General features: G+C 43.1%; 2 protein-coding genes and 1 pseudogene across 3 annotated transcripts; all 3 read right to left on the reverse strand.

The window, feature by feature from the left end:
• Nucleotides 1–5453: 5453 nt before the first annotated feature.
• On the reverse strand, nucleotides 5454–10858 carry LOC146359582 (cytochrome P450 3A19-like; annotated as a pseudogene).
• Nucleotides 10859–24401: 13543 nt separating this feature from the next.
• Nucleotides 24402–33227, reverse strand: LOC146359583 (p53 apoptosis effector related to PMP-22-like). Its single transcript, XM_084831768.1, has 3 exons — nucleotides 33026–33227; nucleotides 27838–27981; nucleotides 24402–24619 (listed from the first exon to the last, which is right to left on the reverse strand). Exons 1-3 carry the CDS (start codon nucleotides 33225–33227, stop codon nucleotides 24402–24404), a joined length of 564 nt encoding a protein of 187 aa, XP_084687894.1.
• An 8771-nt stretch (nucleotides 33228–41998) lies between these two features.
• Nucleotides 41999–55221, reverse strand: LOC146359584 (p53 apoptosis effector related to PMP-22-like). 2 transcript variants are annotated; one of them, XR_014786709.1, is made up of 4 exons: nucleotides 54908–55221; nucleotides 48186–48329; nucleotides 43150–45457; nucleotides 41999–43081 (listed from the first exon to the last, which is right to left on the reverse strand). XR_014786709.1 is itself a non-coding variant. In XM_084827662.1 (3 exons), the coding sequence occupies exons 1-3, from the start codon at nucleotides 55119–55121 to the stop codon at nucleotides 45234–45236; spliced, it is 582 nt and encodes a 193-aa protein (XP_084683788.1). In that variant the 5' UTR covers nucleotides 55122–55221; the 3' UTR covers nucleotides 41999–45233. The 2 variants fall into 2 exon arrangements, 1 of the variants encoding a protein (XP_084683788.1); XM_084827662.1 differs by having other exon boundaries at nucleotides 41999–45457.
• Nucleotides 55222–72089: the final 16868 nt, after the last annotated feature.

Here is a 72089-nt window from a genome sequence, read left to right on the forward strand (position 1 = left end):
GGTACTGGAGGTAGCACATAGCCATCAGGACTAGTAGCCCTTGATAGCCTTTTCCTCCAGGAATTTGTCCAACCTCCTTTTAAAGCCATTCAAATTGGTGGCCATCTCTACATCCTGTGGTACCGAGTTCCGTGGTTCCACAACTATGCGCTGTGTGAAGAAGTCCTTCCTTTTATCTGTCCTGAATCTCCCACCAATCAGCATCGTGGGATGACCCCAGGTTCTAGTATTTTAAGAGACGGAGAATAATGTCAGTTAATAGGAGCCAGTGTGGTGTAGTGGCAAGAGTGTTGGACTAGGAGCTGGGAGATCCGGGTTCTAGTCCCCACTCAGCCATGGAAGCTCACTGGGTGACTTTGGGCCAGTCACAGACTCTCAGCCCAACCCACCTCACAGGGTTGTTGTTGTGAGGATAAAATGGACAGGAGGAGGATAATGTAAGCTGCCTTGGGTTCCTTGCAAGAGGAAAAAATGCGGGGTATAAATGCAATAAATGCAAAAAAAATGCAATGTCTCCCTATCAGTTTTCAGGGGGCATATTCCAATGATGGGTGGGGCTGAAGGCAATAGCGAAGAATCCAAAGGCAAAAGGGGAGGGCCTAAAAATACAACAAAAAACCCCCACCCAAACCCAGCATATTTTAGTGTAAGGCTCTTCCTGCCAGTAACTAGGCTTTAGGGGGGGCATTTCAACCTTTTAGAATGCAGGGGAAACCTGCACAAAAGCTGGGAAACCACCAAATCATTGATGGATGGGGGGAAGGAGGTGTGGCCAGGGAAAGGGGGCATGACCTTCTGGGGAATCTCAGGGGGCCAGATTGGTACCCCAGGAGGGCCGGCCTGCCCAGGAGGGCCAGATTTGGCTCCCAGACTACAGGTTCTGCACCCCTGTTCTAGGGAAAGCCACATGACTTCAGGTACACAGGGAAGGGCTCTAGCTCATTGGCAGAGCACCTATGCAAGGTCCTCAGTTCAAGGCTCCTGTCTGAAATCTTGGGAAGCCACTGCCAGCCAGTACATATAATATCGATCTAGGTGGACCCAAGGATCTGATTTGGTATAATAAGGCACATTCTAATAGGAACATAGGAACACAGGAAGCTGCCTTAAACTGAGTCAGACTATTGGTCCATCTAGCCCAGTATTCTCAGTACTGACTGGCAGTGGCTCTCCAGCGTCTGGGGCAGGAGTTTTTCCAGCCCTACCTGGAGATGCCTGGGATCAAACCTGGGACTTTCTGCATGCAAAGCATGTGTGCTCTACCACTGAGCTACAGCCCTTCCCATGTATAGATGTTCTAGGAAACAATGGGAAGCCACTGTAAATTTTTGAGCATTGGTGGGGCATTCTAGCACAGGGTCAGCCTTTTCATGGTCCAAGAAAAGAGGCTAAATCATCTTCTTCTGACCACCATCACCTACCTGATCAGCTTCCTCCTCTGGTGGTGGCAGATGTAGGTGCCGCCAAGCTGGTGGTGGCCATGCACACTATGGAAGTCTTCCTAGATCGGTTCTGAGAAGTCTTCAAGGATTCATGGCAGTGGTGAGTGCCATGATACTGCCTATATTAAATCTGTTCAAGTGAAATGTGATTCAAGGGCTATTGGCAGTGAGATCAAAATTAAGAAAATATAGGTTATTATGAGTTATTGTTTGCACAAGATATATGTCAAAGGAGGTATGAATATTTTAACTAATTAATGTGCATTTGAAAACATCCTCAGTGTATTCTCCCCCCCCCATTTAATCACATGACCTCATTTGTGGATGCTTCGCTTCTTTAGCATTGTCCTCCAGGTGACATACTTGTGCCTAGAGCTGAACACAGATTAGGGATGGCAGAGAATTCCGCCATAGATTTCAGTGAGGCCGGATTCGTTAGAATCCGGCCCCACGGAATCCATGGCGGAACGACCTCCTGCCCCCCCCCCGCAGAATCCCCCGGGATGGAACTTACCTGGGGCGGATGTGGCGGATTCGGCAGCAGCAGCAGTTCCGGCGGCGGCAGCAGCTCCGGTGGCGGCGGCTGGTCTCCTGGCCAGCCACGGCCGGCCTGCTGCAGCCACCATTGCCATCCTTGCAGCTGTGATAGGCTATGTAAGAATTTACATAGCCTATCATGGCTACCCCCCCAAAAAAACACCAGGGTATGAAAATGGCGGCGGCTACGCTATTTGCGGTTCCCTTTTTTTTCGCCATAATTGCCTACGTAAATATTTAAGTAGGCTAGAACGGCAAAAAATAGGGAACGCAAATGGTGGCCGCCGTAGCTGCCACCATTTGCGTATGCCATTTTGGGGGGGGGGGCATTCCATGATAGGCTACGTAAATTCTTACGTAGCCTATCACGGCAGCCTGGAAGGACGCAAATGGCGGCCGCTATGGCGGCCACCATTTGCATCCGCAGCAGCCTGTCTGTGGCCGGAAGTCCAGCTGCAGCCGGCCGTGGCCAGCTGCTTCACAGAGCCGCCACGGAGCAGAGCCGGCCGGGCAGGATTCCAGGGGGGAGGACTGGATCGCCTGCCCCCCCGTCAAGGATTCCGGGGGGAGGGACGGAGCGCCCCCCCCAGCAGATGCCCCGACCGGAACCAGGTAAGGTATTCATACATCCCTTTCCCTGTGTGGAAGGAAATGGGGAAGAAATGTCCTAAGTCTTCGTACTATTGAAACAGTGAGAGCAAATCTGCCACACACTTCTGGTGGATCCATGGGGCAAACAGCGACATGTGGGGAGGGGTTATTTTGATGAAGGGCTTCTCTATAATAAAGAAAAAACCCAACAGTCCTTCCATTGTGGAGCCTTTCTGTGTTTACCACGGGCTCCCAGACAGTGGCTGGGTGACTGCTAAGAAGGGAAGGTTTTAATTTTCAATGTTCCATAGACCTCAATGAAACAGCACCATCTAGTGGCTGTTTTAATAGCACAACAACAACTATACACAGTAAGGAAAATCCAGGATATTTTATTAGCTCATTATCTCTGGATCCTTTTAACATGGAATAACTGGGAAATACCACTGGATGTGTCCTGGAGGTTGACAACGTCATGAAAAGGACCCACAAACTTCCATGAGTGACCCACCACAAGTGCACGATAGAAGCCTCATGTGATGGCGCCCCAAGAATATGGAGGAAAGTGAAACACCCTCTCCTCACCGTGCATTTGTTCATTCTGTACTCTGATTTATTTATTTATTTATTGCATTTATACCCCACCTTTTTTCCTCTTGCAAGGAACCCAAGGCGGCTTACATTATCATCCTCCTCTCCATTTTATCCTCACAACAACAACCCTGCGAGGTGGGTTGGGCTGAGAGTCTGTGAGTGGCCCAAAGTCACCCAGTGAGCTTCCATGGCTGAGTGGGGACTAGAACCCGGATCTCCCAGCTCCTAGTCCAACACTCTTGCCACTATACCACACTGATTCCTTTTAAGGTAATCATAACTTTAGTGCAAAAAGGTATTTAGCATACTACACTAAAGATCAAGCTGCCTGACAATGTGTGAGACCACTCAATACCAATGTGTAGATGTTCCCAGCTTTTTCTTGGGCATCTTTTGCTTTCCATTTTACCTTGTCCTGATGCTCTATATTTTTGTATCAGAATATAATATAGGACAATTATGCCTTTCGTCCAGAATTGTGAAGCAAAAGCAAAAGCTGGCTATGGGATGAGGCAATAGCTGTCTTCTCTAAAGATTTTGCTCTCTCCAGATGCATATTCAATCTGTACTAAGTATCTGTGAAATAGACACACTAAAGGTAAGGATATCCACATCTTGCCTCTGAGGGGTACACATGCTGAATTTCTATGTGAATTTTACAGATTGCAAACGAAGAGAGTAAGGGAAGGGCTGGTCAGGTTTGTTAACAGCACACGGTTTGCAAGTTGAAACAGAAATCGTTCTGCAGCTAGCAGAAAGTATGTGAACAGAAGACAAACTTGGAAACTGTACTAATGATTTCTATAGCACGTTGGCACCTTGATCGCAGACATAGTCCTTTGGAAGTTATATTGAGATCACCTTTCCCTTGCGAATGACTGGACATACACATTTGTAACTGGTTTCTAGCCTTAGCCTACAATCCTGCTTAAATCCCATTGACGTCTATGGCTTCCTACAGGGCCAGCTTCAGGTTCTGCAGAGTCCTTGGAGGGCCCTTGGCCAAGACACCCGCAATGGCCCTCCTTCCCCAGTGAGTCTACCTTCTCACTGCCATTGTCACCAGCTCCTTTTGCTCCACGTTCTCTTTCCCTTCATTGCTACCATTTGTTTGCTTGACAGGCAGAGAGCCAGTGAGCAAGCAGGCAGTGGCATCTCCTGCCCTTCTTTCTCATCACAACCATTGTTTGAGCCAGAGCAAGAGGCAAGTGAACAAGCAGATTGCCATGGGGAAGGGGAGGAGCAGGTCCAGGGGACTCTTGTCAGTGGGCCCCTATTGAGATGTGGGCCCTCGGTGGGTGCTCGACCATGCCTATCTTTGATGCTGGGCCTGGCTTCCTATAGGAATTTGGTTGGCTGCTGTGGGAACAGAATATTGAATTAGATGGACATTTGGTCTGAACCAGCATGGCTCTTCTTAGGTTCTCAGTTAAGCAGCTTAACCGTGTGCAGGATTGCAGCCATGGTAGCTTAACAGCAAGATAAAATGTCCATGTACCATATTGTTTACCCTTCTGTGCAGAAGTTAGGTTGCGCCAATGGCCCTAAATTACCCCTAGATGTGTAGTCAAAGCACTTTACAGCAAACTATGAGGTAAAAGAATAAGGAATCATCTGTCTGCTCCACCTCATGCCCACCATCCATTTTCAGCATATATGATGCATGTGTTTCTAAAACTACAGCTCTTCTCACATGTTGACAAGCAATCTGGCTGCGAGACAGATCAATCAGATGTCTTTGTTTTGCAGCCAGCTGTCATGTGCTCTGAATTTGCTACAGGGTTGGGAGGAATTTGGGGGTTATGTTAATCAGCCCTCTGTGTCTTTGCAACATGCAGTCAGTGGATGAGTTAAAGCAGAACAGAGCCATATTATTATTATTATTATTATTATTATTATTATTATTATTATTATTTATTACATTTCTATACCGCCCCATAGCCAAAGCTCTCTGGGCGGTTTACAAAAGTTAAAACTTTAAAATACAATATACAGAGTTTAAAATCCATTTACATAAAAGCACACAGACGATATACACAAACAACATATACCTAGAAACAACTTTCAATAGGCAGTCATAACTAGACACATCCAGGACCGATGATAACTGTGAAGCTCTTCTGATCAAAGCTACAACTTCCTCCATTCGCTTCTGTTTGCTGAAGTCAATAGTGCTATGGGATGAGCACAGGAGCATTCCCGTCTTCAGTTCTGTTCACTCAAGCTGCCGGTCCCATATGATATAGCGTGGAGGGAGGGAAGCAGCAGCAGCCTCTGTTTCCAATTTCTTTACTCCTCAGGACCAGCAATGGCTCTGGAGACCAGCTTCAGCTGGATGGGCTTTTTGGGTTGCAGGAAGCCCTTGGTATCCAGTTCCATGGGGATCAGCATTTCTCTGCAGACTTGGAAGGAAAATTTCTGCAGCATGTCCACCACAGCCACTTTCATGACCAGGAGAGCAAAGCGCATCCCAATGCAGTTCCTGGGACCTGCTCCGAAGGGCAGGAAGACGTACAGGTCAATACTTTCCTTGTTCTCTTTACGGAACCTCTCGGGCCTGAACTCTTCTGGTTCTGGCCAATGTTCCGGGTCACGGTGCAGGACAAAAGCAGGGATCATGGTCACGACTCCCTTTGGGATCATCAGTCCATTAATCTCCACAGGTTTTTTTGCAAATCCTTTCAAGCCGTCCTCCTGGAGGGTAGAGCCTGAGGGTTTCATTCACCACCATGTCAAGATACTCCATCTGAAGAACTGCATCATAGGTGGGAGAGGCCTGATTGGGAAGTGCCTCATCTATCTCCTCCTGCAGCCTCTGCTGAACATCTGGGTGTGTGGCCAGGCAGTAAGACAGGAAGCTGAAGCACTACGGGTGGTCTCATAACCAGCAAAAACAAAGATAATGGCCTGTGACAAAATCTCTTTGTCAGTCAGAGCTTTATAAGAATTTGGGTCATCAGAGGTGTCACTTTTACAATCAAATGTACTGTCTAACCAATGTAGCTTTTACATTCTGATTACAGGAGCAGAAAATGAATAGACTAAATGTGCAAAGATTACTTGTGAAAATGGCATTAAAGAATGTACCGTCAGAAGAATTGATTTATTTCTAATGGCGCTACATCCCCTGAATCTAGTTCCTCTGTTTGCTATGTTTGCTGTGGAGTTGTATTCATTACTTGTAAACAAAATTAAAAAGAAACACTCCTATGATATTCCCACCATATAAAGGACATCAGTTCAGATTTATTTCTACACAGTTTAGGCACCCTTGTGCTACTTATTGCTTGATGAAACAGTACTTCACATGGTAATAAGCAGCATGACTGACATCTAATGTGTACTTTGTTCACTTTCATATTTTCCCTACAGAGGATGTTTGGTGACATGAGTTATTTGGATGATGGTCCATCAAAAGATAAGCCAGCCAATATTTCCTCTTTCTGAGGGGCCATAGCTCATTGGTAGAGAACATGCTTTGCATGTAGAAGGTCCCAGGATTGATCTCCAGCATCCCCATGCTGGAAAAACTCCTGCCTGAAACCCTGGAGAGCTGCTGCCAGTCAATGTCAACAGTAATGGACTAGATGGACCCAGGGTCTGACTCTGGATAAGGAAATTCATGTTCCTATGAATTTCACAAGTTCCAGTGTTAGATTACAAAAATGCATGACCCAAACAGGCATATGGTCATTATAATCCAAAAGTATCAATATAGCTTTTTCTTTTGTGGGATGTTGCAAAGGAGGTGCTCTCGGTACAATATTCTGAAAAGCCTCTTTCTTTTTTTTCTTTTTAGCATGGAATTTTATTTTGAAATAAAGTTTTAATAATACAGGTAACAAAAACGAAGACCACACAGAACAATACAAACAAGATACCTAACCATGGGGGAAAGGAAACTTGGAGCATCTCTACACCAGCCTAAAATCCCACATTTAAAAGGGAGCTTTCTGCTTCCATTTTAAATGCAGGATCACAACGGACTCCCTTTAAATGCATTTCCTTTTCCCCCTCACCTTTCCCGCTCCTTCTCCCCCTTATCTGAGCCTTCCATATGTTTCATTGGTCCAGCTCCTCTTATTGCAGCTTTTCCTTTTTCATCGAGGGAACTCAAGCAGAACGCAAGTGTTGTAATCTGATACCTCATTATCACCAATCTATTTAAGAACAGAATAAAGGTCATTTAGTGCAGGAGACGCCCTGGAGGGTCACGGCGTCAGCTAAAGCCTGCACACTTCCGTGAGTGAGCAATATCAACAGCAGGGTGAAAGCTCTGTGTGAAGAAGCCCTTGCTGATTACAATCCTTAGTACAGGGGTGTTGAACCCCTTTCAGCTTGAGAGCCAAATTCAATTTCGAAGAAGTCCTCAGGGCAGCATTCCTGTGGTGGGTGGGGCTGAAGGCAAAGGGGGTGGAGCCAGAATTTCAAGAATACCCCATATACCATCATGTTTTAGTGTGAATCTCTTACTGCCAGTAAGTATGCTTGGGAGAGACATCTCAACCTTTTAGGATGTGGAAAGAACAGAAAAGCCAGGAAACCATCAAATGATTGACAGTGGGGGGAAGGAGATGGGACCAGAAAAAGGGGATATGACCATCAGGGGAACTCTGATTCAGGGGCTCCAGGCAGGCTGGATTTGTCCCATGAGCTGGAGGTTTAACACCCTTGCCTTACTATATCATGGGTAAGCTTGTAGGATAATTAAGATAAAAATTCAGGCACATTTTACTCTAAAAGGAAAATCTAAGGATAGATTCTGGATGTGCAAGTTATATAGCTGACTCAGAAAAATAGATGCATCTCTATATGTCTGGAATGTGAAAAGAAGTATGAAGAACATCTACATCAGCTTAGGCTGGTATACCAACGACGCCCTTATCTGGACAGAGATAGCCTAGCCACAGTTATCCATGCTCTGATAACTTCTCGTCTGGTTTACTGCAATGCGTTATACGTGGGGCTGCCTTTGAAAACGGTCCGGAAACTTCAGCTGATCCAAAATAGGGCAGCAAGATTGTTAACAGGGACTGGCCAGCGAGCTCATATTACGCCAGTACTTTTTCAGCTGCACTGGCTGCCAGTCCATTTCAGGGCCCGATTCAAAGTGCTGGTGTTAACATTCAAAGTCTTTAACGGCTTGGGGCCAGGTTACCTGAAGGATTGCCTCCTCCCATATGTGCCTGCCCGGACCTTAAGATCATCCTCAGCAGCCCTTCTCCGTGAGCCCCTGCCAAAGGAAGTGAGGCGGGTGGCTACTAGGAGGAGGCCAGGAGGGCTTTTTCTGCTGTGGCACCCCGGCTCTGGAATGAGCTCCCTAGTGAAATTCGCCTGGCATCTACATAGTATTCCTGTCGGCGCCAAGTGAAGACCTTTTTATTTTCCCAGGCATTTTAGCATTTTAGCTTTCTAGACTTTTAGCTTTGCTGTTTTAAATCTGTATTTTAAATTCCTGCACTGCTGCTAAGTTTTATTGTGGTTGTATTGTTATATTGTGGTTTTAATGTTCTATACATTTTAAATTGTTTTATTGTGTGCTGTTGCATTTTAATTTTTGTGAACTGCCCAGAGAGCTTCAGCTATTGGGTGGTATAGAAATGAAACAAACAAACAAACAAACAAACAAGGTGTTATGGATTTCGTCTTTGCAGAGTGTTTTCAATCTATAGTTTCAGTATTAAGGGTGCAATCCACTAGACAGAGGCTAGATGGCCATAGGATTTTTCATTTTCCAGGAATAGAGCTCGGAGCCAGCACTCCAAGGTTGGTTCCCAGAAAATCTCCTCCCCGCCCCTTCCCCTGCCCCATTGTAGGAGGTGCAGTTCGTCCCCAGCTCCATGCTCAGAAGAGCAGTGAGGAGCATGGGAAAAGGGGGCATTCCTGGGGGCAGGGAGGGGAGGGGACAGCAGAAGCACCGGTATGATGCTTCCTATGCACCAACCGGACTCCCCCACTGCTCCGAGCTGCCCCAGCTAGACAGCCAAAATCGACCATCTAACCACAAACGCAGGGTGGCCAGAGCATGGAGGAGAAGTTCCCCTCTGTACTCCGCCCGCCCTACATTGGATAGTTGGTTGCCTCCGAGTTCGGAGCTGGCCGACTATCCCCATTGGATTGCACCCTTAGAAAACTTTTGGCTGCCAGTTAACTACCTATAGCTGATCAATATACTTCAAACAAAGCATACACCAAAAATTGTTTTAGGTGGATTCAATTTTGGTTTTGTATCAACAAACACTAACTAAAAAGGAAAAACGTTTTTGATCCATTTTTCATTTTTATTAGAAATATATTTGTAACATCACATTATAGTATAACTTGCATAAAACAACATTAAAACACTCCTTGTTAAACAGAGCTTTGCTACAGATTCTTAGATCTTAATAGCTTAACAGGAAATAGAATTTCTTAAACATTCTTAAACATGTTCTTAGATTTCTAGTCCTAATATCTTATAAAGGAGAGATCTCACTCTTAAGTACCAAGTTCCCTATTCAATACTGAACAGGATATTCAGGTATACAGGACTGGTGAACTAATAAGAAGCTCCTTCATTCTAAAATCAGCAAATATTTATATTTTTTTGTGTAGAAATTACTTCATAGCTAATATTATCCACTGCCCCATAAATTAGGGCTCACAGCCTTAAGTATCTCATTGTGATTAAACATTCAAACATACAAAAACTAGAACATACAAAAAGGACTTATGGGTACACCTTTCAGACTAGATACAATCAAATTTGAATTATACTTTTGAGAAGAAAACTCATTATTTAAAAAATGCCAATTAAACCTCAAGCTATAATTTTTTCTAGACATTGGTATATCAAGCTTTCTGATGTGTAGACTTTACACAATATTTTTTTGTAAATTGATCAGCAAAAACTGTACGTACACTTTTGATCTGGAATAAAACAGGCTCATATTTTTTCATTACTCAAATAACTTTTTGGCCCAAGTGATAGGGCTTTAACTCAGCATTTTCTCTTTGGATACCATCAAGGTCACCTTGACCATTATTTTTATGCCAATTACCCAGAATTCATTGTGAATCCATGTACTTGTGTCTCTTTTTTGTCTTCTCTTTAATACAATTACTACTTATTTACATTTTTAAAATTCTTCATGATTCATCATTAACATCTGATATTTGCATTTCAGAATAAGACACCCTATATCATTTTAAGAAAGGCGGGTTAGCATTTTCTCAATAGACTTCCCAGGAAGTCTAATAAAGCAAAATCAGCTGTTTCCTAAAAATCCATGACAAAGGGAGATAACACTAACAATACAACACCACTATGAGCCACCCTCAAAGAGAAATCCCCTCTGTACATAGGAGATAAAACTGTAAGAGGGGATAGGAAAGGTTCCTCCTGTGCAAGCACTGGGTCATTACTGACCCCTAGAGGGACGCCGCTTGCGCTGGCGTTTTCACGGCAAACTGTAGCAGGGTGGTTTGCCATTGCCTTCCCCAGTCGTGACTACCTTTCCCCCAGCAAGCTGGATACTCATTTTACCGACCTCGGAAGGATGGAAGGCTGAGTCGACCTGTGCCAGCTACCTGGGACCCAGCTTCCGCTGGGATCGAACTCAGGTCGTGTGGGGAGAGTTTTGGTTGCAATACTGCCACCTACCACTCTGCGCCACATGAGGCTTAAGAGGGGATAGCTTCATGTGAAGTCTCATTCCTAAGCAATGTGAAAGGAATATAGAACTCAGCCATTTTAAAGACATTGTATACTTTAAATTCCTCAAAATCACTTACAGAACTTGAATGAAAATTGTCTTAAGTAATTTACTCTGAACCTATTTTTCTGTGCATTCATGATCTACCTTTGCAGTGTGAGGAGGAGAAGTCTTTCTTTTAATATGAGGGAGTTTCCTTTTGAGTGTGGAAAAAAAGCACTCTGCTCTTTTAATCCCACTCATCTTGTAGGTTCTTAGCCAACACCCAGTGCCTCGCCCCATGCAATTTTGACAGCAAAGATATTGTTGTGCTCAGTCACCTAAACAAAAAGATCCCTCATCTCTGTATATATTGCACATGACAGCAGCTTCCACTCAACAGCTGGGGATAGCCATGATCAGTACTGTGTGATGGAGGAAAGGAAATATTAATATCTGCTTAGGCGGACCACCGTCTCTCAGCCTGTGCTCCCTCCTCCCATTTGCAATACAGAGATAATGGCAGTGACCTTCTTTATAGGGTTGCTCCAAAGACTGCTGAGCTAATATATATGAGGTGTTTTAAAAGCAATGGGTTGGGTCCAGACTTAGTCATACTTAGAGTAGACCCACTGAAATCAACGGGAGTTAAGTTAGTCACAGAATAGATGGAGGATGATTATATACTTATTCACGATAATAATCCTGATGAAACAGCAGCATTGTAACTTAATGTTAGGATAAGTCCTGCCCGTGAGAAAGAGATGGAGAGGTGTTTGTAACACAAATTAGCATTCTGCCTGGTGAAGGTTTTACATTCATATTATTAATCAAATTGAAGCAAGTACCACTTTTAGCCCCATATGTGAATATAACCTTGGGACTACTTGCTGTCCTAAAACAAGTCTCATTCTCCAGTCTATGGTCACAGTAGTTGCTTCTCTTTATCCTTCCTCTAATTCTTCTCAAATATGAATGTCCCTGTTCAAAAGGAGGCCTTACAAGCACTTGTTAGAGCAGTATTACTCCTTCATTTATCATATGTTTTATTAGTGTCCACTTGTAATCAATTGCTCCAAAACAATTTAAAGGAATGCATATACATTTGAAGGAATAATATAAATAGGTAGAATAAAAATTAAAGCAACCCATTACTTTATTTTAAATATTTAAAATTAATCTGAAAAGGAGTTATAATTAAACATATTTCAGAATATGTTTGAAAGGTCTTGTGGCGTCATTGTGGTATGAACCTTTGTAGGGTAGAATCTGCACCATTAAATGCATGAGTTGGCCTGAAAAAGAGATGGATACAATGTGGAAAATAAACAGTTTTACACACTGAGATTAAAAAGGAAAGCATACAAAAGTTACAACACAAGATCAAGTCAGAATGACGTTGTTCTACTTTCTAAAGCATAAGAATGCAGCAGAGTACTGAGTACAGGTGAATGCATGCTCAAATAAACGTATCTACTACTGCCTGAAAAGGATTTCATAGTCATTCCCTCACTTCTGGGAACTGTAAATATCTAAAGCAGACCTTAGACTCAAAGTGAGAATTCACAGCACCCTCACAAAACTACAATTCACAAGGTTCTTTGGAGAAAGCCATAATCGCTAAACGAATAGTTATCATGGCAGTGTAGATCCCCCTTAAGATCTAAGATGAAAACTTCACTGTGTAAAGCTGTTTATCTCCACTGTCAGGACTGAGACCAGGGCCCCTGCGGTTTCTGATTATTCTGATTCTGATGCAGAGCCAGAAGCATAACAGTTAGACCAGAGAGTGAGAGAGAAGTTGCCACCCAGTTGATGATAGGCAGCTACAGTAAAACCTGAAAGGCGTCTCAAGCCACTCTCTAACTCCACCCGCTTAGATCGACAACACGCCCTTGAGTCAACCAAGTCACACCCCTCCTCCTCCTTGGAAGGGACTAGGTTTCTGGGGGGGGGGGGTGGACTTGGCCTCAGCCACCTCGTTGGCAAGATCTTAGGAAGATTCTTCCCCAGCTCCTGGAGACTCTTGGGGAGTTTCCTTCCCCACTGGTCTAACTCTTCTAGTTCCAGCTCTGAAACAGAATCGGAATATCAGAAACCACAGGGGCCCTGGTTGCAATCCTGTCACCTACAAACTTTCCAGCCTATTTCATCCATCTAGTAAAGGTCTATCCCGCCTAAGAAAACTCCCACCATAACCAATTGCTCCGTTTTTCATTTTTCTTCTTTGATGCTTTAAACCAGGGGTGGGCAACATGTGACCATGGGCCACGTGCACACAAACCCAGCCACTGGTGTGGCCCTTGCCAATCCTGAATTGAACCCACTGTCAAAATTCATTGATGTAGCATTGGCAACCCCACCACCACCACCCAGCAGTTTGCCACCAAATTTCAAGGCCTTAAAAGGGACAAAAGGGCAGTAGAAGTGTGGCCTGCAGACGAGATGTCTAGGAGGTGGAAAGTGGTTCCCAGACCCCCCAAAGTTGCCCACCCCTGCTGTACACTAACACAGTTTCTCTCCTGGAGTTAATATGTCTTAAATATTTGTGACTTCCTGTTCAGTGTGATGGATGTTATCTTTGCCACATAAATATTTCTTTGAACTCTTGTTCGCAAGTGCACCTTAGGCAAATTGGTGGTTCTGAATAAAATGGGTGTAATGGCATCTAGAAAACAATCTGCCTCCATTATTAGTTGCTACCTTTAGCAGCCTGTGATAGTTTAACACTTGTATTTAACGTCTGCATCTTCAAAGCTCTTTACAGATAGTATGATTCAGAATACTATATTACAGCATACACAGTCACAACTGGTTAATGACTGTCTTGGTCTTATGCTCACAGAGCACATGATGTTTCCCAACAGCTATGCAATGAATTCCTGAAGATCCTTGGGTGACATTCTGAGCTCAGCAATGTAACACCTGCCTTCTGCCTTCATCTCCGCACTCCACACGAGCAGTTTCAATGCATGTCGGGGCATGTCTGGGTCTAGGTTTCACACCGATGTTCAGTCACCCGGTATGATCTGCACTGTACTGTGCCTCCAAGCTAGCGAGCTGGTGGTCTAGATTACACCAGATCTGCAGTGGTCTATATGCAATGTGATTGGAACCAGGGCCCAAGTGGATCTTATTGCTCCACACCTACAGCTTTTGCCTTCCCATCATTTTATTTTGTTGAAATAGCACTACTAGAAGGATATCCTACCTTTTACATCTGGATTGGGCTATTGTATATTAACTCTTTGTTTTGCTGGAGCTACATCTCCGGAACTCTGAAGGCACAATCCTATGCAGGTAATCATTCTGCCTGATCTTGTCTGATCTCAGAAGCTAAGCAGGGTCAGCCCTGGTTAGTACTTGGATGGGAGACCGACTGGGAAGCAGGCTTCCTGCATTGAGCAGGGGGTTGGACTCGATGGTAGGCTCCTTCCAACCCTATGATTCTACGATATGATTCTATGATAAGACCTACAACTCCCAGCATTCCCCAGCCAGGTGTTGTAGGACTTTTCCTGTCTAAACATCCAAAAGTTGTGCCCTTAAAGTATGAAATGTGTCAGGGAGCCATTGTCTATCAGGATACTCCAGCTCATATCCTGAAACATTTAGAGATGTCTCTCTCTGAGCCTTCACACTTCGAGCTCTGCTAGACGAAGCTTTTATTGTGCACTCATCATTTCTTGCTCACGGTTGTTTATGGGTGCTTCAGATGACACCATCACTGTCCAGTTTCACTTCTATTTTTTAAAAGCAATTTTGTGGGGGTTGGGGAAGGGTGGAACTGGGAAAATCCAGTATTGTTTGCCAAAGTGAAACAAAGCATGAATCCCCACCAGTGTAGTTGCGTTATTCCGCTATACCACAGTGCCACCTAGAAGTTATGTAGCAGAAAGCCAGGAAAGGAAAATAACTTCATGTAGACTCCAATCTTAATTCTGCAATGAAACCAGAAATAGAAACAGTGGGTTAAACTGCCTAGTCTAGAAAAGCTCTTAACGTGTTTACTACAGGAAACAGCAGTCTAACCTTAGCATTCTAACCTTTCCTTTAATTGACATTCTCCCGTGTTTTCTTTTTCTTCTTCTTCTACTTATATTTTTCTCAAGTTTAAAAGAAAATTAAGTAGATACAAAGTGAAGGATACTAAGGGTCTACTTATGATGAATTTCATCCTGTTGTAGCTTCCACAAAATGGGTGACTTTGGCTTTTTTGACATGTTTGTGACATCGGGTTGTAATAACCAGTTGGGAAACTATGCCTGGTAATTGAGAAGTAGGGCAAGAGGGTGGGGTTCTTGCACACAATTAGAAGGCTTCTCAAACACCAGTGCCGTTCTGCCGTGGGAAAGAGTCATGTAACTTTGATTTCCATGCTGGAATGGTTCCCTAGCAAGTGTCCTCCAGCGATTTCAGGAGAACAGCTTCTTGGTACACAGTGCAAAGGCGTTGCTTATTGGAAGCCTGCTCCAGTGAGGTCGTGTGGCTTCATCCAGCCCTACCTTAAGGGAAGGGCACAAAACAAGTTTCAACGGAGACTTGAAATTGTCATCACTTATTAAGAGAAGTTTTCTGCTGATTCAGCTTTCCAATGTGTACAGTATTATTATTTTTCTAAACCCCTTTAAAACAATGAGCAGGGGGGGAAAGGGCTTCTTCCAAGTTTAGACATTTTCACAGGCAAATGTTAAATTCTGAAATATGTGTACATGTAAAGTTTTCATCAATGGAAAATTACACCGTTTCTAGTATTTAAAGATACCTACAATGTACTGCACTACCCATACTGCACAACTTGGGCCAAATTTTCCCTTTGGACACCTGCCCCTCAACCATTAATCCCAATCAGCTGCCATGTTTCTGTTCTGCACATCCACCCTCCTTTTCATCTCACTCTGCTGCCACTCCTGTTTTTCCCTTTCTTTCTTTCTCTTCCTTCTCTTGTCATCATCTTGCTACTGATGCCACTTAAGAGCCAAAGTAGCCTTGGACTTTAGGAGTTAGGCCCTGAAGCCGACCAGGTCTGTTTCCGAGATGTGACTGAGAGCAGGGATTGTTGAAGACAGATGAGTCTGCCATATTGGTCTCCAGTGCCATCTCTGCACACACACCCCTCCATCACATTTGCCAGAAATAAACTGAAGTGGAAGTTGTCAAGTTAGAAGAGGGAGAATGAAGGAGGCAGTGATGTCAAGGAAAGGTGATAAGCCAGGGGGAGAGGAGTTCCATGCTAGCATCTTCTTATTCTGTCTGCACTCCTCATGCATCAGTTCTTGACTGCTCCCTCATTCTTGTCACCTATGTCTGTTATAGATTACAAACTACAAAGGTGAACCCACAGTTATCTCAAAATGAAGGATGTTACAAGTTTTCTAATCAAACCAAGGGCCCATCTACATGGTACTGCTTTCACCCCCCACCCCATCGCAACTGCGCAGCATTTTTGCTTCAGAGTGAAGCTGAAATAGTAGCTTTCACAGTAGTTTCTGGTGGTATACACTCGCGGTTTACTGCAGGCTTCCCTAACAGACTCCACCGTGCCCTTTTTTTGCCATTATTCTTTACTGTGCAGCTGTGCAGTCCCGTAACTGTGGGGGTGCAACACTTCAGTGGCTGTTTTGTATTTTAGGGGTTCCGTTGTGTCTGTCTGTCCCTCGTTAGGTAAAAAGTAGGTGTTCTGTGCTCCTTCATTTCCACGCCATCTCTTGGTCAGTTCCCCAGCCTGAGACTCTCGCGATGGTTCACACTCACAAGCGTGAGTGGTAGGTACCTACCCGTCACTCCAAAATGGTGGCTGGAGCTAAGTTGGTCCTCCCCTAAGACCCCCCCCCCCCGACCCTTGGGCACTGAGTCCAAAAGCAACCATTGTGAAGATACAAAGCTGCAAAAATGTGCAAAAGTCTGATTAAACAGATGAAAACACCTCTCTTTGCCTCTGTAACTGTGCAGCTGCAAAAGGATGAGGAGAGTAAAGGGGCTTCACAGAGCGATGCAAGCGCTACGCATGCCTACAACATGCTCACAGCAAAATGCAAAGCCAGTTTGGGGAAGGGACAGACAGCTCCCAACTGCTGGAAACCTGCAGCAAATGAAAAATATCGCAGCAAAACACCTCCTTGGAAATCCACATTTTCCAGGAGAAAACCACAGATGGCTGTGACATGGTGACTGCGTTGTCTCATAGATCATATAACTCATAGAATCATAGGGTTGGAAGGGGCCTACAAGACTATTGAGTCCAACCCGCTGCTCAAAGCAGGAAGCCTGATTCCCAGGAAGAATCCCATCCAAATACTAACCAGGGCTGACCCTGCTTAGCTTCCGAGATCAGACAAGATCGGGCGCATCCAGCCCTAATCAAAAGGACCTCAACTTGCACCCGCCCTGGACTAAAAGGCTCATGTAGATGGCCCTAGTCTTTTTAGTGGAGTGACAAGAAGTCACACTGTTACAAATGCTTTATGTTTACATCATGCTCTCTGTCTTTGGAATACACCGAATCCCCCCACCCCCGAAAAAAGCCGTTCGCATGGTATGAGTACAGAATGTTTGTGTTTCATTTGGCTCAGGTTTTAGATGAATAAGAGCCACGCCTGAGGAGTGTCTGTGGGAGCGTCGACATGCAAGCCTAGGCATATGTATCATGCTGCTTTGGTTTTCAGCTGCTCACATTAAAAACCCTATCTGTATTTGCAGCCTTTTCCCTTGTTAATGTTTTATTATTACAAATGCAAAAGCACTCTTGGCTCCTTTGTTATTTATTTTCTATCTATTACAGACTCCTTCAGGAATTCAAGTTTGGTTGAGACACTTTCATCTTTTGTTATCTTTCTCAGTTTTGTACAATCTTAACTTCTTTGAAGACTCATAGATAAAGAACTGTCTTGTCAGGCCTGATATTAATTTAGACAAAGTCGCTCGGGACCCACCCAAATCCACCACAGAGATTGTTGTAAGAATAAATGGGGTGAGCATGGTGCACACCAGAACCTTCTATAAAACTTGTGTGTGTACAGAATATATGAACCTGGGAACTTCTGTCGTTGGCCACAGTGAACTTCCAAGTGTATAAGCCCAGTGTGCGTAAGCTAATCAGCACCTCCAATGGCGCTGAGATGATCTCTCCTCACAGGCAGAGGTTACCACAGGGAGCCAGTCACCACAGGTGATGCAGAGGTGGAAGGTGGTGCTGGAAGGAAACCCTCACCCCTCAAGGCCAACCCAGTCTAAATACTGCTGTCACAACAGTCTGTGAGGCAGAGGTGAGATGACTTGGGTAGGGGAAGAAACAAGGAACTGGGGACTCCTTTGTAGTGGTCACTTCCCTTATCACCAGGCTTGGGAGCGATGGGCATGCCAGGTCTGGAGAGCCAGGACTGCCACACCGTTGTCTCAAGTCATGGAAATGGAGGCAATGTGAATGAAGAAGAGGCCATGTGACCATGGAGTTTGAAGGAATGAGGGCAGAGGGCTGAGTCTGCATATATAATATCATAATATGTCATGCTGGCCTCAGAAGGGATGTCTTTCTCTCCTGTCATTCTCAAAAGGCAGCGCCTTAGTAGTTGTCAGGTTGTTGCATCACCTTATAATAGGCAACCTTACTCTCTACTATTTCTTTTGTTTGCAGGCCCGAAGACCTGAGATGAGAGTAAGAGCTTTCCAATCCCACATCCTCAATCAAATATCCAGACACATTTCATCCTTGGCTGGAGATACCTGCAAAACCCCATCCAGCTACAAGTCTGACTATGATATCCCACCAGTGTACAATGATGGCCAGAGATTACCTTACTTCGGGGCTATCATCCTGTTGCTCACCTTGTATCTTGCCTTGACTTGGACTCCAATATTGGGGTCGGTCAGAGTGATGAAACCTGGGCAACCGCTCATTCGCTTGTTTTGGATTCTTTTCAGTTTATGGATTTCAAGGATGTGGACAGAGCATCCAGAGGAGTGAGGGTGACCATCTCACTGTACTTTTTCCCTTCTTGCTGATTAAATCAGCTAAGGTGGGACTGATGCCACGGCTAAGGGAAGTGATCGATGGCTCTTTGCAGGAGGGGGTTGTTCTCATTTGCTTAAAAGAGGAGGTACTAAGATGTCTATTAAAGACAACTTCCTTGACCCAGAAGATCTGTCTAACTATGGGCCAGTCTCAAATGTACTATTCTTCGCTAAGGTGATTGAGAAGATAGTAGCATCTGGATGAAACTGATTATCTAGACATTTCAACTGGGCTTTCAACTGGGCTGGGATATAGAACTGAGACTGCTTTGGTCATCTTGGTGGATGATCTATGCTGGGAGCTGGATGTGGGGAACACAACCCTATTAGTTCTTTTGGACTTCTCGGTGGCTTTTGATACCATCAACCATTGTATCCTTCTGGACCACCTGGCAAGGTTGAGCCTACAGGGTGCTGTGTTGCAGTGGTTCTGGCTCTTTCTGTCAGGCCATGTACAGAAGTTGGTGCTGAGGGATTACTGTTCGACTCCACTGCCATTGGCCTGGAAATATAGGGTTCTATATTGTCCCCTATGTTGTTTAATATTTACATGTAATCACTGGGAGAGGTCATTTGGAGCTTTGCAGTAAGGTTCCACCAATATGCTGAAGATACCCAGTTCTGTTGCTCTTTTTCACCTAACACCAAGGAGGCTTTTGAAACCCTTGAATGTTGCCTGGATTCAATAATGGGCTAGATGAGAGTGGAAAAGCTGAGGCTAAAACCAGACAAGAAGGAGGTGTTGGTCAGTAGAAAGCCTGATTCAGGGATTGGGATTCAACCTGTTCTGGAAGGGATTGTGCTTCCCCTGAATCAGGTTCACCACTTGGGAGTGCTCCTTGATCCTATGCTGTCCCTGGTCTTCAGGTGACGTGGCAATGAGTACATCTGCACAATTGCCCTGCTGTGCCAGCTGCAACACTTCCTGAGTCAGTCTGACTTGGCAACAGGTATCCATGCCTTGGTTCCATCACATTTAGACTGTTGCAATGCACTCTATGTGGAACTCCCCTGAAGAGTGTCTGGAAGCTTCAATTGGTGCAAAATGCGGCAACTAGGTTGCTAACTGATGCATGGTTTCCGGACCATATTACACCTGCCCTGACAGACTGGCCCTGGTTGACAATTGCTTTCCAGAGGCAATTCAAGGAGTTGGTTTTAACCTCCAAACCCTGAAACAGCTTAGGCTCTGGCTATCTAAGAGTTCGCCTGTTTTGCTATGAACCTGCCTGAGTATTAAGATCTGCAGGAGAAGCCCTTATGAGGGCACCATTACCTGTAGAGGCCATTTGTCGGGCAGACATGAAAGGGCTTTCTCCTGTGTTGCCCCTAAACTACAGAATGCACTCCCTCAAGAACTATGATAAGTCCCCATTCTCTTGGCCTTTAGAAAAGTTGTAAAAGTGTATCATTTCAATTTGGCTTTTCAAAATACATCATTTAAGTGTTTTTACTGCTTCAAAGTTCTTGGCTTTATAGTTTTTAAAGTTTTATTATTTAAAGTGTTGTACATAGCCTTGATGGCTTTTTAGCAGATAAGGCACTATACAAATGTCAATAATAAATAAATATTTCCCCCCCTTTTAGCAATTATTTCATTAGATGTTTGTGATGAATGTCAGAAAGGCTGAGAGAGAACACAAAACTCTGGACATTTCTGGAAGGGACCCCTGCAGAAAGCCCTTTTGAGTATCAACCTCATCTCAGCAAACAGGGATTGAGGTGGACTTGGTTGAAATACCTCATCCCACCCACTTTTTATCCACTAGTGGACAAGACTATTGCTCCATGGATGAGACTACCCTCTGGCAAGAGACAGATAAAATCCCTACCAGTATTTAGTAACTGGACCCTACAACCTGCAAGTATTTACTATAGGTACAAGGAGGCAGCAAGACCCTAAAGTCAGGGTGTGTAGAGAAAAAAAAAAAAAGCCTGCCTTCTTAGAACCCTCCTTGAAACAAGATTCCACATCCCATGCTTTTTAAACCATAAGGGCACAAATTCTCAACTTGACCAAGGACACCTCTCTGATGTATGTGTACTGTCTGTCCCCTTAGGAACAGTCGAGGCCACCCCACCCCACCTGTCTGTCATCCCTTAGGAGAAACCCTGAGGCATGCCTATGTTTTAGAGCACTGCTGGGGAACTTTATAGTATCCTAATACACTATTGTCGGTTTGGTTTGGGTTTAAATTACCTTCAGGGGTCCCTTACAGCCCAGTGTTTCCGCTTGCAAAGAGATTCAGGATCCCTTTGAACGCTGTAATTCTTCATTCTCAGAGCCAAAACAAACATTACTTTACATCCGTGTCTAGCAGCTACATTTGTTTTTCATTTTTTCTTCTAGATTGCATGCAGGAGGCTCGATCAGGATTGGGACCATAGTACGAAGGGTAGGGGATTGCCCCCCATGCCTAGCCCAGAGTAAAATGAAAAGAGACATAGCTGCTAGAAACGGATTTGTTCGATCTTTGGAAATCAGAATTTACGTGGGATGCTTGCCTCTGTGTGTGAGAAAGAGGGGCAGGGGAAGGGAGAGGGAGAGGGAGAAAGAAGGCATCTGTGGGTAGTGATACAGAGTGAGATTGAAAGAGTTTGTGTTAATAAGTTTTCACAATAACTTATTGTGAAATAAGTTACTGTTGGTGCTGAAATGGAGTTGTTTAGTTTGTTAGGGCCAGGTCTGCCCCTCCTGTGAGGCAGGGTGAATCCCTCACTTCAGCGTCAGATTGGGAAGCATGGCGGATCCTGCGTGCCCACCACCGAGAGTCCCGATGCCACTGCCACCCTATGCCTCTCAAAGTGAGACCTAGGTTGGGCAGGGCTCTGGAAAGCCTCGCTGGCCACTCAAATACTACACCAGGTAAATAGCAGTGGGAGGTCTTGTGCCAGCCTGGTTGAGACTCAGACTCCACCATTGCCTTGTACTCAGTCTTTGGAGCAGGTTACTTATCCTTGGTGACTAGCCATGCCCCCCATGGCAGCCATTTTGTAGTGGTGCCCAGGACCATTTCTCAAATTGCCAAATGTGCCCCAAAAGGTTGCCTACTCCTGGGGTGGGTTGTGTGTGTCTTGTCTTGAAACTGGAAGACTCACAGGTAACTAAATACTGTACTAAAAGTGATTAAGGAATTCCTGTATTCAGTTCTTTGGCTTCACAAGGTGTACTAAATGCCCTTCTGAAAGTTAAAAACCCAAAGTGATGCCAATTTTGGCCCTACGATTTCTGTAAGTAGAGCTATCAGTGTAGGTGCTCTGAAGAAATGCCTCTTAATATCTGACAAAAAACCATTGATAGCCAAAGCCATGTTTGCTTTCTACAAGGAGTTTATGATGTGGGGAACCAGTCGAAAATGAGAACTCCCACCTGCAATCTGAAGTGGTATAGTCTAGAGAGGTTGTGCTATGTAATACTTCTGATGGTGTATCTTGATGACCCCAATAAAACTCTTAGGTGGGTGCCAATGGATTACTGGTTTTGCAAGGACATGCTATTTCCAATTAAGGGAGCCAGACAAAATGGATTCAGACTCTGCATTTTTGATCAAACAAAATTCCAAAGCACTTATGAGTCATTTCATGGACTTCAAGAGTAACATTTCCCACATGCTAAAGTAGTTTTGTTGATTGTTAAGCATTTTTATACCAATCCTACACATTCTTTTAACCATACAATGGCAGACAGCAAGGTTTTATTAACTGACTTTAATTATACAACATCATATTTAATATGCAGTTAAGAACTACACAAAATTATGTCATAACAGCATGGCTGGTTGGAGTTAAAACTACTACCATTACTACTATTGATTTGACACTTAGCTAGCACCTTGGACATTATACAGAACAGATACATCACACAGTTCCTGCCATACAATCTAAGGCTACAATTCTATGCACTTTTATTTGGGAGTAACCATTGCATTGTCCTCTAAGATAGTCAAGGTAAATGACAAAAGAAAGGAATTAATGTAGCAACATTAGTATAGTATAACAGCATGGCTGGGTTGGAACTGACTAGAATTAGTCAGTTACTAACTGACCCTTTTGTTGCGGTCCAGTTTCCTAATTCTCTACACTACACTCTACACACTAGGCTTCCTTTGTACAGCATCTGTGTCCCTTCAGTTTTACGATGAAGAAGGATTGTGCTGCTTCTTAACACTCGCTGTACATAAAGGGACAAACAAATCAATTACAAAACAATTGCCTCTGTGGAAACACCATAATGAAGATTTGGGGCAATGATATAGTTTTCTTTCTTTCAGGCATTGACAGCTAGGAAAGGCTATGAGTTTAGTACATGTCAAGCAAACTGGCAAAACTAAGAGATATGAATACAAAAGCACAGTAGGGATTTCAGCAAACTGTCACCTTTTATAACTTTGCCTCCAGTTTGATAGTCTGCAGCTCTGAGAACATCTTATGAGAGATAGCTGTTCATTATAAACTGTTTGGGGGATGAAAGGGTGCTGTTTTGAAAATGTGCATGCATATGTGGATAGATATACAGGTATAAATATAGGTAGTTACTCTGTATTTCCATTCAAAAGAATAGAAATAGGGTTACTTCTAGTATTATATTTTCCCAATCATGGTAGGAACATATAAACTGCCTTACACTAGACTATTTGTCCACCCAGCCCAATATTGTCTATTCTGTCTGGCAGCAGATCTTCAGGCTCTAAGAGATCTTTAATATCACCTGCTACTACCTGGTTTAAATTGGAGGTGCCATGGATTGAAGGAGCTTTTCCATTCATGGAAGGGTGAGTCTGAATCCAACCCACTGTTCCGAAACAGCAGAATTCAGAGACGCCACAAGACCTTGTGTTTTCCTGCCATGCAGGAGTATCTGAATGCAATGTAACATGTGTAGATGTCAGGAGATCAGCTGATTAAACATTACAGTCAAATATACTGATTTTAATCAGTATATTAACCAACTAAAATGAATGTTTCAGTATTTCAGTGCTGATGATATTTTTAGGCTTTTGATTAAGATGCCAAGCTTCTTTGACTAAATAATGCTGGTACTGGCAAATAATTTCTTCTCTGACAAATGATCATAAATCCACTGGCTGAAACAAGAGATGTCTGTAGATTGTTTACAACAATGCCATTGGCCCCAAATTCCCTTTCAAAGAGAACAAATCAGATTCAATTAAATATCTACATTTTAATGCACAATTCATCTGTTACGCGAATGAATTGATGAATGCTTGATGTATCTGCTCTACCTCAGAAAGGCAAATACATTGTGATTTGCCCACTAAACATCCAAGCCTTGTTATTCCCAGTAATTAGTAGAGGTCAAGAAAAGTTGTAAAACAGCCTAACTAACCCACATCAAACCAAAATGGAAAATAATTTATTACTTAAATGTTTTTAACTGTGCTTTTTTTAAAAAAAAGCTGCTAAGCCTCTATGCTGCTTCTTTGCTAGAATAATGTGTGGCTGGCTGAGTGGGTGGTGATAGGGGTGCAGGGTGTGTTTTAAAATGAGAACCAAACATCCAAAAAATCAGTAAGATGTCTCTGCTGCTGCTCAGTTATAGTTTTGGATAATAATAAGGCTTTACATTTCCCAAAATATGATCTTCATAGAGCGGGAGGCAGCAAAAGAAGAATCCAAGGCCTATTGCCATAAGACACATGGTCCACCCAAAGCCGTAAGACCAGCTGAATACATGCACAGAATTTGGTGGGAAGTTTACATATCTTGATACCATTACAGGGTAGATGATAAGGGCCATTAGTGAGAACACAGCTGCAAAAAAAGATCAAAAACAAAACATTAAGTCAAAATGAATGATCATGAAAACAGAAAGAATATATAATTCCCTCTATGCTATTCTCCTGTATCAGCCCCCACTCTCTGGGCTTTTTGGAAAGGTGTTGACCCATCTTTTCAATCTGGCCTTTTAAATTGCTTTTACTAGTTTTAATATTGTCTTACAGTGCAATCCTATCCTTGTCTACTATTGTGTTCAGTGGGGCTTAGTGCCAGATAAGAGTGTATGGGATTGCCCCCTAAATGTGCAAACCTACGCATGTTAAGACAGAAAAAAGAGCTACAACTCCCAGCATTCCCCAGCCAGCCATGTTGTGGGCCTTTTGTGCGCCTTTTTTCTGTCTAAACATGCATAGAATTGCACCCTTAAAGTTTTAGCATGATTTTATAGCTGGATTTTTTTTTACATTTTAATGGTATTATCGTTGTGTTATTTTGATTTGTTGTACACTGCCTTGGTGACTTCTGTGGAAAGGCGGTATAAAATATTTTAATTATTAGAGATATTTTTAAACATGGTAAGTGGTATATAAACCTACTAAATCAATCAGTCAATAAAAGTGAACTCAGGTGGCTGAGTGGCTATTAGTCTGGAAGCAAAAAGAGGCCACTCCAAAATAGGTAGTGGGTTCTACATACTCAGGGGACTCCTAGGTAAGAAGAAGTCTACAAGTTTGTAAATGAAAAGAAAATGAAAAATTTAATCCAGACCTTCCCCACCAGTGGCCTGACAAGAACCCGTTTGCTTCCAGGCCAGGGGGTGGGAAGGAATCTACAGGGAAACGGAATGAGAAGCACTTCCTGATTATATTCAGATTTTCTTGAAATCGCTTTGGTCTGTCAGGGCACATGAAGCTGGAAAAGCAGAGTATACAAGCACCTAAAAACTTGCTTTCACAGGTCACATGAAAGCACCTATCATTCCGGTAGAACCGAATGTCATCAACGCATCAACCCTGATCAGCGAGTTACAGAGGCTTGTTCCCTGCCCCTGTCCATGCTCCCTCTGCTGTGTGTGTAGGAAGGAGGAAGAGGCTTTCCTGCAGAAACAAGAGTTTGGGGCTGGGGAAGCGGAGGCTAGCAAAGGGATGCAACTCCAACCCTTTTCCTTCATGCAGGACATCTGTCCCTGGGCTAGCTACTCACGATATGTCATGCACAATAAAGAATACACAGACATTTTATTGTGTAAAGAATTCTTTACATAATAAAGAATACAAAGAATACTGGCAAGGGGGCAGCCAGTAGCTGGAGCTTTCAGTAGCAGTATTTTGCAGTTGTGTTACTGCGATCTGCTGAAAAGTAAACAATATAGGAAGCAGAAGGAGAAGGGGTGGCCAACACTGGGAAGCCTCCCCCCTTTAGTTCTGTGTAGCTCAGTCCTACGTGTGTGTTTACTTAGAAGTAAACCGCACGCTGTTCAAGGGAGGCAGTGTGCCCAAGTTTTGCAGCTGTGAAGTGTCATCCTGCACCTTTTTACTTAGGAGTAAGTCCCATTGTATTCAGCGAAACATAGTCCCTGGGAAGAGCACAGAGAATTGCAGCCTTGCTCTGTCTACATTCCCTTTCTATGGCTGGAACTTTATAAACCACAAACCTTCCCCCCCCCCTCCCATTTGCTGTATAGCCTAGGATTGCCAGACATGTGTGATGTTGCTCAATCTCATGCCAGGATCATATCCAAACATAACTGGCTGGAGGCTGGTTGGGGGAGGTCAGGAAGTATGCTTTTATGAATGGGAAACTGGGGCTAGTTACTGTAAATGGCAAAAGCTACTACTGCGCAATTGTGAAGGCTAGAAACAGTTCTGTAGCACTTTTATGAATTGGAAAGGCAGGCGAGTTACTCTGACTGGTGAAAGCTACTTCACTATCCTGACTCCCTGAAGATGCACAACTGCAGTATTCTGAATGGGAAACACAGTCTGCAGACTGTGCGCCCTACTGCCAATGGGGAAAAAGCATGAATGGGGGGTGGGGGAAAGGGGAGCACTCCTTGACCACGTTACTGCCAGGTCACAGCCACATCACAGAGGCACACCCAGGATTTAATGCAGAGGGACAGGGCACACTGCAGCAGCACACTGCTGTGGCCTGGGAGCCACTTTAAGTAACAAATACAGACTAAAAGGACTTTCCAGAACTGCAGCTTTTCAATAGCAAAGCTGCTGCTTGGCTGTGGATTGGCGACAGCATCGTCTGTTGCAAATGACCCTCATGTGCTCTCCCTCCACATTAAATCGGCCATGTAGATTGGCTCCAGGATAGTATAATGTTGAGGTATCAGTGGAGGGGGCAGAGGAAAAGGTATAGCAGGGGAAGTCTTGGAGTATGAGAAAGAAAAAATAACTCTTGTCTTCCCCTGGCTTCAAGAAGCCTGAAGTGTTCTAACCTGGCTGGAGTCCTAAACAGGGGCAGTTCTCTTGTTGGGAAGTATACATTTTGTGACATTTTGTTGCAGGTCCTACTTGTCTGATATTATTACTATTAAGGAAGTATGAGAACTTTGGTCATCTCATTCTCATATGACTTCCATGGATGCCATTCAGGAAGGGCAGAGAGGTCAGTTTTCTGCCACTCTCCACACCTAGTGCTGCAGGCTGCATTTGATACTGTCCAGCGTACTATTTCTACAAACAATGAAATGGACGTGACCCCCCCCCCCAAATAAAGCCTCGTGTGGCACAGAGTGGTAGGTGGCAGTATTGCCACCGAAACTCTCCCCACGACCTGAGTTCAATCCCAGAGGAAGCTGGGTCTCGGGTAGCCAGCTCAGGTCGACTCAGCCCTCCATCCTTCTGAGGTCTGTAAAATGAGTACCTAGCTTGCTGGGGGAAAGGTAGCCACGAGTGGGAAAGGCAATGGCAAACCACTCCGCTATAGTCTGCCATGAAAACGCCAGCACAAGCAGCGTCCCTCTAGGGGTCAGTAATGACCCGGTGCTTGCACAGGAGGGACCCCCCAAATATTTTTAAAGGTGTATTCCTATTTTGTATGTTATCATAACCAGACATTTGCATCTTGTTGAATTTTGCAGTCCCCCTGAAATGATCTCAGATGGTGCTCATTTAATTCTTATTCAGTTTTAAAAGACACTGCTATTTTCCTACACCCAAAGCAACAACTACTGTCTCTAAACCAAAACCAAGCACCTTACACCCTAACATAGTTTTTACTTCAATACACAGTCTTACCAGCAACAAAACACAAGCCTCCTATTCCTCTTATGAAGTTGAAACGGAGTGTTGGTATGGCAAACGCGATGATAGACAAGGCAAAACAGATACATATGATTATGAATCCAACTAAGAAAGTTCCAGCTGCGCCTCTACCCCAGGCTGAAAATAAATAAAAATAATTAACATCAGCACTTTACTCTTTCTTATACTTAGATACCCATTAAGTTTTATTCATCCATTAAAAAGGATATGGGTCTAGATATGTGTATATGTGAATGGGAACACTTGATTAAAAGAACAACTTGGGTGCTTCCAGATGGCCAGAGCACTACCAGTCAAAAGATATTGTGCAGCTATTCCACCCTTCCCTCCTTAATGGATTTTCTATGGTAAGAAAAAAGAGAAAAGAAGCGGAAAAACACAGGAGAATTACAAGTCGATGGATGAAACCATCATCTGGAACACCCCCCCCCCATAAGATTCCATGAATTGGGCAGGACAATTGCATGATTAAAAAACCTCATGTGGAAGTTTGTGTGTCTATCTTTGTATGGACTAGTATTTTAAGGTAATCCTGGAGACGATGGGTGTTAATTTTTTCAGAAATTTGAAAGAGGGATCACTGCTCTTGGAGTGTATACCCATCCTATCTTTCTCTCCATTAAACAGGTTTTGTAGGATTATTATCAACAACCTGTTTTACCAGAGGCGACTGTGGGACAAAAGACTATGTGTGCACACACCATGGGAAGCAAAGCCTTGCTCTGAAAAATGATTGCATGTCTTTAGCCTTAAGAGCTTCTTGCCACAGCAACACTGATCTCTGTGGACTGCGGGTAGAAAAGGAAAGGGGAATGCAGGAATAATTTGAAAGTGTTGTGGACACAGACAAGGCTTTTATTCTGCAATTGCTATGACTCAAACTCAAAATTTTACAGGGGGTCTGTAAAATCTTCATTTGTAACCCTCACTAGGGCATTATCCAGTGCTGCCCATCCACCTGCGGGACAAACCACCGCTTCTGTTCCTTGAGTGGCCAGCCCCGCCAATTCCATTCTGCAAGTGTCGGGGCTTACGGAAAGGAAATTTAGTGCTTCCAGAGGCAAGCCCAGAAACAAGTATTCCACTCGTTTCTAGAACAGGGCGGGCCAGCGGAGCTCCCTCATGTGAGCTCTGCCAGCCTGCCTCCTTCCAGAAACGAGCATTTCCACTCATTTCAAGTTTCCCCTAATCTCCATTCTGCAAGCAGTGGGTGTGCTTGTGGGCAGTCTCCATTGGATGATACTGCCCCTAGTTTCCCTATCACTTCTTCCATCTTTTCTCTTCCCAGAAAAAAATCTGTTAAGGAGGGAAAGATGGAATAGGTATACAATGTTTTTTGACCAGTAGTGCTAGGAGCATCCTCAGTGCTTAGCGCACAATGAACTCGGGCAGACTGAATTCAGGACAGATTCTGAAATGTAAAATTTCAAACACTGTGCAGAATCCAGATTTTAAAAATCCAGTTATGAATATCACCGGCAGAACTATGCTGTTTGTTACAAGCATGTTTCTAGACTTTTAAGGCTGGAAAGATAACACTGAAAGCATGTGGGCAATGGGTGCTTACAGATGGAAGGGTCCTGGTGCTACTAATTAGAGTAAGAAAAAAGACAGAAGTCATGGGAAAACACAGGAGGACAACGGATAGAAGAACATCATCGGGACCCCTTGTAACATTCTGTGAATGGGGCAATGTGATTTCACATTAAAAGCCTCATCTGGAAGGACCCAATAGCTGAGTGGGATTCCACTCATGAGTGGGAAGAGGCCTGTGGTGCTGCCTTGCTTCAAATGCACGGTTCATACCGGGTGCAGAACTCAGCTTTTCTTGGTGCAGCATTTTGGTTATCTTGGCACAGTATTTCTTTAAAGTCCAGAATATGCACCTTCCCCGAGTCTTTGGGGTGCCTATCTGAATAAATAAATAACTTAGGGTGCAATCTGATGCATGTTTACATAGAAAAAATCCTGAGTGGGGAATGCTGGGGGTTGTAGGAATTTTCCTGTCTAAACATGCATAGGATTGCATCCTTAACGGTTCGACCCTAGAGTTTTCTTATGCGTCAACATAGGAAAAAGTCTATCTGAATCAGCCAGAATAATGTAAAGCAGTTGCAGAGCATTTCCCACCATAGTTAGTATTTTAAAACAACATTTCATTTTAATTCAGCTCGGTTGCAGCCAGTGTGATGGTTTAGGGCACCTCAAGTTTTCTGCCTTTTTCTGGAAAGCTGTTTGCAGCCAGAAAATAAAGAACTTCATGAGTTAGTACTTGTAAAAACACTGCAAGCAGCAGTGCCCATTAAATAATGTGTCTGAGCAAATATGCTTGGTTGTTCTGGAAACACTCATATCTGTGCTTTCAGGGGGAAGAAACCACATAAATGCTTTTCAGCCACCTTCCCCAACCTGGTGCCCTTCAGATGGACTATCTGTTCTAGCTGGGAATGATAGGGGTTGTAATTCAACATGTCTGGAGGATACCAGGTTGAACAAGGCTTAATTACAGCAATTTAATTACCCATTGACTTTTAACTGAAAATCTCTCTCTCTCTCTCTCTCTCTCTCTCTCTCTCTCTCTCTCTCACACACACACACACACACACACACACGTTAGAGAGGTCACTCAGCTGTGAGAAACAGCAATAGTATTCTGTCAGGTTCCCTGTTCTCTCCCACACACAAGAGGGAATGTCTGTTTTAAAATTGCAGTTGCTGCCTGCAGTTTTGATACGTACTTGCATTATCAAATAATATAGAAAATATACAGCACACAATTAAGCATGGGTGCCTTTTTAGGTGATCAAGTTATTTTTTAGGTGATCAAGTTATTTTTAATCAATTAATCTAACCAATTAATTGACTTAATGCTGCAGCCTTAATAAATCATATATGCATGTTTGCATGACTTATTAAAACATTAATATTGTTTTAGAAGAAAGTAATGAAAAATTGAGCTATATAGACATCCTTTCTAACATGTTCATTTAAACCAGGATAAGGCAATCTCAGGCCTGCAAACAACTCTGGTTCATTAAGGATTTTCTCACATTTCCACAATCGGGACTCTCCCATTGGTCATTTTTTCTAAGAAGGAAGATGGGGACAAATAGGGTTTTTGGGGGGCGGGGGGGGAGCCTTGGGAGGCAAGACATTGCTCTTAAATCTTAGCCAGCCAGCCAGCCATTTTGTCACTTGGCTCCAAAATAAAACAGAGCATATAGAGAGCATGAGCAGGAAGGAGCTATTCATATCCCAATTGTGAATTTCCTGTGGGCAGCTGGTTGGCCACTGTGTGAACAGAATGATGGATTAGATAGACTTTTGATCTGATCCAGTATGGCTGTTCTTATGTTCAGTAAACAATCAACAAAAATAATAAGAATAAAAACACAAAAGGCTCTAGATCAAATTAATAATAAAACATTATTCTAAACCTTACTTTTAGGTAGGTGTATAAAATTTCAGCCCTACAGTATTTTTTTTTAAAGGATTGTTAAAATGATTCCTTTTTTATTTAACTCTGTTCTATTTGTGACTATGTCTTTTGATATATAATTTCTGTTCCCTAACCTGATCCCTCTGGAAAGAGCTGACTATAGATCAGAATAAATAAGGATAATATTTCATTCTTAATTCCTTAGTTTTAGGCTAAAACTAATTTAGTTTCCTATTTTTCTATTCAACCATAACAATAGATTCATCCTTCATTCCAAATATGAAAAGGAAACAGAAACTGCCAAATCTACTTTTCTTATTTGAAGTGTGAAGAAGAAAGAGAAGCATTTTGATCCTTGAACCCTAAAATTATTCTCTCAGTTTTGACAGGGGACATTGAGAATATTAATGGACTCAAAATAACATAACCTAAGAGCTGTGCTGGATTAGAACAAAGGCCTATCTAATTCAGCATCCTGTTTCTCACAGTGGCCAACCAGATGCCTATGGGAAGATGTCGTAAAAGCAGGCAATGAGAGCAGTAACTCTCTCCTGATGTTGTTCCTCAGTAATGGGCATTCAGAGGCATGTTGCCTCTGATTCAGAAAGTAGCATATAGCCATCATGATCAGCAGCTGTTAATAGCCTCATACTCCATGAATGTGTCTAATCCCTTTTTAAAAAGCCATCAGACTCGGTGGCTATCACATAAAGCATGGGGGGGGGGCTTACTCTATATCCATTGAACAAAACTGTGGATACTTTGCTTGCTTTTCTAGTGGGTTTTTATGTGTACATAGCATGACTGGCCTATAATCTGACACTTGAACATAATCCACTATTTTCCTACTGTTACTCCTACTCTAAAATTGATTTAGTACTGACAAGGCTGGTAGTCGCACAATAAAAAGAAGCACAATGGATTTAAAAAATAGATGCACTAGAAAACAGGGTCAGTCTGGAGAAAATGCTCAGGGCATGTCTTCATTCCAGGACATATCAAAGATAACACTTAGATATGAGAAATTACTCTTTTAGACCAAAGTCATTCTACTGCATATATATTTGCTTAAAAGAAAAGCACCAGAAGTGACTGTTTTAATACAGATTACATCATTTGCCCCAGCAATTTTTCTACAAGTCTTCTGTCTGTCTCTCTTTCTGATGTGGTACATTTTCTTCAGAATGCGCGTCGTTTGTTCTACACCACTAAGTTTCACCGTATGCTTTTATTACAGGTGTCTCTGCTTGTCAGTGCCTTCAAGTTTATCCAAAACTATTTCTGGTCATGCAGGAAAGCAGGAAAGGGGAGACAAAAAGGGATCTGTTAACCAGACTTTACTTATGTGGACATACTGGTACCCATGGATATCAAAGTGTTCCTTGGAAGCTTGGGGAAAGATTATTAATTTATAACATTTTTTAAAAGAATCATAGCATTTCAAAAAGAAATCATCACAATTGCTAAAGAAGTCTCCTTCTTAAAAAAATAAATAAATAAAAGGCCAAAAACATTTTCATTTTGGAGAAAAACATAGGAGATATTGGTGGGCAGAAGCAACGAGGTCTGGAGTATGAGAAAATCAGTATGGAACAAAACATTATCCACACTCATCAATAAAACCTCATTACTTTCTTCCTTAAACTCCCCTTCCCCTTTCAGATAGTATAGATAATAGCTCAAACATTCATTGGAAAGAGCCTTTATAATTGGGATTCTTACCAAAATCCATGAGCGACCTGCAGTCATCTCCATTTTGGAAAGAACATAATTTCCATAATGAGCCTTGGTATGTAGATGGCACAGTTTCTGAGCTTATCCAGCCCCAGCCAGCAAGTGCAATGATGCCAAAGATCATTGCTAGACCCAGAAGAAGAGGCAAGATCCATCGGCAGCGAGTGTAGTCCAATCCGTACTTAACCATCTTGCTTGGGTCTTCTTCAGTTGTGTGCCTGGTAAGCTAAAAGGTCTTCCTGCTTTTGCTTCAGTGGTCTAGGAAAAACAGCAATTTAATAAAGGCTTACAGAAAGTGTGTGTGTGTAAGTCAGAGAGAGAGAGAGAGAAGAAGAAAGAAGGTAAGGGAGAGGCAGAGAGCAACTTCTGGATGCAGACAGGCACTGAAGGAAAAAAAAACCTCCACCTAAATTTCAATGAGCAAGTCTCTACAGCAACCTGTTGAGCTGGAAAGAAAATTCAGGGTTGGGTCTGTGCTCATTTTGGAACCTGTCTTCTCATTTCTTTGGTCTGCTACTAATTAAGTTGAATATAGGTAACACCCCATTGCCATTAGCCTTTAACCCTATCCTGTCTATAAAATTTTACAGCAAAGACCATCAAAATGTTTTGGGGGATGAGAGCAAAGATAGATGAAAATGTATTTTTGTGAACAAAAGTAGCATTGTATTAAAGAGATACCAAACAACTAGCTGAGGTTCCCTGTAGCTCATCATCTCTACTGCTGAATAAGGAATGTATAAGGAGTGTGAACAGCACTAAAGCAACAATACTGAGGGGATATCTACACTTCAAACAAATTCTAGTTTTATATCAGTTTATGTGTGATTGCTTTCCCCAAAGAAGGTTGATAATTGTAACTTGGTAAAGCAATTATCTGTTAGACAACCTATATACTCCAACATTCCACAGATGGAAATAGGCTGTGCCTGTTACATGGTCAGGGAAATTTCCCATGTTTGAGGATATTTGAGGGGAGTTTGTTTGCTTGGTTGTTTAAAAACACTAGTAATTCAACCTGCTGAATTCAAATATGCCTGTACCAACTACTTATTAGAATAAATTTGCTCTTGTGGCTATATTGTTTCCACCAATTTTGATGAAATGTTGAGTTTATATTAGGACTAACACTTAACCCAAAGCTTTATAGGAGCCTAAGTTGAAAAGTTACAAAATGATGGCCAACTGAAATTTATTTTGGGCAACAACACAAAATCTGAACAAAAAATGGCATGAAACTGTGTTAGTTGTAGAGCACCAAATGACACATTACAGATTTTGGGGGTCCTTCAGGCAAAACACCCTTAGTGGGTCATCTCAGAGGGATCATAGACTCTGTTCTCTAGAAGCAGGGCCCGGTATGGCTGTTGCCCCTCCTCAAAATCCAGCAAGAGAAAGCTGGTGAACTGGGTAGTGAAGAGGAGGTGCTTCCCGACCAGTTGTCTCCTCACTAGTACCACCAGCTGCCAACTGCCCAGAATTATAGCAATTTTGCTGTGCTACTCTCTTTTCCATTATTTCAGTTTATACCTCTCCTTTCAGACCTTGAGGGCTTAGGTCTTTTAAAATGTAAGGATGCTAATCTCATAAAGGATCTTCTGACTGGATATATAGAACAACTGAAAAAAAAAATTACTCTCCAGATAGTCCGTTATAGGGAATCTAGTGTGCTCTGGGTGGGCTTGCAGGATCTATTTTGTGTTTTACTAGACCACCCTGAGATCCACCAACCAGAAGCTGGTGCAAAATAGCAGCGGAGACAGGCAGAATTAAGGAACAAGCTCATTTCTGGGCATATGCTCAGCCCAGGAATTTATGATGAGTATCAGAACCAAGCTAACAAGTCCTTTCATGCAAAAAAATGTACTCCTAGTTTTTCCGGTGTGCCTTTTCAGCACCCTAATTTAGTCTGGGGAAGTTTTCAAGTTGTTGCTATGGTTAGATAGTTGGGAATCAGAAACCCTTCAGAAACCAAGCAATTCACCTGGAGATCTACCAGTAGGACCCAGTCTGCCTTCTGCCCCTCTCCTGCCCTAATGCGCATGTGCATGCCAACAATGCTTTTAAAAGGCACTAAAATCTGTCCTAGAGGCAAAATAAATGAAATTAAAATAAGCACCAGAGCCAGCGTGGTGTGGTGGTTAGAATGTTGGACTGAACTTGGGAGATCTGGGTTCTAGCCCTCACTTGGCCATAAAGCTCACTGGATGACTTTGGGCCAGTCACTGACTCTTGACATAACCTACCTCACAGAGTTGTTGTAGAGATAAAATGGAGAGGAGAAGGATCATGTAGGCTGCCTTGGGTTCCTTGAAAGAGGGGGGGGAGGGAAATGTGGGATATAAATGTAACAACAACAACAACATAAAGTGATTTAGCATCAGCAAATATAAGAAAACAGGGACTGCTGCTTTGCTTTCTGTTCTTAACCAATTACCACTCTGTAACAGAATTTGCTATCCCATGCTGCTAAGTATATTCAAGAGGCCTTTGGTGAGGAACATAAGGGGACGGGGGGATACATATGACCCCATTCACACATTCACCCTATGCATGATGGAGTTGCAGATTATGTTGCATAGCCCTGCCACTAACCCACACAGGCCATGCGCCCTGGCAGTTACATCCCACATGTTTTTAACCACAGTGAGAATGGGCCTTAACACCTACAGTTGCGTTTGCAGAGCTCCTCCACATGAGGGGGATCCCGGCTTTAACACGCATGAGTGGTGGGGGCAGGGCTATGCAGTGCAACCCCATAACTCCTCACACACTGGGTGAACATGTTAAGGATATCTCCTAATGGGTGGATGTCGGAGTGCAGCCGGTGGAAGCCATGCAGTCCAAGGGGCGGGTCCTGCAGCCCATTTCTACGTGTGATGCCTCTTCATGCATGATGGGGATTAGTTAGATAGATATATCTAGTACAGCCTTCCCCTGCCAATATTTTGTACTACAGCACCCATCATCTTTTACCATTGACTATATTTTCTGTGGCTGATGGGGGTTGTAGTCCAAAACATCTGGAGGGTACCAGAAGACTGATCTAGGGGTAGTGGTTTGCGAGATAGCCTGGACTATCAATGACACAAGATGTGAATGTGATAACCACAGCTTATCAGGGGTCCTCAACCCTTTTGGATCCGTGGGCACATTTGGGAATTTGAGAAACTGCTGTGGTTACCACCACAAAATGTCTCCCATTGAGAATGTGGCTAGTTACATAATGGGTGCCATGGGTGCCTGGCTAGTCAAAAGTGAGCTAAAGAGGGCGGGGGAGAGAAAGAAAGAGCAAGGCTAGAGGCTGGGAGGGAGGGGGAAACAGGAAGGCAAAGGGGTAGAGAAATAGCAAGGCTAGAGACTGGGGGGGGTCTCCATGGCGATGGATTTAGTTCATTCTCCACTTCGCAGTACTTTTTACTGGAGTCAAATCTGCTCCATCTGGGGACACATGGGGCTTGAAAACCCGGATTATTCCAAAGCTAGCCTGGGGCTCTCGGCAGGTTACAGGGCAGTTTACTGTGAATTGCTTGGGTGGTTAGTGGGTGCAGTCTTGTCCATGACACCATTTAGAGCGTCTGTTCCCTCCTTCCCACTCTCACCTAGTTCCTCCCTTTCTGCTTTCTCTGGCCAGTGTGTATGTTAGCACCCCCTCCCTCTCCATCCTATGTCCAATGCTCCCCCACCCAATTTTAAAAAAATGATTTTCCCTCTAAAACCACAACAGCACAATAGCGACAGGACTAAATGCGCATACCCATTGATTTAATTTTACTTAGGGTGCTGGAACCATCAGGTGGAGGAGTTCTTTCCCGTGGGACTTTGCCCATTCACTCTTGCTTCCCCAATGGGGAAGTTTCCCCATTCTCATTGAGAAAATCCCCAGGAGCACAGCAGCGACCCCTCACATTACCGCAGTAGCGGAGATACTCAATCATTTTAGGTAGCCTGCTTTCAGTCTTTAACGTATCTTCCCCCTTCAGTGCATGTTCACTCAAAAGTAAGAAATAAATCTCTCTCCCCTGCAGTGAAAGGGTTAAAAGCCAACTGTAGTAACTCACCCTGAAGTGCTCTTTTGCTTCTTCAATGTGATGCTGTCTTAGATTGCTATTGCAATGTTGTGTTTCTTTGATGTTTTGTAGGTTCTCTCATTATGTAAAGTCCCTTCTTCGCTTTATCCCAGTAACGTCTCATTGCGAGCAGGCAAAAGGAGAAAGGGAGACAGGGGTGTGTGTGGAAGCAATAGGCAAAAGTGCACACATGGGGGAAAATGGGGTGGGAAACAAGCCTCACTCATTGGTCTCCCCACCTTTTTTTACTCTATGTCCACTCATCCCATACCCCACTTGCAAATAACTCCACTTCCCCTAGCAGGCTAGTTAGTGAAACTGGAGTGCTTACTTCAGATTCACAATGTAAAGGCAATTGGTTATTTCTACATTGTGCTTTTACACAGTATCAATTTAAGATGATTTTTTTAAAAGGCAGAAGCTGCAAAGCAGAGCACACCTGACCTATACTTTTGGGGGGATGTCCGCCAGAGGTTAGTGGTGGGCAAGGCAAAGTAAATACCATGAGGTAGCTCAGAACTCCTGAACAGCCAGGTGCAAAATGGCAGAAACATTGGAGCAAAACAGGGAGGGGAAACATTGGGGGAACACCCCTTTACCAGAGTCAGTGAGCTCTCGGCCAGGTGAAAGGCACACCCCTGGGCAGGGCTATCATGCTGAAGTAAATGTGGAAGGTTGGTACACACCGCAACAGAAGCACAGACAAGCTGAATTAAGGAAAAGAATCAGACTAAAGTAGCCTCAGAAAAAAACGTTTTTTCTGTGAAAATCTCCAGGATGGCTGCAGGATGGCTACAATATCATGAGCCCTGAACAACCTCCAAATGTAGCCAACTCACAGCAAATCCCCTATGGAGACAACCCACAGGACAGGAAGAAACAGGGTGCTAAAAAGGCAGGGGGAGAAATAGCGATGCTAGAGGCTGGGAGGGAGGGGGAAATAGCAAGGCAGAGGGGTAGAGGGGAGAGAAAGAGCAACACTACAGACTTGGAAGGAAGAGGAAGAAGACTGTCCTAACATTTCCCAACATTTTTATTTAATAAAAACTTTTTGAAGGGGGCAGGGAGTGGAGAGCAGGTGCTGCGCTGGAGGGAAATTGATTTTCAGTGGCATATGAAAATACTGCCTGCATATTTGAATCAGACTTTACTCAGCTGTCTTGGGCATAAGCTGACTTTTTGCTTGAAGCCTCCATGCCCTGAGTGATTATTAGAACAAATCTAGAATAGGTTTGACCAGTAAGCCACAGGCAATGCCTATATTCTAATTACCTTGTCAAAAGTGGCTCTCTTTTTCATTTTTCGTTTTTTTAATCTTTAATTTGATGCCCCTTCGAAGAGTCTTGTTTGTTTGCTTTTGAATTAATAGAGTTTGGGGGTTGGGATGGATGATCTCTTGGGATACCCTGACTTTGTGTTTCTGTGATTGTAGGAAGAGATTGTTAAATGGTGAAACTGGTTCAACAGGTTTAGCGTGGCAGATTGCCTTATGCTATGGAGATTAGCAGTTGGCTGCACTAATCACTGGCCACCAACTCTCTACATGGCATGCCTCTTCCCTTCTCCCCCTCCTAAGGAATGTGGCAATCCAGGTGTGTGTATGTGTAAACAGGAAACAAAAGAGAAGACTGGCAGTTTTGCAGGGAGACAGATTCAGCTAAGACAGACAGAGCTGAGTTGCTCTCTGCAAGGATCTGAAGGGTGGCCCCGGCGGGATGGCTGGCCCCTAGAAATCTGAAAGGTGAGACGTGAACTTTGGAATGTTAAGCTGTCAACCTACATCTATGCTCAACATGTATACGCATAAAGAAAACACAAATATTAAAACACTATATCTCCCCCTGCCCCACTACCTCCCCCTGCTCCACCTTCATCCAAATAAAACTGAACCTGGGTAACAGCTGGAAACCCCCATCGCTCAGAAGAACTGGGAGTGCCATAACAATACCTTCCAAATCTGTTTTAACACTCTTAAGATCTAATACATATGCTGAATACTCAGCATCACTGCAACTGTTTCTGTTTCACTCAGCATTATGTAACTATAATAAATTGTGAAGGAATACTATGTTTTTATCTGTTTATGTTTTCTTATGTTTATATACTTCTGAGTGACTTCTGAGTGAGGTTGTAATGTAACTGAGTAGGCCAGAAACGTAGGTTTGCTATTCTGCATGGGGCCTAAAACAGTTGTGGCCGCCTTGGTTACAACTGGTAAGGATGGGAGGTGTCAAGATGAGTTTGAACATGACTAGGGAGAGAAGCTAGCTTTGTTCGGATTGGTCAAGGGGGTAAGCAACCACGATTGGCAGTTCAAAATTCCATGAGGAACATGACTCATCAGATGTTCTGGCCAGGGTTTTTTTTTAAAGTAAGTTACAGATAGGAGGACAGTTAATGGCTGAAGAGAGAAGAGCTGAGGTTACTTATGTATATGACCTGAAAGGAAACTATAGGTTATAAGCTGTAATTGATTGCCTAATAAACTTGTTTTGGTCTTTGGGAAGAGCTGAGGAAGAAGAAAGCCTTTGAGTCAGTCTGAATTAAGCTTTTCTACATAAGGCATTTGTTGTGCTCTCGTCATTCCCTACTCACAGTTGTTTAGAGGTTCTTTAGTCATGACCCTCCAGTTTCACTTCTGTTTGTAAACAGCACTTTCTGCGAGTTGTTTTTTTTTAGAACAGGGATATTATTTATATGGGTAAAAGAAAGTGCAATTTCCTCTTGTGTATTTGCGCTATTCCACTATACCACAGTGCCACCTAAAGGTTATGTAGTGGGAAAGCTGGAAAGGAAACGTTCCTCATGTAGTGCTCAGATCTCAATTCTGCGACAGAACCAAAAGTAGATGCAGTGGATTAACAGTCTTGTGTGGAAAAGCCCAATGAGAACCCTACTGGAAGATGAGCTGTTTACTGAGGAGGACAGGAGGCCATGGTGTAGCTTCAAGCAGGTAGCAGAACTTATCTCAAAAGATCTCAGCCAGAGGCCTGACCAGGGGAAACTTCAGCAAGTAGTCCTTGAAACAGAAACATCCTAAAAGCCAGTGGCAACAGGAAAAGCAGGAGGCAGAGGAAGTCTACTGTACATCATGCTCCTAGTTGTGAGTGATTGGCTGTGGTGTTTAGGGAAGTGTGGTCTGACAGAAAAGCTATTGAGAGCTTATTTAGCTGGGAAGACTCTCTTCCCAATTAGGATAAGTAATCAAGTATATTTAAGTAGATTTATACAATCTTACGGCACAATCTTATGGCTGCTACACGGCGGCTGGACAGCCATTGGATTATTCAGTTTTTGGGAACCAACCTCAGAGCCCGCACTCCAAGGTCAATTCCCAGAAAACCACCTGCCTGCCCCCTCCCCTGCCACCTTGTAGGTGGCACAGATTGTCCCAGGCTCCACACTCATAAGAGCAGCATGGAGCGGGAGGAAAGGGGGCGTTCCCGGGGGCGGAGAACCTCAGAAGGGCCGGTACACCCTACGCATCACCTGGCTGCCCCCCCCCCCACTCCGACATGCTGCAGCTAGACAACTGAAATTGGCCATCTAGCCACAAATGCAGGGTGGCCAGAGTATGGAGACAAAGATCCCCTCTGCACTCCACCTGCCCTGCATTGGATAGGCGATCGCCTCCAAGTTCAGAGGAGGCCACCTATCCCCATAGGACTGCTCCCTTAATCTATTGTTTAAAGAGTGGGTTTATCCCCTTAAGTAAATAACTCCCTTAATAAATATTTTAGTTTTGTTCATCTTGTTTGTAGTGATAATGTCCATCCCATGCCTATGCCATAGGAACCAGGCCACTGGTTTTCTAAAAGATACAGAGGTTTTCATTTTTGATGGCAATGTTTAAGGGCTCAACCCTACACTTCCCAAAGGAGTGCTCCAATGCTGGGCAGAACAGAAGGAGCAACAGAAGTGATCCTCGCCTCTCCGTTTCTGGTGTTTTTTTCACTGGACACACTTGAGCATGTCTAGTGGAGTCATGGGGAAGGGCACAGAGACAGGAGCTTGGAGACTAGGATTCTGTGGCACCTCCCTTCCCTGTCCCCTTCCTTCTCATTTGCATCCTCGGAGCTCGGTGCTGCAGGGGAGGGGGGAAACACTCCCCATTCAGATTTCCCCTTCCAAAGTGGTAGTGGCGTCTACAGCCTTGGAGCGGGAGCTCAGAAAAATCCTATGGTCCCTGGAACCATAAGACTGTGCCCTAAAGCTTTTATAATTGAAACCGCCTTGTGGCAGGGAGCTGCATAGACCCAAGTCTAAAAGTTTAAAAAAGGGAACAGTGGAGGGAGAATCTATGTGGTTTTTCCACATTTGGTGACATATGTGGAGAGAACACACACAATGTTTCTCCATATAAGTGAATGATTTTAAACAGTTTTAAACATTTCTTTGCAAAAAGAAGTTAAAAGCTATTTATTCTTGGGCAGAGCAATCCTGTAGTTTTCAGGCAGCATCTGGGGAGCCATAGGATGGTGCAGATCTCCTCCACAGCCATAGGCAGACACAGAGAAGATCTGATTGTGGATTTTCCCCCCACGCTCCCCCTGCCACTTGTCTTACAAGGGAGAAGGAGAGGCCAGGATCTGGAAGATCCTAAATTCCCTTCATCACCCATCCCTCCCACCAAGAGGTAAGTCAGCAAGATGAGCCAAGAGTCATCTAGCTGTAAATGTAAGGAAAAGGCGGAATGGGAGGCGTTTTCACTTCCATCCTCCTGTTGTCTTCTTTGGCTTCTCCCATCCCGGCAGGGCATAGGATAGACAGAGGACTCAGATCTCTGTCTATCAAGCGGCAATCTCTAAAGATTGCATCCAGAATATGTTTCTTCCACCCTTCTCCTGCAATAACAGGTATACACGTAGTTTCTGAATAAAGCACTCCCATTTGAATGTATAAAAAATGTTTATTTAACTGAAGTTCATACAATGTTTTAAACATCCCATCAGTTAGTAATTCCTGTATTCTTAACTGCTTGCTCTTAAACATCTGAATGTAAGCCATTAAGCAAGGGACCCATCATTCTGTACCAAAATATCAAATTACATGGCCTAAAAATATCCCAAACATTTTTCTTTTAGAAGCATTTTGTAGAATGTAAAACTTTTATTCCCGCTGGGAGTGTTCACTGAGGAAAGAAGATTGGGGCTCTTAAAATAGAAGGTGGAAATAATGGTTTGTAAGGGGGAAGTAATGGTTGTAGGAACTGAGGGGTACAAAGTGGAGGATATATAAATAATACATCACAGCTTATGGCAAGTGGAAGATAGCCTCCACTCCCTAACATTTCCTGTGTGTGAGTCTTATTATGAAAAGCCATAGGAATTTCCAACTATAAGAGGTGTGCTCATTTCCAACCCACCATTCACTTAACTGTTTTTGCAAGGCAAGTGTTCTAGATGGTGTGTGTGTGCGTGTGTGTAATCTTCAACAGAATTTCCCCCAGAGAGTTAGTCTTTAATCATTTACCAAAAAGATCAAGATCTTAAGAGCTGATTTAAACATCCATTTAAGTATGTAGCTGCCAGCAGGAAAAGCCTATAAGAGCGGTTCCCTGAGAACCGACCTCCACCCCCTCCTGCACTGCCTCATAGGCAGCGTGGAACGGCCCCACACTCGGAAGAGGAGTGGGGAGTTGGAAAAAACAGGGCGTTCCTGGGGGGTTGTTGAGGCAGGGAAGTCAGAAATGCTGGTACAACACATCCTCTGTGTCATCCGGCTGCCATTTCCTGTGCTCTGAGGTCCCACATCTAGACAGACGATTTCGGCTGTCTAGCCGTAAATGCAGGGCAGCTGAAGCGTGGACGGGACGATCCCCTCGGCACTTCTCCTGCCCTGCATTGGATAGGTGGTCGCCTCCGAGTTCGGAGGCAGCCGCCTACCCAGACAGGATTGCGCTTACTGCTGTTTCAGCCTATGCCAAGCCACTAGTACAGGGGTGACCATCTTGTGACCCTCCAGATATTTTGGCCTACAAGCTCCACCATCCCTCACCCTTGGTGATTTTGGCTAGGACTGATGAGAGTTGTAGGCCAAAACATCTGGGGGGGGGCGCAAGTTGCCTGTCCCTGCACTAATATTTGCATGAACATCTATGGGCTGATATGAACTTGGATTCCTCTTTTGGGATGCCTCCACTAACTCAAACTTACGGTGGTATTGTGGTGGTCTAGAGTCTGGATTTAGTCTTTGGAGGTGCATGCTGCTGGCTTATCGTGGACTGAAGCAGCTCAAAATTAGCAGGAGCTGGACTTTCTCTGGACCTTTCACATGCCAACATGATTGTGTAGATTTTTAAAAGTGAGGTTGACAGGCTTCTGTATGGGTTTGCCAGAAAATGATCTTCTGTGAACTATCAAATTAGCCATGCTAATTCCTACTCTCCTTGTTGAGATTTCTTTCCTCTACAAAAGTTTCTTCCATTTACATTTTTTCTCTATTATAAGTGTAATCCTATGCATGTTTACCCAGAAGTAAGTCCCATTCAGTTCAGTGAGGCTTGCCTCTGGATAAGTGGGTATAGGTTTTCAGACTTTGAAAAACTACTAAGTTTTGATAAGTACAAACATTTACAAATCACAACAGATATTTCAAACTTTTGAAAAAAATGTTATGTTCTTGTTTTGTGTGTTGCTATCTCATGTGGTCCAACTGTTTTAATATACAATTAAGTTACATGGTATACAGTATGTTTTACACAATGCTGGATTGTGACCTAACTTTTTCTATAATGCAACTTTTAATTTCTAATAAATCCAACACATTTAAAACTATTGAAATCAATGCAGATTTCCATGAGGAATTTATCAACCTTTATTAATCAAGTAATATAACAGTGGATCAATTCTTTTAGACAATGAGAATTATAAACACACAAAATAGCTACTTGTGAGAGTATAAGGGAACAATCCTATGCATTTTAGACAGAAAAACCCCACAACTCCCAGAATTTTCCAGTCAACTATGCTGGCTGGGGAGATGCTGGGAGTTGTAGGATATCTTTCTGTCTAAACACGCGTAGGACTGCACCCTAAATTGCAATATACAAGATTTCCGCAAATACAAAAAAACTCTATACAAAGATATAAAACAATAGCATTTGACATACTAAGCTCTTCTAAGTAACACATTTTAATTCAAATAATGGTAATAAGTGTAGATTTTGTATGCTAAAATATTTTAATGTAAATTAAAATATACACATATTCCAATCAAGGTTTCTAATCATGATAATTTTGTTAATGATATATTCAAAGTGGTGTTTCTTAAATGCTGTCTATTAGTACTTATAGCATTTAAATTCAGCATGCTTTGAAAACCTAAAATTTAAAATTTCTCAGTTGTGAAAAATACTAAATACATTACAGTGTTTGGAAATATATTGACAATTTGGAGGGATTTGTGTACTGAATTCATTACCACGACCTGCCAATACATGTTATACCTGCACTTACAAAATGCTGGAAGCCTCATACTTGGAATTGACTGTACAGTAAGCAGTAACTAGTTGAGTGTAGTAGTCATTTTGGCTGCAGTCCCCCAAGAATTGCTCTACTTTAAGTCCAACTGATGCTAATAGGATTTGAGAAGGAAACAGTGCTTAGACGTTTGCATGTTGAATGTACAGATATTTATTTTGTGCTTTTCCAGAAGTGTTCTCATATACATTGCTTTGTTCTAACTGGTTTTAGTTTTTATAAAAGCCACTTCAGAGCAATATTATTGGATAAGGATCCTGAACTACAGACCTAAAAACAAATTTAAGAGGTGCATTGGTCTTATGCTGTAAAAAGTATTAAAAATATTATTCTTGTTTTATTTACTCAATAAAACATCAGCATATAGGAACAAACTATGCCAATACCTTTGTTTCCTATGTAAGCAAAAGTTATTAAGGGAAGCCCATATTTAACTATCAAAATACAGAATGCAATTTCTTCTGTGTAATACTACTGCCAGATCTGAAAATGGGTATAGGTCTAAAAAGAAACTGTGGAATTTTGTGGCTTTATTAGTAGAACAAAACTAGTAATTCAGATGGCAATATAAGTATTGATTTTTCCCATAGAGCAGAAACAATATTGCTTTATTCCCTCAAAACAATATTTTCTACTAACTCTGCATCACACATGTTCCATGCCACCATTATACATGTAGGGTTTTATGTTACCCAGAACTTCATCTTCCCAGTTGGGAAGGCAGCAGAAAAAGAACGCACAGCCTATTACAATAACAGTGCTTGCCCAACCAAAGCCATAGGCCCAACTGAACATGTTACTTCCTGTCAATCGAATGTCTTCGGTGAACATCACTGGATAGATGACCAAGCCTAAAATCTGGAAAGCAGCTGAATGCAAACAGAGAGAAGAAAAACAATTAGGGGTTAAATTAACAACATTTTCTCCTGCACAGGCATTTGGAGCAATGCTCATGTTTAATGAATAACTCCTACAATTACCCATTGATTTGGCACACCAACAAGGATATTCTGGAGTCATCAACAATATATTCCAAGAGCAGATTATGTAGTGGGTTTTCAGCTCAGTATTTGGTTTGCATATCAGTCTCTATTAGCTTTTCCTCACTAGAAATTAAGGGCAGTATCCTATGCTACAGTGCACTAGGCGGAACTACTGCTAGCCCAACAGGAAGCCAACAGTTCCTGAAACAAGCAGAAACACTCATTTCTGGAACAGGGCAGTGGAGTTCTCAGAAGGGAGCTCTGCTGATTTGTTCTGTTCTAGAAATGAGCATTTCTGCTAATTTCTGGGGTTACTTTAGGAACTGATAGTTCCTGTTGAGCTAGTGGTGGGTCCGGCCAGTGCAACTCATCTAGGAGAGCTGCAGTGGCAGTATAGGATACCATACATAATACCAATAATTACTTTAAACAATTTTATGTACACACACGAGTTACACTCTTTAACCCCATAATCTCCTCGTGTGATATGCAACCATTATGTCCTCTTTCAGGTGAAGAACTGGACTAGATTTTTGGAATTGCAATTAAATACATATTGAAGTAGTCTGCATAGAAAGGTAGAACTTGTCCTGGGCAAGGCAGAGTGAGTTATTAGAAAAGCAAACTCTATGGATTACTTCAGAAGATGCAACACGTCTTAGGGTGAGAATGAAGCTGAGGGAGGTTGGGATTAGCCTTCTTCCTCCAAGTTAGAGAAAGTCTACTCCTGGGTGTAACTGCTGCCAGATAAAAACACAAACAACAGCACTCTGTTGTGTCTTTGCCCTGGGCCCTATGATTTGGGTACAAAAAAGCAGGAACAAGGATGGACAGTCAACTCCTGTGGCATGGGTACAATCTAAGAGGGTGAACTGACTTCAGTCTTGTGTGATCTACTTTTTTTAGTAGAATCTCACTGCATTATAAATTTACAAAGTAACAGTGCACACTCAGGAGCTCTCTTAAAGCAAACTAATCTGTGCATCCTGAGTAGGGATGTCGGAGAAATCCGCAATGGAACCAAATGAGTTTGGATTTTCATGAATCCTACCTGCAGGTTCTGCATTGGACCAGTGTTCCTTCTGCCAGGGGGATTCTGCAGACTTCCGGACTGCTTTTTGAACTTCCCCAAATTTTGTGCAAATTTTGTCAGAGCAAAACACACAAAATTTAAAAAATCTGGCCAAAAATGCTCATTTCCCCCATAGGCTAAAGCGTGAAAATGCGCATTGGTGGGGGGGGGGGAATTTGTGCATTTTTGCTCGTGCGGATTTGTGCAAATGCACATTTGCATGAAAGCAAATTTGCACAGATTTGGAGAACAAAAATCTGATTCTGTCGATGAGCGGACGATGGAATGAAAGGCACCTTGCAATCTGCGAAACACAGACACAATCTGTACATCCCTAATCCTGAGCACTCACCTTTGCTTAAGAACCTAAGTACTCACCTTTGTTAGATCAGATCAAGTTCCACAGCCAGCTCCAGGTTTGAGGGGCCCCTGAGCAATGTGCCCTCTAATGGACCACATCTGCTTTTAGTGGGCCCTGGTGGGCTTATTTGGCGATGGCAGGGATCAATTCCAAGAATCCTTTGGAGCCTAGGTCTTGTTGCCATTTTAATTTCCCACAATGGCCCCTCATAGCTTTGCTCTGTAGCACTGCGGGACATTCAAATGGTGACCAGACCCAGTCACATAGCGTTGCTCGGAGTACGGGGCTAGAAAAAAAATTCAATGCTGGGCTCCAGCATTAGTGGCATCAGTGATGGGTCTCATCAAGGTGGTGTGGCACTGGCAGCCACTCAAGGATGCCAGGTGCCAACAACAGCCCTGCACTGGTCCAGCACTCTTTGCAAGAATTCTACAGCAAAAGAGTCATCAGAAACCGGCCAGTGGTTCACCAGTGGACTGTGGTCTTCCTTCTGCCCACCCCTGATCTAGCCAAGGGACAGAAATGAGCATAGCGAAGCACACGGCAATGGGAAGCATCTAGTTAGGCAGCCACTATGTTTTGCATACAGTCACGTTTGCTGCAATTAGTTTTATACTCTGTGTGAGTTTGCAGGGAACCAGTTACACGTATTACTTCTACTGCTACCTCTGCAGCTGTAGCAGCTTCAAAAATGCCCACTGCAGTCCCAGGCAATGCAGCATACCAAACACATGTAGCAATTTTTCACATAGTCCTTTCCTTTACCAATAGATAGTCCAGAGAGATCTTTTAGAGGAAATGGCAGCCAGTTTGCAAATATGAACAAGCCTAGAAAGACACACATGCAGCAATTTGCCAGCGACTTCTTAACATGCAAAATGATCATCATGAGTTCTATGGGTCAGCATCTCAGACTAGTAGAGATTGTAAGACAAATTTAAACTAAAGGCTGATGGAAATTCAGTAGCTTTAAAAAAAAAAAAAAGTGAGTATGTATGTGCGCTGTTACAAATCTCAGGTATACATTCTTAATTATGATCATCTTGACTACTTCTGGATTAAAACAAGTTAGTTAATTTTTGAAATGAGAATATAATCTTCTGTAGGGCAACAGTTTGGAAAGGAAGGAAACATTTTGGGAAAGTGACAATAAAATCAGTCTGTTTTAGTTGCAGACTCACCAGCAACGAAGAGCAAGCCTCCAATTCCTCGAACAAAGTTAAACCGTAGTATTTCAATGGAAAATGCTATAACTGCTAGGCAAAAACAGATACAGATGATGACAAAGCCAACAAGGTATGTAGCAGCAGCAGCCTTGCCCCAACCTTTGAAGAAGAAGAAAAAGAAGGGGAGGGAGAAGAGGGGAAAAATTATATACAGTTAGGCACTGATATATATCATATCTTTTTTTGATCTCTTTCTTCTTTATTAAGACCCTGTCCTTAAAAGCATATAGAGATGCTTTAAACTTCTAGGAAGATGTTGAATATAGCTCCAGAAGAAGACAGCTCAGAACAGACCGCATAAAATGATTTTTTAAATATTGTTATTAAGCATCGAGATGCTGCTTCTCTTGACCCCACTCAACTGTCTAGGTGCATCTGGCGATGCATTTGAGGATATGCATCTGTGTCCAGGACCAAAATCTCTTACACCAACTAGATTTGGGCCAGGATATTCTGCTGAACTAAAGAACTGGGCACACAGTACTGTCAGCCCCATTGATACATCTAACAGGGCTGTAGACCCAGACAGTGGAATGTCGGGACTTCTCCTGATCAGATATTTCATGCCCTTTCCTTGGGTTTCCAGATTTCATAAGCACAAGACCCAAGTCTCTAGATAAAGAAAAATGTGCAGGCCAGACACTATTCTACCCAATAGAATAGGATAAAAACCTGTTCTGGGCTTCCACTATTTCAGCCAATAACTGCAAAATCACTTGTTCAAATGCTATTCACATGTAACTTATTTACTTTTTGCTATTTTGCACAACCTTACAATGGCCCTACTATCATAGCTCACACCCACCCCACCCCGGGAGTCTGGTCTTGCTTGTCATGTAAAGATGTTCATAGCAACCAGATGCTCAGTTCTGGACTGGCAGTTTCTCAGAATGGATTTGTTCTCCTGAAGATGGGAGCAGAGTGTGCTTGCCTTGTAGAATGGCAGCAGACAAGATGGAGAGACCTCATATTGGCTCAGTTGACTGAAATGACTTCCCTCCTACACTGCCAGCTCCTGAGAACCTAAGAGTCCGAGAGCCTAACTACATGCTATGTTAAATATGTAGTGTGTGGATGATCCTTCTATTTTTACCTTCAAGTAAGTGCATGGGACCCTGATCCAGACTGGGACCAGTATGCTCAGTTAGGGAAAGTTTAAACCTTCCCTCCTGCCCACACAGGTGCTAAAAAGAGGGGGGAACCCTCAATACTATGGCACCAGTGCTATACAAGCACATCGTAGAGTGGTACAGCAGGACCACTCAGCTTCTTCGGAAATGACACTAGCACAGGGAGAGGATTGTGTTGGTCACTAATGTCAGAAACACTAGTAAGCAGGTGCTCACAACTTTGTGCAACCACAAGCAATCCAAGCTGCAATGGCCATTCTAACTGGGAGGAAAAGTCTCAGGAGCAACTTGTTACAGTTAACTATGCTTGCTAGAAAAAACAATGAACTATACAGTGATTGCACAATTAAAGCATCATCTAGGAAGGTCTTATGAACCAGTGTATACATAATACTCCCACTCCCTAAACCATGGCCAACAGTAACCAGACTCCATAACCAAGATTTTAACCAAGGTTTAACACAGCTTTTAAAATCCTGGTTCGCATTAGCCTGGCACAACAAACTTTCTTCCCCCAACTTGAATGGAGAAACGGGATGGGGGAGAAGCTATGTTACCCTTTCTCCTCTGACCATATTTCCCTTCAAAATTACCCTGCCCCAGTTGCTTGGAAAAAAATGTATTTTTCATAAGGGGAGGTAATTGAGAGGGGGAAACAGCCAGAGGGGAATAGAGCACTGTCTTTCACTCATCATGCCCCCTCCCCCAACACCGCTTCAATAAAACTCAGTTTCCTAGGGCTGATTTTCATTACGAAACAATTTTAAGAAGACACACATGATGCCATGTTACGTCTAATTTGGTTCTCAGACAAATCTGAATCAAGAAGTTGGCAGTTTAGAAAACATTCCAAGCAGAGGATTCCCTTCCCCATCCATATTAAAGGTGTGGTTCTTTCTCCTACTCTCTGCAACATTCATACTTAACAAGTACTAACTTGAAAAAGAATCAGAAGCCAATGATGGTTTGCATTAACGAATAATCTTTCTTGAAAGCTTTACGTTAGCTTGCTTATCATCGGGACGGGTGGAGTAACAGTAGAGTATGAGTTATGTACAGCTTTTAAGTAGAACCCGTTTTTACACCACCAACATTGTGTGCAGTGACTAATCGTTTGTTTCACACTACGTTCATTACCACATTTTAGAAACAAAACCTGTTCAAAATTGATGGCAAGTAATGTTAGTCTGGAAATCCTGAGGTTCTGTGGCAGTCGTACAGACCAACTGGTTTATTGTGACAAATCAATCTTAGCTAGGCCACTTGATGTGATTAGTTTGCAAGTAGCAAACTACTAAGGATCTACACAGATTTAACTCAAATCCAGTTCCCAACAGAAATTGCCCTTCTTTGGAAAGAAATATCTCTAAAACTAAGCCAATGTCCTCCATACATAATAAAGGTGCTGTGAAGCAAGGCAAATGTAGAATAGCTTCCCCGTTTCACAGCAACATACCTATCACATTTCAAGCATCCTCCATACATACAGACAGGAATTCCCCCATGCGGATTCTGTCTACATGGAGTAGCTTGCAAATATCTTCCAGTCCTCACCTTTTGCTTCCACCTTCCTGAGTTGTCAGCTATATCCCAGGGACTCGTCTGCGTATGTCATCTTCAAGTGTCAAAATTCAGCCCCTAGAGGTCTAGCCAGCCCCAACTACCCCATCAGCTCTCCTTCCCTGATTCCACAAGGTGCAAAATGGAAATTATTCCCTATGAAATATTGTTATCTTATGGACATCAGGGGTGAACCTTGCAATAAGTTTAAGATTCCCTTATGATACGGTCTAGTTTAGAAAGTAAAAAGTTGTGTTTCTTTTATGCTAGCTGTCCATGTTTCCCCCTCTTCCATTGTATCTCCATCCCTAATCTTAATAAAACTTAATTTGGAATGTAGGTTTGCACAAGTCCCTTGACATCCCAAAGAGTAACTCTCCCCACAAGCCTGGCTGATGGTTTATGCTACTTGATGGACCTAGAGCGCTTCCAAACAAGGCTTTTATGGTGCCACTGCCCACAGATTTTTACAGGGGGCCCAGGTGTTGTCATCTTGAACTCATAACCCTCCTGTATTTTCCCACCGCTCCTTCCATCTTTTCTCTAACTGCAGAAAGTCTGCTAAGAAAACGATGGAATAGCTGCACAGTGCCTTTTCACTGGTAGTGCTAGCCTAGGAGCTTTCCAGCTGGAAGTATCCTTAAGAGAACAGAAGGGTGGATGAGCAAAAGGCTACCTTACAGTAACAAGGAGCTGCTCTTGGCCTGGACTGAAATTAATCTACAATGTTTGCAGTTCTTCCTGCCCAAGAGTTAGGGTTAATTGGGAAGTGGTAGCAAAAGAAATGGGAAAGCCTAGGTTGGCTGTGGCATGACAGTAGCTGGACTTCTTCACAGATGCCTTTAAAAACATATATACTACAATGACTCTTTCCAAAAGAGCAACTATTGTTCAGTATCCTCTATAGTAAAATAGTAATTTTCCTATTAAAAAGTTTTAACCCAGCTCAGTTCTTTAAAATGAATGAAAACTGTCTCAGGATATGATTACAGACAAATTACTGAAGTAAATTATAAAACAGATAAACCCTCATTACTGAATATAATTGCAACTTAAAGATAAATGAGGCTCTCATACAAGTAAGATGCTGCAATAAAGTTTGCAGTAGCCTCCATGCCCAGCTAGGCTGTGGGGCACACTCTAGAATTAAAATGCAGCAGTGATCAAAAACCTTTGCAACAAAACAGTACAATGCAAAGAGTCATCTATGTTTACTAAAATCTCTTGCTTCTCTAGACTATCCTTTATTTTATTTACAACAAGTGCTGATGCATAGATTTAATAGCCAAATATCTACCCTGAACACATGAAGAGGGCTTTTGAGAGATGCACAGTTTTGCAAAGGAAGGGATCTTTGATCTCTGGATCAAAGCCATTGTGTTTTTGCCTAGCCTTACTTATTTCCAGAGGCAGGAAATTTGAGCCCCACAGAAAGTGTTAATCACCTCTTTGGGAAGGGGTGAGAATAAGGGGACACCTGGACTCATTCTTATGTGCTTATTATTATCTTATTATGAGCAGTGACTCACAGCACAGAAGTATATACTGCCATATAAGAATTTATGCCAAAATAAACATGTTAGGGGGCTTTCAGATGGAGGGCTCTTAGAACTAGCAATCAAAAGGCATTGCACAGCTATTCCATCTTTCCTTACTTAATTTTTTTCTAGTAAGAAAAAAGACAGAAGAAGTGGTGGGAAATACAAGAGGACTACAAACTGAAGACAACGACATCTAGAACCCCTGTAAAATTCCATGAACGAGGCAGCGCATTTACACAATAAAAGCCTCGTCTGGAAGCACCCCTAGTCTTTAAGATGCCACAAGATTATTCCTTGTTTTTCCCCCATATAAAGGTTCAGGCCTTCCCTATTCTCCTCCCCCACAACAACAATTTTCAGTGGGTATAAGGAAGAACTGTGTATAGATCCTGTTTGAGGGACCAGAATGTAATCAATAAGGCTCTTCAGAAGTATATGTAGTTTGTGGAAAGGTTCGAAACCCTGCTTCTGATTGCTCATTAAACAATCTTGTATTAAATTAGGCATTTAAGATTTCCATACACCTTAAGAAATAAAAAGTTTTTAAAATACCTCATTTTTTTATGGAGGAGTGCAGAGACATTTGCAAGGGATAGCATGGGATTTAAGCCCCAACATTACAGCCAATTTTTAAAATACTTAACTGCGTATTTCATCTCCAGTTTGACTTTTTAAAGTTAGAGGGGGGTAATCATTAATGTCCAATCCGAAACAGATAAGAATTATATTTTAAATGACGTACTGAGTAGCATTAAGATTTCTCTCTTCCTAAATACCCAAGTACTCTCTGTTATTATGTTAGCTCTCCAGACACAGTGTGGCCCAAAGAACTAACATATCACACAAAGGCTGATACAGTCTACATTAAAACATATTTTTTGTTTGCCCTAAATGTAAGCATGCTAAACATTGCAATTCTTCCCCTTGTGGTCACAATTCAAAAATCCACAAGAGCTCTACACCCACCTGTGGGATTCTTCATGTGAATTGCACAGTAGCCCAACCTTACATGGCCAGCCACAGTGGAAATTTACAAGATTTTTAAAAGCAACTTGTGAAATGGTATGGGAGTCTGGTGTTCAAAAAAGAAAGGAAGAAGTCTCCACAAGGTATACACATGGCCTCAGTCACTAATAAAGTAGCTCTCTGGATTGGGCCTATGTATACAGATTGCTGGCATGTACTACATTTATAGCCAATGCTAAAGCTTGCCTTCTATTTTTACATATTCAACTGACAGCACACACCTTGACTTCCCTGAATGCTGGATTCTACTTTTTTCTGAACACTTTTAGCATGATCAGTGTACATTGTACAGAGTCCAAGTATGACACTCTAGATATTTTAGTGACCGGGAGGAGTAAGATAGTATGTGCAACAAAAATGTGCACATTTAGAATCTCTTAATGAGAAACTGCCTGGAAATTGCACTAGAAAACATATACCAAAAATCATACTACAAAAATTATTTAGCAGCCTCAGGCACTTCGAAGCTCTTCTTCCGTCATACAGCTATCACTGTCATGCCATGTACCTTTGTGCATTTAAAACGCTGGTGGACATGTCTGCTCAAAATAAAAAAGTTCCATGGGGTAAAGGGAGTGGCAGCCAACAGTCTAATCCAGGCCCTTTGAAGCAAAAGGGATTACTAGCCTAAATGAATCATGTTCTCCTCTATTGTTGTTGCAGCAAAGTTCTCAGTACACATCAGAACGCTTAATTGAGCAATCAGAAAGCAAAGGCCTTACTGTTTAATTATTATCCTTGCCTCTTCCACTGTCTCACTCTCTCTCTCTGTGGCTTTGTTATGTTTGCCTCTTCCTCACCACCCAGCTCCTGCTGCCTTTCCTCTGCCTTTTAATGCCGGCCAAGTCTGATATCTGTCTTTTCTGAATAATTCATTATCTGGGCTCAATGGATCACAAACTTTCTTTTACAGTTCTGGGCAATGATAGTTTTTGCCAATAGCAGTTTTTTAGCTAACGCCCACAAATAGGTAAATGCTTCCCACAACTCGAGGCCTAGGCTCAGACCATACATAGACCTTCCTCAGTTCTAAAAGCGTACAGTATTCAATATTAGCGAGTGTGACCTTTGGACAATATGTCGCGTACTCAAATCCATTTCAGCACCAATTAACCCACTTTAGGACGCAACCCTATGCTTGTTTAGACAGGAAAAAAAGTCCTACAACTCCCAGCATGCCCCAGGCCTGGGGCACGCTGGGAGTTGTAGGACTTTTTTCCCTGTTTAAACATGCATAGGGTTGTGCCCTTAATTATGTTTTTCGCACACAAGCAGAACGTGGAACTCCTGCTTACATATGATGGGTTCACTCTAATCCACATTAATATCTCTGAGGTCAGAAATTGGGACTGATTAATTTAGACTTCAGAGTCTGGCGCTAGAAACCAAACATGGACACCCACCAATTGCAAATACTTACTGTAGTCCATAAGAGAATTGCACATCCAGTTGTAGTCATTGGGATTTTCCTTGTAGCAGTCCCACCACAGCGATGCTTTGCGCACGTACGGTTCTTCAGCCGACTCCAACCATCCCCTGCCAGCCAATGCAATTATGCCCAGGATGATGGCTAAGCCCAGGAGAAGGGGCAGAAGCCATCGGCACCTCCAGCAGGCCAAAACACACCGGACCATTCTGTGCAGACAACCTTCAGGAGAAGATGGGCGAACAAGCCCGAGAGAGACAGACGGGGTTTTCTTCAAGGAGGCTTCCTTAGGCTGTGCTTGTGCGTGTGAGAGGCGAGTGAGGGAGCTCCCTGCTTTTTAATCAGCAGAAAAGCTCCGGGGGAGGGGAGCGCCCCACCTAGATTCCAGTCGCTGAGAACACTGCAGTGGCAGCAGTAACCTGTTGAGCCGGAGAGAAACTGGCTGGTAAACAAACCTGGATTCCAAGTACACTCCCAGGCTGTTAACCCTTTCCTAGCAAACACTGTAGCTGTGTCTGCTACTGAGGTTACAGCAGTGCTACGTTCCTCTTAATGGAAAGAGAGTAAAGCTCACTGCAACAACAACAAAGTGCTGTATTTCGTACAAAGACAGCCCAGGCCTGGAAGTAACTCTTCCTGAATAGGCCACAGTCCAGCACACCCTTACTTGGAAGTAAACCCCCTTGAAATCAATGGTATATTGCTTTGGAGGAAATGCAGTTAAGAGAAAGTTGCATATCATCTGGTTTACTTGTGTGTCATTTCACTTTTTTCCCCACCTGGCATGTGAATGATTTTAAATGTTGATTCTGTTCTCTGTTTTTACATCATGATTTTTCTCCTGTTTTTAATTTATTTATTATGATATTTATTTATTATGGTATTGTTTAATATGTTTTAATTGGTATGTTGCCTTGAGAATTCTTTTTAGGCCAAAGGTCAACTCATAAATAATATTATAAATATATTATTCCCATATTCTTCTTTATTTGAATGATAGATGTTTCTTGAGTAGAGAGCAGTGTTGGTCTTTTTGGCCAAGTCCCTGGGGAACCTTTCCTGTAGCTTCCTTATGAGCTGAGCTGGAAATGTACATTGTGATATACTGATGTGAACGTGTAAAAGTTGAAGAGAAACAGTACACAGCACAATCTGTGCATCTCCCAGACAGAACCAGAGCAACGGTCCCCTTCCCCTGGCCTTTATAAAATCTCCCAGACAGATTTCTGAAATCCCCCCATCTTTCATACATTCCTAGCCCATGTAGTCATCTATTCCATGCAGCCTGTCTGTGTGCCCTGCTCTTTAAAAGCCTTGGGGCTCAGCAACCCTGAACCAGAACCCATCTCAAATGTGCTTGATATTCAAAAGCTTCACTTCTTTGTCAGATATGAAGACAAACTGGTTTCAAACCTTTGTTCAGGGCAGGCCTGGTCTTCACATGAGAAAGAATGTGGTGGCAGACTGAGGTGGTAGAATTTGGGACTGTACCACTTCAGGCTGGAGATGGGCAATATATTTTTGAAAGCTCCAACATGTTAAAAAAAAAAAAAGACATTAAAAATCCCAGCAATTAAAAAGTAACTCATCAAGGAAAAAAGATCTAACCCCTTTGGTGCTAGTTTTCTTCTTGTGGCAAGCTTCATGTTTCGAGAGCAGTTTAGTCTACCACTTCATTGTGTTGCACGTGTAGACCTCAGCAAATAGACAAGACAACAGGATATCTGATCACCCACATGTTTCAATATAGCTTCTGAGGGACCCAATTCATATAATGGGCCCAGTGCTGAAGGAAGGGGAATGTTTTGCCCTGCAAGGTAAGGCATATCATAGCTCCAGGAGGGGCAATCCAGATTGGGAAAACAGCACAGAGGGAAAAGAGTCCCAAAAGAAAAAGTACCACAGCCACAGTCCAAACTGAGGAAACACACTATCATGTATAATTTGGCCTTGAGTCTATTTATTGTTAAATGAGGAAGTAGATTGTGCATGTTCATTATAATTATTACATTGTAATTATAAAATCAGATAAGAGAACTGGATAGTTTATTGATGTGAGAGAGAGATAGCGTATTTCTTGTCACTAGCAATAACTCTCCTTCCATGAGGTAGCTATATGAGAGCTACCTCATACCTCAGCAGGCAATATCAGTTATGAACAGATCCCATTTTTCTGCAGGGGACTCCAATTAACGGATACTCCTGCACCTACTGAAGGCCCACTTAGAACTGGAGTAACATTCAACAGGTATTTGGGGGGCACAGAAAACATTTGCCATCATTGTAGGCATTTGGATATTTGGTATTGTGATATATTTGTGTGTACCTTGAAGAAGCCCACTTTATTTTTTTCAAGTAAAAATAAAGCTGTTAAGATCTGAGTGCATCTGTTTGATTCCTGACTGTGTGATGCCGAAGCCGTGCAGCAGCCTGGCTTTAACAAGCCATGGGCAAGCCAGAGGGTGATAGCCTTCCCTCTGGTCCTCCAGCTCTCTGCTGCTCCCTTCCTTCCCACCAGGACCATGTGCCCTCACAACATGGTTCCCAGGTAAGCAGGGAGCTTTATCTTTAAGAACATTTTTTTCTGAGCACTGGACTACCTACATATGTATCTTCCTGGATCCACGTATCAACAAGGGTATCATAAAGTTTAAGTAGTGGGATGTTTTCTCATTGAGTCAGCAGCAAAATGAAAAATCTTCAGGCCCTGTTGGCTGCAGTGAGAGATGGAGAGATTTATTTATTTATTTATTTATTTATTTCTATACTACCTTTCTGAAGCCAATGAAGCCACCAACAGAACAGCGACCTTTATTTAAACTACAATATAACCTAGAATATGGTGGTCTGAGAGAGTCAATCAATAAGAGAGAAACAAACTCATATAGATTCAGGGGGAACAGAAAGTGGGCTTCTTAATGATACATTCATACATATTACATGTATCAAAACAGTGTCACTGTGTTATAGACTGATAGTACAAGAACCCCACTGCAAGGAAGGAGTTAGAAGCTATAGCTGATGTGGTGCAGCAACTTCCTTTCTTGGCGACAGGAGATGACCCTGGACCTCTTAGGATGGCATAGAAAGTAGGAAGGAGTCCAAATTCCTATCTGGATGGTCAGCTACCATTTTCAAATCCTGATTCAATGATTTAGTTAAAATGGCTGCCATGGCACTCTACATCAGCACAGCAAGCTAGTTACAATAAGCAACTTCTGCTTCAGTATGCTCTACCTGTAGTCTTGAGCTGCATTAGAAATCAGGACAATCAGTTTGAATCCTGAACACACATCTTGTTCCTGACAAGTGATGTCACTTCCTCTCTCCACATCCAAATCTGCCACAGTTAGATTGTTTCATCCAATCCAAAAAATTTATTTCTGCAATCCAAAAAAGGAAAAGTAACTGGAGAAGTTGTCATTGGGCAACTCTACAATCACAAACCTACAAACACTAGGCAGCTTGTGTTTCTAACTTTTGGTAATCCTGACAAAGAATGTAGCACTTCCTTTGTACCTTCAGGGCAATGCACATATCCCTGGATCCATTGCCCAGTTTGGGAAAGTTCTGTGGCAAAATATATCTTGTTCCAGGTTCAGATCCTGTTATCTCATTAAGGAGTCTCAGTGGACTTGGCTGAGAAATAATCTTGCCTGAGACAAAGGAATAGGTATACTTAGATTGGTGGACCAGCTTCAGGACAGGGCAACTCTTTATGCTCAACTCTGCCTCTCACTTTGTTTTACATGTTTTATTATCCAGCATTTCCAGACCCTTTCTTTGCCATGTTCCCACCATTCACCATGGCCTGTTGGTCGTGACAGTCCTCTTAGTGTCCAAATTACAATCCCAGTATGGACATCTGCCTTCTGAGTGTGTAGCACCACTGCCTGGGCTATCAGGTAGCCCACAGCCTCTGGCTTTCGGAGCCTTTCTGACCTTCCGTGTTGGGAATGGATGGTAGATGTTGAATTTATCCCTGATAGTTCACTGAAATATGGTAAGAAGTGCTATATTTGGATTAAAGAAATATGGTAGCCCCTTCTTCTCCTTGGCAGGGTGTGTACATTCCATTGTAACCACATAAAAGTGGTCCTATTCAGGTATCAGCAGAATGGATTATTACTTGTATCAGTGGAGAGTCTATGGGGCTGTGCATGCCCCCTCCTCCTCCTGACTTTCCTGCATTCAGAGAGAAGGTCTAACATGGGACTGTAAACATGCTAAATTGAACAGTGTTACATTCCTCCCCCATTATTGGGAACCCTGCATAGTCAGGGTACCTGATCACATGGAAGAGACTTGTTCAGCTGACAATTCTCCTTCAGATCTTCCACTGGGAAAGTCGGAAGTAGAGAGGCAGGTCTGAAGCCTACAGCCTCACCATGGAAACAATTAATAACCACCTGAATAGGCCTACTGTGTTCTATGGATGGAGGGTTGGTGGGGGGAGGCTTCCTAGGGTTGCAGCTGCCATGAAGACTGAGAGCCAGCAGTTATCAACTGAGGGAGCCTTTCCCAACCTGGCACCCTCCAGGTGTGTTGGACTGCAACTCCCATCATCCACAGCCAGCATGGTCATTGCTGGCTAGGGATTATGGGAATGGTTGACCAACACATCTAGAGGACACTAGATTGGGGAAGTATGAATTAAGGCTTTTGTTGCATTGTAAGTAAACTCTTGCAACAAAATGTAAAGTCTTCTGGTGCTCCATAATCCTCTGGAAAGAGAAAGGAAGCATGGTAACAGCAAAGTCCACTGGTTGCAGCTGAAACAGATGGCTGCTCTGACAGATTGTACATCATTCAGCAGTGAGCACAAATACTGCGCTAGTGTGTTTGTCTTCCATTCTTACTGCAGTCTCCAGCCCGTAAGTGCCTGCTCCAGGACACAAAGTTTGTGTTAATCTTGTCTCCTCGAGTGGCTCACTCTGCATGGGCTGGCTTGTTCACAGATGCACTTACCTGGAGGGGGGGCAGGTGGCATTGTCTTTCAGCCTGTCTTTAATTACTGCTTAGTTGCTACTTGTCCTTAGAAGAGCAGTTCTGAGGCAAGTGTTTGAATGGCTGTGCCAGTGAAGGGAGTACTTGGTGCCCTTTCCCGTGACTGCCTGTGTTTCCCATTTCTTACTGAGGGTTGTGTCTGCTGCCTGCACAAGCTCCTCTCAGACTCTGCAGTTACTTACTTTTTGCTTATTAGAGCACAATCCTATTCATGTTTAGACAGAAAAAAATCCTACCACATGCATAGGATTCTGCCCTTCATTTGTTTTAAAATGTCAGTGTTGCTGTGGGAAGCGGTGTGTTCCATGTTTTCCTTGTCCAGTGCTGAACTGGCAAAACAAGGGGTCTTCGTACTAGTGTCACCATAAATATGCTCCTCCCGTACCACATCTGAGCCACACAATTGCACCAGCAGTCACGCCTATACCACCTTTGTCCCTTGCATGTTTGTATGTATTCATAAAGATAGCTTGCTGGTACACCGTGGCAACTAATACCGTTGCCCTGGTACAAGATCACTTAGGCAAGATTCTGTCTCACAAATTCCTTAACAAATGAGAGGCTTGTTCTATTTATCTAGAATTTATTTTAGACATTAAACAACTACAGAGCATGTTTAATAGGAAACACACCCAATAAGAAATATTCCAAAACTCCTCTTTTATGGCCACCTGTCAACCCAAATTTCATCAAGAATGAGCATTCCGCAGACCTGTGGTGAAGTAAAAACATTCCAGAATATTGGATGCAAAACTAGTTTTCAAGTCCTAAGCATGGCTATTAATAAAATTTCCCACGAAACATTAAGACTCTGCACATGCCTGCCACAGCATATAATTTATTCCATCACAAATGGAGATGAAACTAAACTCGTTTTTAAACTGTGATTGACTCAACATAGAAAAAATAGTGTAGAGAAGTTGTTGACCTAGCACAGTTTACCCCTTTCATCATTCTGAACAGCTCAGTGCTGCATTCAGAGGATGGCTTCCCTAATGGCTAGTTTCGCACTTATCCCCCAGTAGGGGAAATGTTGCCTATTTCTTGAGGAGTTAATACAGGATTGCGTACTGTGGTTTCTGTTTTGGGTTATGCCACCCACACTGAGGTTGGAGTCAGTACATGGATTGGTACAGTCCCTCTCTGGCTTGCAGGTATCAGGCACACTGAATCAGCATGCCTAATACTGCCTAAGTTAGTTCCAAGTAAAGTCAGGGCCAGCGTCAAGGGTACGCATGGTTGGGCACCTGCCAAGGGCTCACACCCCAGCAGGGACCTACTGACAAGAAGCCCCTGGAGTTGCTCCTCCTTGTCACCACTGCAACATACTTATTCACTTGCCTCTCACTATGGCCCAGATGACAGAAGTGGTCAGAAGTAGGAGCAGTAGTGCCCATTTGCTCACTGGCTCTCTGCCTGAAAAGCAAGCTAGTAGTAGCAATGATGAGAAGGAGAATGACTGAGGAGCAACAGCAGCTGGTGACAATGATGGTGAGAAGGTAGATTCACTGAAGGAGGGGCACACTGAGGGTGTCTTGCCCAAGGGCCCTAAAAAATCTGGAGCCAACACTGAGTAAAGTGTTTCTGTAAGAGCAGCCTTCCCCAACCTGGCACCCTCCAGATGTGTTGTACTATAATTCCCAGCATCCTTGAGGACCTAATTCAGGAGTTACGTACTGTTGGAATTGTAGTCCAACACATCTGGAGGGTGCCACGTTGGGGAAGGCTGGATAAGAAGAGCATAAGAAGAGCCCTGCTGGATCAGATCAAAGGCCTATCTCTAATATAGCATCCTGGTTCTCACAGTGGCTAACCAGATGCCTATGGGAAAACGTCTTAAAAGCAGAAAATGAGGGTAATAGCTCTCTCCTGATGTTGTTCCCCAGCAACTGGTATTCAGACGCATGCTGCCTCTGATAGGGAAAGTCACATATAATTGTTATGACTATTAGCCTTTGATAGCCTCATCTTCCATAACGTAGAGGTTGCTGTGACGGTATCTAGTTACTATTTCAAATATGCTCTTCAAATATGGTCCTTGTACATGAGCTTTATTCAGTCCTTTGGTAATTATGACAATGGGGTGCCGTAAAAGAAAGAGAGTGAGTGATACATCTGCAAGGGTGTGGATGCTACAAGGATGTGAAGGTAAAGGTGTGAGTATGACTGGTAAGATACTTTGACTTTAGAAAAAAAATGTTTTCATAGTGAAATATATTCCTAAACATGGAAATATATTTATCTTACTGAAAACGCCACCAATGTATCAGGACATATTGTTGGGAATAGTGCAACGTCATCTGCAAGTTACAGGAAGCGGGCAGTGTTGCAGTTAGCTAGTTAATGCATGAGAATTTTGGACATATCTAGCCTTAGGGTCTCTATAGCCTACAATGTGGTTTCCTGCTCCTCCCCTTCTTTCTCCTTCTCTCTCTCTCTCTGACCTCCTCCATTGATGGGAGCATATGGTGTCCTCTCGCTCTGTCTCCTGCCAGTGTTATAGAACACAAAGAAACGAACTGAACAAAGTCCTTTTGAAAATGTACACTGTACCTGCATTTATATGCAAGAATATTTGTGAGTAAAGCTGTCTAATTTCCTTCAGTAAAGGAAGGTGTGGTTTCCTTTTTTAGTCTTGTGTACATGTGGAACTGGTAAATGCTCATTCCATTTTGCCTTTTTGTTTTTTCTCTGCAAGCTACCTTTCTAACAATAGGTAGCAGTACTAAATAATCCCATCACATATGACTGTCAATGGCATATTAGTAATCTGACAAACTAGAGTAAAAACTTGCAACACTGATGAATACCCACCTCCTGGACCTTGGCTCAAGCTATTTCGCTGCCTGAGACAGAGCAGCAAATGGTTTTATGTTTTAAACATATTGTTCCGCTGATGGTTTGTGACAGGGTTGTACACTCACGTCTATGCATGTTTAGAAGAAAAAAGTACAACAACTCCCAATATTCCCCAGCCAGTCATGCTTAGAGTTGTACTTTTTCTGTCTAAACATGCATAGGATTGTGCCCTAAATGAACATTTTTAAAGGTTCTGCTGAGCTGGGGTACTTCTAGATGAAGCTTTTATCATGCCAGCATCCTGCCTCAAACACTGAATTTTAAAGCGGGTCCAGATGACATTTTCTTCCATTTCTAACCCTCCCCTCCCATGTTTTCCCACTGTTTCCTCCATCTTTTTTTTCTTTCCACAAAAATATCCATTAAAGAGGGGGAAATGAAATAGCTTCACAATTACAAAGTTAAGAGCTGTTTATCTGGAAACACCCCTGGTCTGGAAAATACTTGCCTAGAGTAGGCCAGAATGTGTGATAAATCGTAGAATAGGGTTGGAAGGGGCCTATAAGATCATTGAATCCAACCCCCTGCTCAATGCAGGAATCCAAGTCAAAGCATCCCTGACAGATGGCTGTCCAGCCTCATCTTGAATGCCTCCAGTGTGGGAGAGCCCACTACCTCCCTAGGGAATTGGTTCCATTGTCGTATTGCTCTAACAGTCAGGAAGTTTTTCCTGATGTTCAGCTGCAATTTGGCTTCCTGTAACTTGAGTCCATTATTCTGTGTCCTGCATTCTAGGATGACTGAGAAGAGATCCTGGCCTTCCTCTCTGTGACAATCTTTCAAGTACTTGAAGAGCGCTATCATCTCTCTCCTCAAGTCTTCTCATCTCAACAAGGTTGAACATGCCCAGTTCTTTCAGTCTCTCCTCATAGGGCTTTGTTTCCAGTCCCCTGATCATCTTTGTTGCCCTCCTCTGAACCTTTTCCAGTTTGTCTACATCCTTCTTAAAATGTGGTGCCCAGAACTGGGCACAGTACTCAAGGTGAGACCTAACCAGTGCTGAGTAGAAGAGAACTAGTACTTCATGTGATTTGGAAGCTATCCTTCTATTAATGCAGCCCAAAAGAGCATTTGCCTTTTTTGCAGCGACATCACTTTGTTGGCTCATATTCAGCTTGTGATCGACAACAATTCCAAGATCCTTCTCATTTGTAATATTATTGAGCCAAGTATCCCCCATCTTGTAACAGTGCATTTGGTTTCTTTTTCCTAGGTACAGAACTTGGCATTTATCCCTATTAAACTTCATTCTATTGTTTTCTGCCCAGCACTCCAGTCTATCAAGATCACTTTGAATTTTGTTTCTGTCTTCCAAGGTATTAACTATCCCACCCATTTGTGTCATCTGCAAATTTGATCAGCATTCCCTGCACCTCCTCCTCCAAATCATTAATAAAAATGTTGAAGAGCACTGGGCCCAGGACTGAGCCCTGCTGTATCCCACTCGTTCCCTCTCCCCAGTTTGAGAAGATCCGGTTGATCAGCACTCTTTGAGTCCGATTCTGTAGCAACTGTGGATCCACCGGATCATTGTTTCATCTAGCCCACTTTGAGCTAGTTTGCTCATCAGGATATCATGGGCACTTTGTCGAAAGCTTTGCTGAAGTCGAGGTATATGATGTCCACAGCATTCCCACAGTCCACAAGGGAGGTGATCTGATCAAAAAATGAGATCAGATTAGTCTGGCAGGATTTGATCTTGACAAATCCATGTTGGCTTCGAGTAATCACTGCATTGTTTTCCAAGTGCTTACGGATGGATTGCTTTATCATCTGCTCCAGAATTTTCCCAGGGATTGATGTCAGACTGACTGGTCTGTAGTTCCCAGGTTCCTCCTTTTTGCCCTTTTGGAGACAGGGACAATATTAGCCTTCCTTCCATCATCTGGCACTTCACCCATCCTCCATGATTTCTCAAAGAGAACAGACAGTGGTTCTGAGAGCTCTTCTGCCAGTTCTTTTATTACTCTAGGATGCAGTTCATCTGGCCCTGGAGATTAGAACTCATTCAAAGTAATTAGGTGTTCCTTAACCATATGCCTGTCAATCTCAAGCTGCAATCCTGTCCCTTCAGCCTGTACTTCACCTTTGCCAGGGGGGGTTTAGAGCCTCTTTCAGGAGAAGACTGAGCCAAAGTAGGAATAAATAAATACCAAGACAAGCAAAAGCAGCAATAACAACAGTAGCAACAAAGACAGCATGTGAAGAGCTTGCTGCTAAAAGCCTTTTTAAAAATAGCTATTTAAATTAAGTCTGCTCCTCATGACCAACTACCCCTATTGCACTGAAAAGGCAAACAGAGGAGAGAATTTGGGGTGAAGTTGGTTCTTCGAACACACACACACTCACTCACACAGAAACACACATGCACATATCCACACACACACATACACACACACATTGAAAGAAGGCAACAAGACAAAGACATTCATTTTTTCCTCTCTTGTCCTCCTCTGCACAGGCATAACAAAAACCCAAGACAGCAGTGACTGGATATGGGCATTGTCCATGGATCCATCTATTGACCAGTAAATGCTGGATTTCTCCTGATTAGCTTGGAGGGACCAGCAGCACTATATATGGCATATGGCTGTCTATCTGCCGGAGAAGGAAGGATTGAGGAAGCAGGCCAGACTCTAAGTTGGAGCCAGGCTGAGAAGCAGAGGTCTGAGGTGGAGAAGGCTGTCTGCTGCAAAGAGGCACAGCAATAAAGTTGATGCCAGCAGCAGGGAGTGGAACAAGGGGATACAGAACTAGCGGGGGGCCTCTCCCTCCCACACAGTGATGGCCTATCTCTGCAAGTATGTTCACCCCTTTATACTGTTGGGAATATTGCAACCTTGTCTGCAAGTTACAGGAAGGGGGCAGTGTTGCAGTTAGTTTATAGGAATTTGGGGCATAGCTAGCCTTAGGATCTCTATTGCCTACAGTGTGGTTTCCTTCTCTCTCCCCCCCCCCCCGCCACTTCTTCTCCCCTCTCTTTCTCTCTGAGCTTCCACCATTCCTGGGAGCATACATGTTTGATCACTCTTCTGCCAGTGTTATAGAACACAAGGAAATTGACTGAACAAACTTTGTCTGAATCTATATGCTGTACCTGCATTTTTATGCAAGAAACTGTGAGTAAACCATCTTACCTTTTTTCACTAAAGAAGGGTGTGGTCTCTTTTTAGCCTCTGTGTGCATGTGAGACTGGTAAATGCTCATTCTGTTCTGCCTTTTGTTTTTTTCTCTGCTAACTGCCTTCTTAACAGGAGGCAGCAATACCAAATAATTCCCATCATATAACTATGAGAAAAGAAGCTACCAGTTTCAATAAATCCTTTACCTTTGCTAAAGAGGGCCATAAGCACAACTATGAGAGTTTTTGAGCCAAGTTGGATGTCCATTTCATCCTTAAGAGGAATTTAGTTTATGAGACCCCCCTTCATGGATCACTGCCTTGTATTTCCAAGTAGCGCCAGAAAGAGTGAAGCGGCTGGGGCAAAGCCGAAAGGACACTCAGCTGTGTATGCGTCTGGTGGTGAAAAGAAAATTCGATGCTGTAAAGAACAATATTGTTTAGGAACCTGGAATGTAAGATCAATGAATCAAGGTAAGCTGGAGGTGGTCAAACATGAGATGGCAAGACTGAACATCGACATCTTGGGAATCAGCGAACTAAAATGGACAAGCATGGGCGAATTTAATTCAGGTGACCATCATATCTACTACTGTGGGCAAGAATCCCTTAGAAGAAATGGAGTAGCGCTCATAGTCAACAAAAGGGTGGGAAAAGCAGTACTGGGGTACAATCTTAAAAATGATAGAATGATCTCAGTACGAATCCAAGGCAAACCATTCAACATCACAGTCATTCAAGTCTATGCCCCAACCACTGATGCTGAAGAAGCTGAGGTTGATCGGTTCTATGAAGACCTACCACACCTTCTAGAACTCACACCAAAAAAAGATGTCCTCTTCATCATAGGGGATTGGAATGCTAAAGTAGGAAGTCAAGAAATCACCGGGATAACAGGCAAGCATGGCCTTGGTGTACAAAATGAAGCAGGACAAAGGCTAATAGAGTTTTGCCAAGAGAACACGCTGATCATAGCAAACACTCTTTTCCAACAGCACAAGAGGCGACTCCACACATGGACATCACCAGATGGTCAATATCGAAATCAGATTGATTATGTGCTTTGCAGCCAAAGATGGAGAAGCTGTATACAGTCAGTCAAAACAAGACCTGGAGCTGACTGTGGCTCAGATCATGAGCTTCTTATTGCAAAATGTTGGCTTAAATTGAAGAACATAGGGAAAACCACTAAAACATTCAGGTATGACCTAAATCATCTCCCTTATGAATATACAGTGGAGGTGAGGAATAGATTTAAGGGATTAGACTTGATAGACAGAGTGCCTGAGGAACTATGGACGGAGGTCCATAACATTGTTCAGGAGGCAGCAACGAAATCCATCCCAAAGAAAAAGAAATGCAAGACAGTAAAGTTGCTGTCTGATGAGGCTTTACAAGTAGCTGAGGAAAGAAGGGAAGCGAAAAGCAAGGGAGAAAGGGGAAGATATATCCAACTGAATGCAGAGTTCCAGAGAATAGCAAGGAGAGACAAGAAGCCCTTCTTAAATGAACAATGCAAAGAAATGGAGGAAAACAACAGAATGGGAAAGACTAGAGATCTCTTCAAGAAAATTGGAGATGTCAAGGGAACGTTTTGTGCAAAGACAGACATGATAAAGGACAAAGAAGGCAAAGACCTCATGATAGTGCAGTCACTAAACTTGAGCCGGACATCCTCGAGAGTCAAGTGGGCCTTAGGAAGCATTACTAACAACAAAGCTAGCAGAGATGACAGTCTTCCAGGTGAGCTATTTAAAATCCTAAAAGATGATGCTGTTAAAGGGCTGCACTCAATATGCCAACAAATTTGGAACACTCAACAGTGGCCACAAGACTGGAAAAGGTCAGTTTACATTCCCATTCCAAAGAAGGGCAACGCCAAAGAGTGTTCAAACTACCGTACAATTGTGCTCATTTCACATGCCAGCAAGGTGATGCTCAAAATCCTACAAGCTAGGCTTCAGCAGTATGCGAACCGAGAGCTACCGGAAGTACAAGCTGGGTTTCGAAGAGGCAGAGAAACTAGAGATCAAATCGCCAACTTTCGCTGGATCATGGAGAATGCAAGAGAAAAACGTGTATTTCTGCTTCATTGACTACGCTAAAGCCTTTGATTGTGTGGATCAAAAAAAACTGTGGCAAATTCTGAAAGAGTTGGGGGTACCAGACCACCTTACCTGTCTCCTGAGAAACCTGTACGAAGGTCAAGAAGCAACAGTAAGAACCAGACATGGAAAAACCGATTGGTTCAAAATTGGGAAATGAGTACGACAAGGCTGCATATTGTCTCCCTGCTTATTTAACTTATATGCAGAGTACATCATGAGAAACGCCGGGTTGGATGAATCACAGGTCGGAATTAAGATTGTCGGGAGAATTATCAACAACCTCCGATATGCAGATGATACCACCCTAATGGCAGAAAGCGAAGAGGATCTAAAGAGCCTCTTGTTGAAGGTGAAAGAAGAGAGTGCAAAAGCTGGTTTGAAACTCAACATTTTAAAAATGAAGATCATGGCATCTGGCCCCATCACTTCCTGGCATATGGAACGGGAAGAAATAGAAGCAGTGACAGATTTTATTTTCTTGGGCTCCAAGATCACCGCAGACGGTGACTGTAGCCATGAAATTAAAAGACGCTTGCTCCTTGGGAGAAAAGCTATGGCACACCTAGATAGCATCACCTTGCTGACAAAAGTCCGCATAATCAAAGCAATGGTTTTCCCAGTAGTAACGTATGACTGTGAGAGCTGGACTATAAGGAAGGCTGAGCGCTGAAGAATTGATGCTTTCGGACTGTGGTGCTGGAGAAGACTCTTACGAGTCCCCTGGACTGCAAGGAGGTCAAATCAGTCAATCCTAAAGGAAATCAACCCTGAGTACTCATTGGAAGGACAGATACTGAAGCTGAAGCTCAAATATTTTGGTCACCTAATGCGAAGAGAAAACTCCCTGGAAAAGACCCTGATGCTGGGAAAGACTGAAGGCAAAAGGCGAAGGGGACAGCAGTGGATGAGATGGCTAGATAGCATCACTGATGCAATGAATATGGACTTGAGCACGCTCCGGGAGAGAGTGGAGGACAGGTAGGCCTGGCGTGCTGTGGTCCATGGGATCACGAAGAGTTGGACACGACTGAACGACTGAACAACAACAACAACAGTTTATGAGAGGGCCTCAAAGGATTCAGATGCCTAGAGAAACTGAGTCATTTGTTAAGGCCTTGTATGGATAGGCTGAATACTGAGTGTTTGCTGACAAAAAAAGAGAGGAACACCTAGATCATTCTGTTGAGAATGAATATGGAAAACTTAACAGAAACTAATGACATCATCTTTTTCCTGAGAAGGTACAATTGACAAATGCACCAGTAGTACCTGAGAATCCAAGTTCATAAACTGAGAGTCTGCCAGATCTGTCTTGAAAGACTGACATCAGTGTTGCTATTCAACCTGTCACTCTCTCCAGTTGAGTTATTGGAAGCCTTTGAGATTTGGATATGGGGAATTCCCGCTGGACTATTTCCTCTGACTGGAGACTGGAAATAACAACGAGGATGTGGACAGTGGAGAACTTGGGATGTGAGCAAGGGGGCAGTCATCATCTGCTTTTCCAGAGCTCACCAAATTACTTCGTGCAGTGTGGGTCACCCTCATCAGGCACCGCACTCTTCCCAGCCCTGGCTGAATGGCTTCACATGGTGTGCTCTGCCCCATGAGGCTGACATCTGCCACATGAAGCTAGGGCTTTGTGCTGAGAGAGGCACAGAACTCCAAAATTTGTGGAGGATGAGGCAATGACATCAGTGGGCTAATATATGTGTGTACCAGTTGCTTTGGCACAAATAATTGGGAGTGGGTGGGAGGACTGTTGCTTTCATGTGATTTACCAGAAAGCATCTGGCTGGCCACTGTCGAAAACAGGATGTTGGAGTAAAATACATCTCCACAACCTGGTGCCCTCCAGAAGTTTTGGACTACAACTCTCAGAATTCCTGGCCATGCGGGCTGGGGCTAATGGGAGTTGAAGTCCAAAACATCTGGAGGGCACCAGGTTGGGCGAGGCTGGACTAGAGATGTACACTTGACTGATCTAGCAGGGCTCTTGTATATATGGTTACAAACAGAGTGTAAACCCTGTTGCTACAATCCAGGCGCTAGTACCATAGTCATAAGCAGAACTATGAATACAAATTGGCACTGCGCATTTCACGCATCTCCAAAGTTCCATCCAGCAGTTGGGGCTACATATGAAACTTGGATTACCAGTAATAGCACAATAATCTGTTAGAGCATGGGGTGAGATTAACAGCACATGTTTGGCCAGAAGTAAGCCCCATTCAGTAAGAGAGCTTGCAATCCACTCTGGAGCAACCAATGTATCTGCCATTCAGTTGCCAATTGAAATGTATTTGGCCATTTGGATTGTTATTCATTAAGCTATGGATGGCTAATTATACCATTCTTTGTCTTACAACAAATACCATTCGATTACTGTGTTGAAAAGTGTTTGGACTTCATTTTATGGTGTGTGTTTTTAATGGTTTATGCAGAACGATACAATGAGTAAAAATTTGTTGTATTCTTCGCGTTCCTGACATATAGTTTTCCTTGGTTTTGTGTGTGGTCAGGGATAATTTCGGTGTGTGTGTGTTTTGACACTTTTAATTTAATTCAGTTGTTTAAAAGTAATTAACTAAAAAAAAAACTTTTATCAATATTGGCAGCCTTCTTTGCTTCAAATGTACATGCCCTAAGATATTAAGTATCTGAACCTATATTAATAGCGCCCTCTGCTGGAAAATGCTGTGATAAGGAAACAACACCCTTTGTTGTGCTCTTTGTTGGCCAAACTACAGGACACTGGTGGTTCTGTATTCCATTTTTATGTGCCCACCCCATTCACAGATACAGTGAGGATCTGTGAGAGGAAACGACCTGGGTGGAGAGGGGCACTGAATGCTCCCCACTCACGTTGCCGATTTGCAGTATACTGCTCCAAGCATTATTTCCCCTGTTCCTCCTAGCTTGTGTTCAGTACCAGGGCCAGAAGCTCAGAAAAGAGCCTAGAGCAACTAAGGAGAGGTAAAGTCCAAGTTCCAGGGACAGGGCATCCAACAGCCTTCTCTTATGTATTCCTTTTATTGTTAAAAACACATCGTCATCCCCACACTGCACATGGACAGGGGCAAATACATGAATGATGGCTTTGTTGTCACATCTGGCTTGGCTCTATGATACTCATTTTTTCAATGAATCACAAGGAGACCTTTGGAACAGGCTCTTACCTTAGATTACTCCCACACACCCTTTATGAATCAGTGTTATTAAATGGGTGTAACTCTGTTCAGGTAGAGGAATCTACCAATATTTTTAATGAGTCAGCCCCTTGCAATTGGTTAAATGGTTATAGCCTGGTGCAGGTCTGCCTTGAATACGGTGCAGCTCTTAACAAGGTGTCCAGCCCTTAAGTAAAATTGCCTCCACCCTTAGTAAGTGTCTTAAATCACCGAGTGGCTTATGATTAGGGCTGTGCATAAAGTTTTGATAAGAGCCAATTTAGTCCAAGCTCAGCTGCTTTGGATTTCGGAGACGTGACCATGGCATGTACCACTTCAGACTGCAGTTCAGAGATCGCATATTTGATTGCTCTCACATGTAATGCAAAATCCTTGCAGGTAAAGAAGTCAAGGAGAAAGTTAAGCTAGAACTCATCCCTTTAGCATGCCACTTTTCTATGTGCAAGGGTGTGTTTTTGTTTGTTTCTTTAACATGTGGAGCATTCAAAGAAGCTATCTCCCATGCGCATTTTGAAGTGGTGTAATCCCAGAAAGGCTGTACCGTATAATTTCAATATGTAGATGGCCCCTGAGAATAAGCCACTCTTGTAAACAAGCTTGCAAACGTTACTAGCCTGCTGTGGACTGGCAGAAGAGGGAGGGAGAGCTGCATTTCTATGCTGGGTGTGGAGGAGGGGATTTTCATTCTCTAGCAGCCCAAGTAGTTTTTATGCTGGATGCAGAGGAGAGACAGAGTTCTCTATGCCTCCTCTACCAGCCCACTAACCAGTCTGTATGGAATTCTATGCACTTGCCTACATTCAGATCCTAGCTGCCTATGAATAGCAGGCTAGTGCTTAAATACAGGTCTAGAAGAAATCCTTAAGGGAGCAATCCTATGGCCGCTAGTC

This window comes from Heloderma suspectum, chromosome 1 (genome assembly GCF_057233095.1).
Source record: "Heloderma suspectum isolate Gila_16-S chromosome 1, 16-S_ref, whole genome shotgun sequence".
Lineage (NCBI taxonomy): Eukaryota > Metazoa > Chordata > Lepidosauria > Squamata > Helodermatidae > Heloderma > Heloderma suspectum.

Coding starts and splice junctions, on each gene's coding strand:
- LOC146359583 (XM_084831768.1), bottom strand. CDS start 33,227: ATGGTTAAGTACGGATTGGACTACACTCGCTGCCGATGGATCTTGCCT. Junction 27,982..33,025: donor CAGGTCGCTCATGGATTTTG/GTAAGAATCCCA, acceptor ATTTATTTTCAG/CCTGGGGTAGAGGCGCAGCT. Junction 24,620..27,837: donor AGGCTTGTGTTTTGTTGCTG/GTAAGACTGTGT, acceptor CTTTTTTTGCAG/CTGTGTTCTCACTAATGGCC.
- LOC146359584 (XM_084827662.1), bottom strand. CDS start 55,121: ATGGTCCGGTGTGTTTTGGCCTGCTGGAGGTGCCGATGGCTTCTGCCC. Junction 48,330..54,907: donor CAATTCTCTTATGGACTACA/GTAAGTATTTGC, acceptor TCTTCTTCAAAG/GTTGGGGCAAGGCTGCTGCT. Junction 45,458..48,185: donor AGGCTTGCTCTTCGTTGCTG/GTGAGTCTGCAA, acceptor GTTTGCATTCAG/CTGCTTTCCAGATTTTAGGC.